General features: G+C 50.7%; 5 protein-coding genes across 5 annotated transcripts in view; all 5 read left to right on the top strand.

The window, feature by feature from the left end:
- LOC128847766 (zinc finger protein RFP-like) overlaps nucleotides 1–5931 on the top strand; it is a 20892-nt gene extending 14961 nt beyond the window's left edge. The window contains 3 exon segments of the mRNA XM_054047458.1: nucleotides 604–719; nucleotides 1844–1876; nucleotides 5256–5931. Of these exon segments, the coding sequence (XP_053903433.1) occupies nucleotides 604–719; nucleotides 1844–1876; nucleotides 5256–5764 (658 nt within the window). The 3' untranslated portion in view covers nucleotides 5765–5931.
- Nucleotides 5932–15595: 9664 nt separating this feature from the next.
- On the top strand, nucleotides 15596–32559 carry LOC128847772 (zinc finger protein RFP-like). The gene is made up of 7 exons (XM_054047464.1): nucleotides 15596–16037; nucleotides 26015–26110; nucleotides 28564–28794; nucleotides 29118–29140; nucleotides 29802–29917; nucleotides 30528–30572; nucleotides 31516–32559. Exons 1-7 carry the CDS (start codon nucleotides 15633–15635, stop codon nucleotides 32019–32021), a joined length of 1422 nt encoding a protein of 473 aa, XP_053903439.1. The 5' UTR covers nucleotides 15596–15632; the 3' UTR covers nucleotides 32022–32559.
- A 3995-nt stretch (nucleotides 32560–36554) lies between these two features.
- Nucleotides 36555–49225, top strand: LOC128847768 (zinc finger protein RFP-like). Its single transcript, XM_054047460.1, has 8 exons — nucleotides 36555–36971; nucleotides 37931–38026; nucleotides 39809–40039; nucleotides 41216–41238; nucleotides 45704–45819; nucleotides 46430–46459; nucleotides 46762–46779; nucleotides 47420–49225. Exons 1-8 carry the CDS (start codon nucleotides 36555–36557, stop codon nucleotides 47932–47934), a joined length of 1446 nt encoding a protein of 481 aa, XP_053903435.1. The 3' UTR covers nucleotides 47935–49225.
- A 3261-nt stretch (nucleotides 49226–52486) lies between these two features.
- On the top strand, nucleotides 52487–62745 carry LOC128847357 (zinc finger protein RFP-like). Its single transcript, XM_054046747.1, is given in 9 exon segments — nucleotides 52487–52864; nucleotides 52982–53020; nucleotides 53975–54070; nucleotides 59322–59384; nucleotides 59386–59553; nucleotides 59879–59901; nucleotides 60567–60680; nucleotides 61285–61331; nucleotides 62228–62745. Coding segments are annotated over 9 exon segments (1446 nt in total).
- A 4579-nt stretch (nucleotides 62746–67324) lies between these two features.
- LOC128847763 (E3 ubiquitin-protein ligase TRIM7-like) overlaps nucleotides 67325–69532 on the top strand; it is an 11444-nt gene continuing 9236 nt past the window's right edge. Inside the window, exons 1-2 of the mRNA XM_054047452.1 lie at nucleotides 67325–67759; nucleotides 68921–69016. Of these exons, the coding sequence (XP_053903427.1) occupies nucleotides 67352–67759; nucleotides 68921–69016 (504 nt within the window). The 5' untranslated portion in view covers nucleotides 67325–67351. The remainder of the gene's footprint in view (nucleotides 67760–68920; nucleotides 69017–69532) is intronic.

Here is a 69532-nt window from a genome sequence, read left to right as displayed (position 1 = left end):
TGAGGGGGGATTTGATAGCAGCCTTCAACTACCTGAAGGGGGGTTCCAAAGAGGATGGAGCTCGGCTGTTCTCAGTGGTGGCAGATGACAGAACAAGGAGCAATGGTCTCAAGTTGCAGTGGGGGAGGTCCAGGTTGGATATCAGGAAAAACTATTTCACTAGGAGGGTGGTGAAACACTGGAATGCGTTACCTAGGGAGGTGGTGGAGTCTCCTTCCTTGGAGGTTTTTAAGGCCCGGCTTGACAAAGCCCTGGCTGGGATGATTTAGCTGGGAATTGGTCCTGCTTTGAGCAGGGGGTTGGACTAGATGACCTCTTGAGGTCCCTTCCAACTCTGATATTCTATGATTCTATGATTCCATTGGCTCTTCTCGTCTTGCTCATTGACATCCATGGTATAGAGACCAAAGAGTGAACAGGGCATGGAAGCAGAAGTCCCATCTTATCCACAGAGATGCCTTTCCTTTCCCAGTTCAAAGGAGCCATTCATTCTCCTGGGCGCGTACTCTGACATCTTTCGCAAGAATGAAATTCACATAAAAGTGGATGACAATACAAACCATTAGCAATACATTAAAATAACTATAATTTTCTTCTTTCTAGGTGGGAGAAGTGGAAGTCCCAGCAGCCAGTGGTGATTTCTTCTGGGCTGGAAGAGGGAATCCATATTTTCATGAAGAAATATACCGTTCTAAAGAAGACTCTCCAGAAATTCAAAGGTACTAAGGAGGGATCTGGGAGGTCAAACTGAGAAAGGGGTCTGTGATCCAGATCCACAAGGGTACTTAGGTTCCTAAACCCCCAACAAGATGGGGGGAAACAGGAAAGTCCCTTTGTGCATCTGGGCATCTGTTTCTGTAGGAGACGGGATCTGGCAAAATAGCTATGAATGCAAGCCCCAATTAACTGGCAATACAGCATTCTGTTACCGTTTCTAAACCAAGGGAAGGTGCCGGGGAATTCCACAACACAAACAAAATTGACGAGGAAGCTATTTTTTTTTAATTAACCTGTTTGTCCAAAATAATAAGAAATGCAAGATCCGGGTCAAAGGAGCAGTTCACGTCCTCCTGTCTGACAGCCCCAAACTGGGTGTGGTCCTGCATATGGGTAAATAGACAAGAGCGTAATCAACTATTAAATACGAGAGAGAAACTAAACAAATCCAGCAGATGGCGCCCAGGGCTGGGAGTCAGGATATCTGGGTCCAATTCCAGCCACTGATTGCTTATGTGACCTCAGAGAGGTCACAAAATATCTCTCTACTCTAGTTTTCCCTCCTTTAAAGTGGGGGTGATAATAATGATTAGACTCCCTAGGGTGTCTCAGGCATAATCTAATGATGTGTTCTGAACTCCTTGGTGGAAAGTAGGACTGGAGTCCAGAACGGTGTTTATATATAATTTATATAGTTGATTTCTTTTCAATTTAATCTGGTTTACTTGAAATTTTTGGTCTCCTTCATTGGTCTCTCCCTGTCTCAGGGCTTGTCTGTGCTTGAAACGCTTCAGCGGGGCAGCTGTGGACACTACCTATGCTGACGTGAGGGCTTCTCCCTTCGACGTCGGTAATCTATCTCCCCGAAAGGTGGTAGCTAGGTTGACGGAAGAATTTTTCCTTCAACCTAGTGTTGTCCACACTGGGAGTTAGGTTGCCTTAACTATGTCTGTCACGGGTGTGGATCTTTCACACCCCTGAGCGACGTAGCTGGATCGACCTACGTTTTTTAGAATAGACCGAGCCCGTGTATGCCTGTTGATTTCCCTCTGACTTTCGTCAGAACGTTAAAGCATTGTTAAGCTTATGAACAGCAGAAATCTCACTTCTGTTCTCCTCTCTGTAGACACTCTGTCATCTGAACTGGAAAGAGAATGGGGTAAGTCTCTGGGTAAAGATAGCTGGAAATTGTAGCAGAGAGGTAGCTTTGCTCTGCTCTAGTTAATTAAGGTTGATACAAGTTTAACAGCCTTTCTCTAAGTGCTCTAGAATTCCTGTGATGACTCACTGTAACGAGGGGTTCTGCAGATACAGACTTCCTCAAATATCACGTCACATCATTATAGTTTTTATAACCTTAGTTTGCACACCTGGAGCTAAACTAAAACAAACAAATAAAAGGAAGTATTTCTTCACACAATGAACTGTCAACCTGTGGAACTTCTTGCCAGAGGATGTTGTGAAGACCAAGACTATAACAGGGTTCAAAAAAGAACTAGATAAGTTCATGAAGGACAGGTCCATCAATGGCTATTAGCCAGGATGGGCAGGGATGGTGTCTCTAGCCTCTGTTTGCCAGAAGCTGGGAATGGGCAACAGGGGATGGATCACTTGATGATTACCTATTCTGTTCATTCTCTCTGAAGCACCTGGCATTGGCCACTGTCGGAAGAAAGGATACTGGGCTAGATGGACCATTGGTCTGATCCAGTATGGCTGTTCTTGTGTTCTTATGTTCTTAGTTATGGCTCTGATGCGGCCCAAATTAATAATGCTCACTGCAGATTTATCTCTGGTAGCACATGGCAGTACTAATTTGAACAGCATCAAAATCCTTGTTGCAGTTCCTTGCTAGAACAACCCCAAATTTAGGCCACTAACCTAACCCCAGACCTCAACTCAGCAATTTTCAAGACAATATGAGACCGCATATGAACTTCAGAGCACTTAGAAAAATTCGCCCAAATCTGGGGTAATTTGGTCAAGGGGTTTGAGAGATATAGTTACAAAGGTATAACAAGGTCCAATGATTGGAAATTGAAGCTAGACAAATTCAGACTGGAGATAAGGTGTACATATCTAACAGTGAGTCTAATTAACCATTGGCAGTGGCGGATTAGCCACTGGGCCAACAGGGCCCGTGCCCAAGGGTCCTGGCCAATTGAGGGAGAGGGGCAGGGGGGGGACTGCAGACGGAAGGGGTGGGGAGGGGCCCCACTTGCTCTGGCCCAGGGCCCCACGAAATCATAATCTGCCTCTGACCATTGAAACAATTTACCCAGGGTTGTGGTGGATTCTCCATCCCTAGCAATTTTGAACTCAAGATTGGATGTTTTTTTAAAAAGATCTGCTCTACTTCAAACAGGAATTCTTTTGTTTAAGTTCTAGGTTATGCAGGAGGTCAGACTAGGTGATCACTATGGTCCCTCCCAGGGGTGAAAGTAACGTACAGGACTTACTGGTACTGCCGGAGTCCTGAGGGGTGTGTGGCCTCATCCGGAAAAGGCGTGGCCTCAACCAGAAGAGGCGGGGCCTCTCAAGATTTAAAGGCCCTGGAGCATCGGCTGTGGATGGGAGCCCCAGGGCCTTTAAATCAACCCGGGGCTCCCAGCTGCAGAGGTGGCTGGGAGCCCCTGGGGCTCACGGGCAAATTAAAGGGCCCGGGGCTCCGGCCGCTGCGGAGCTCTGGGCCCTTTAAATCCCCACCGCACTCCAGCTGGGATTTAAAGGGCTCGGGCCGGGATTTAAAGGGCCCGGAGCTCCCGTGGCTGCGGGGAGCCCCGAGCCCTTTAAATCCCAGCTCCATCCCGGCTGCCCCCGCTGCGGGAAGCCCAGAGCCCTTTTAATCCCGGCCGCGGAAGCCAGCGCGATCCAACACGGCATACTGGCTCTTGCTGGTACGCCGTATTGGACCGTACCAGCTTACTTTCACCTCTGGTCCCTCCTGGCCTTATGATATATGGAGCTATCAGCTGCTAATAACTTTCAAAGAGAACTAAAATCCATGTGCGTAAGGAAATTGTTTTAATGATCGCTGCAAAAGAATCTGCACTAGGGTGACCAGACATCCCGATTTTTAGGCGTTTGTCCCGATATTTCGCACTCCTGGTTTTGTTTTGTTTTGTTCCACTGGCGGGACTCTGCCTTTTTTTTTTTTCCCTCCTCCGGCAGGACCCCCTTCCCCCACCCCCCATGTGTTCCGATATTTTCTTCATCCCATCTGGTCACCCTAATCTACGCTAAGGTTGAGAAGCAAATTGGAGTCATTTGTTCAATGTTTCCTCAAGACGTAGCCGTACTAAAAAATGAGTTCCTTTTATTGTTGTCAGATTTTTATAACTTTTTTTGGTGCAGAGGTAGGGAAAAAACCTAAGTGTCTGAGCCCAGGTCTACATTACACAATTACTTCGGTATAACTACGGCACTCAGGGGTGTGAATAATCCACACCCCGAACAACATATTTATACCGACCTAAGCGACAGCGCTATGTCGGCTGGAGAGCTCCTGTCAACAGAGCCACTGACCTCTCCCTTAAGTCAGCTACTCAGTGATACCAAGGACCAGTTTAAAAATCTTTCAGAAGATCTCGCATTACAAAAGCATTAGGACTTCTGCATCACTCAAAAAGGCAGAGTTCAATTTATGTTGTAGGAGCAGTGTACACTTGTACGCATGAGCCCACCTGTGGCCACCCACGCGCCAGTAATCCCCCACAGAAACGGGTGAAAAGACTTCAATGATGCTCGCAGTCTTCCTAGTGCTGCAGCAACCTGTGAGGGCTAGCGCCCTGTGTAACCCCCATATTAACTGACTGAGAGTCAGTGCTCCGACCACTTTGCAATCTCCGGGGGTAGAACTTCTGCTAGGTTCTCCATGCCATGGCCCTATTTTCTCTCCAGCCCTCTCCCCGGGGGGGGGGGCGGAACGGGGGGGACCAGCGAGCTGTGGCCCCATCACTTTTAACTGGGCGTAAGGGCGAGCGATGGTGGGGGCGTAGAGGAGTGAGCATGGGGCATCTACTCAGGGGAAGAGGCGGTGCGATGGTGGGGGCTTGGGGAGAAGGGGTGGGTGGGGGTGGGGCCTCGGAGAAAGAGATGGTGCAAGGGTGGGGCCTCAGGGGAAGTGGCGGTGCGGGAGCAGGGCCTCGGGGAGAAGGGGCGGTGCAAAGGCGGGGGCTTGGGGAGAAGGGGTGGGTGGGGCCTGGGGAAGGAGCGGGGCATTAGGGAAAGGGGGTGGGGGCCATGATTCAGGTACCAGTGGCCCCCCCACACACACTTTTAGGGAGCTTCTGGTGCTCCTGTCTCTTCTTACAACAGCACCCCCTAGTGCCTGGAAGAGGCCGCTGCAGTGAAATCCTGGCTCAGCCCTAGGAGAGAGAGAGAGTTCTCTGGGACCCAGGATAAAGAGGCAGGAAATCTGGGAGGGTCCCCACCAGGCCGGGGCTGCTGGGGGTGTGTGAGAAATGAGCCCAGCCACCCCCAGGGCCAAGCTCTGCCTCTGACACTGCTGTTTTCTCTCTCTCTCTCTCCCCTCCCAGCAAATGTGACTCTGGATCCAGACACGGCTCATGAGCTGCTCACCCTTTCTGAGGATGGGAAAACCGTGAGCTGGGGTGGCTGGCACGTTCTGCCCCACAATCCCAAGCGATTTAATTTGGCTCCCTGTGTGCTGGGCTGTGAAGGATTCATCTCGGGGAAACATTACTGGGAGGTGGAGGTGGGGGATGGGGGCGACTGGTGGGCTGTGGGGGTGGCCAGAGAGTCTGTGAGAAGAGAAGAATGGATCAGATGTGACCCTGAGGAGGGGATCTGGGCTCTGTCCCTTCACACGAATCAGGACTTCGCTTTCACCTGCCCTCTGACCCTGAGCTGGAGTCCCAAGAGGATCCGGGTTTCTCTGGATTATGAAGGGGGCCAGGTGGCATTTTTTGATGCCAATAGCTGGGTCTCAATCTTCACTTTCCCGCTGGCCTCTTTTGCTGGGGAGAGAATCTTCCCATTCTTCTGGGTCCATGGCGACGATTCCCAGCTCAGACTGTACCCATGAGATACGGGGCAGCTCATGGAGTAGGGCTCTGCCTTGCCAATATGAAGCTGGCAGAGTTACCGAGTTGGATTTTCTTTTTCTCTCTCTTCTTTTTGCGTCTCTAACTTTTCAAAACTTCCTTAGTTTCAGAGAAGTTAGAGTGAAAGATGGAAAGTGAGAGAGAAAAAAATCAGCCCCCAGATATCATTCAGTCTATTGTATTCAAGGGGAAGGGGGGCCAGGAAAGGGAGGGGGGGAAATCCAAAACTTCAAAATTTCAGCATAAACTAATGAGATTTTTTTTTTTTTGGACCAGCTCTAGGCAGAACCATAGAGAGCACGAAAATTGGAGGCTAAAGAAACCCAGTTATTTTTTCTTGTTGCAAATATCCAACTTGATTGTTTCTATCTACTATGACAATGGTCCCCGAACTTTTTACCCCTGTCTGCACCCCCCCCCCTCCGCTGGGGCTGGGAGAAGGGCTGCAGCTCTTGCTGGGGGGAGGACAGGGTAAAGGGGACGAGGCTGGGGCCACAGCTGGGACCAGGAGCGGAGTTGGGTGGTGCTCCCTCCCCATCCCCTGTGGCAGCTGGCCCGGGCCCAAGCTCTGCTCTTGCAAACATTCCTCCATGTGCCCCTAGGGGGGTGCACCCCACTGTTTGGGGACCTCTGTCCTATAATAGTGGAGGGGTAGAGAGTCGGATCATCAGCAGGGGCTGACTGGGAGCTTGGCCCTGTCAGGACCTTGGAGAACAGGAAGAAATCAGGCTAGGCAAACACAACTGCCTGTGGAAACAGGGGAAGGCGGGATCTGGGAAGGGGAGCCCCCAGGAGGGAGTTGAGAAGAAACCTTCCAGATGCAATTGGAATCTAGGTCACTCTGTGTTTCTGGGACAATGGGGTGGAATGTTCCCGGAGACCGGTAGAGCTCTAGACTTAGTGTGTCCCATATGCAGGCCATACAGCCACTCTGGTCTCTGAGCCTCTGGTCTGTGGTTTAGGGGACCACCAATCTCACTGCAAAGAGACAGAGACGGGGAAATGCACAGGCCAGAGCCGCCAAGTCCACTGCCCCAGCTTGTGCCCATGATGCCTGTCTGTATTTCACCCCCATGTGAGGAACTGGTGTCCAGGCCAGTGAACCTGACCTTTGCATGCCCTCCCCTCTTGAGTTGGGGATGATGCAGGGGTGCCAATTAGGGGAAGCAAGAGGGGTCGTGACACCGTCCCCCCTCGAGTTTCATACAGGAGGTGTGCGAGCTCCCAGGTGGAGATCTTAACTACAGCGCAGCATTAGTGTGAAATGTAAGTTCCGCATCTGTGTGCGGAAGTATGGAGTTGTGGTTACCTGACTACAATATGACCATATAGAGCATTGCTGCAACCACCGTTATATATTTGCAGCACATCTTGTACAAAGGTTGTCAAATGAGGTGTCTATGAAAAGGTTATGATTTGCTGGTTATGCTTATGCTATCTGTATGCATGTTTCATTTTTGTATGTGAAGCGATAAGTATTGGCTCTATACTTGGATTGCAAATGTTTGCTCCTGGGGTAACACCCACAAGGTAACGCCCAGCACATCTTGGAGGGACTGTTCAAATTAAGTGGTTCATCAAGAAACACTTGGTTGACAATGGACCATAGGAGATGCCCATCTACACTGAGGGGACTATCATGTAAACATGCTGTCTGGAATGTAGGTAATGGCTTCCTGCAATGACAGAGGGAAATTGGGCATGAACATGTGACTTGCCCATATGACTCCAAACTCCATCTTGTTGCTGTAATTTTCCACAGTAAGAACAATGGGATGCCCTTCACATGGCAAAAGCTATAAAAGGTCCTGGAAACACCTCCACTTTGTCTTCAATCCTGCTTCTTACCTCCAGAGGAACTTTGCTACAAACTGAAGCTCTGAACAATGGACTGAATGACTCATCCAAACTGTTGATGTACTCCTGAGACTTGACTTAAGCCAGCAGTTTATTCCATCACTGCTACAAGCCTGAACCAAGAACTTTGCCATTACTGTATGTAATTGATTCCTTTAACCAATTTTAATTCTCACCTTTCTTTCTTTCTTTTTATAAATAAACCTTTAGATTTTAGATACTAAAGGATTGGCATCAGTGTGATTTTTGGGTAAGATCTAAGTTATATATTGACCTGGGTGTGTGGCTGGTCCTTTGGGATCAGAAGAACCTTTCATTTGATGAGACTGGTTGTAAAGAACCACTCATCTCTGAATCCAGTGTTTTTGGTGGTGATATAAGAACTGGAATGCCTGAGGAAACTGCCTTTATGTTTTGTTGTTAGCCGGTGTGGTGAGACAGGAGTTTACTTTGGCTTGGTATATTTTATAAAACAATAACCACCAGTTTTGAGGTGTGTTTGCCCTATTGCTCAGCAGTTTGTCCTGAATTTGGCATCCTCAGTTGTGACCCACTAAGGCATGGTTACAGAAGTGTATAGTTATTAAGCAAATGTTAATATCCGTGAGTGGAGGCACTGATGACAATAGAAGTTTTACTGGATTAAGAACTAGAAGATTTGACTCTCCAACTTTCTTTCTAGAGGAATTGCTGCCCAGAGCGCCTGTGCCTGTTTATTTTACTTTCCTGCCTGCAGTGGCTCCAATACACCTTGGAAGTCTCCGTTTTTTTTTTCTTGTCTTTATTTTAAAGTTTTTTCTTGGTGTTTGGTTTTAAATGTTCTCCTGTGAGAACTGCAACTCAGTCACTGGAGTGTTGTGTTTAAGAGCCTTCTGGAAAGTAACTTGCCTTTAAACAGAAGTAAAAGCAGTGTTGCCAATTCTCATGATTTTGTCATGAGTCTTGGGATAATTGTTTTCCTTAAAGCTCCAGCTCCTGGAGTCATGTGGATAGCTGATGATTTCAGCCTTCCTTCTTAAAGAAAAATGAAGTTTCTAGCCCTCGTGGCTGTGGAGAAAGCTTCAAAATGTGACCCCAGTTCACCCTAAAGGCTCAAAAAGCAAAAGGCAAATAAAAACACCAAATCTATTATTTTTACATGATCTCAAGAATTTAAAGCCAATCTCATGATTTTTGGTGAGCCTGATTCATGACTTTTGAACATATGGGATTGGCAATACTGTGAAAGTGACTTGAAAGTGTCAGTTTCACTCCTGTTTAAGGTTAGTTTCTAGTCTATTATTTGTAGTGAGGTAACACCTCTAGAGCCTCAGGCAGGTGCAGTATAAACTCCTGGGGCCTTGCCCTAGTAGGATGTTTCCAAAGTTAAAGGATCTATTCCAAGCTTAATGAACTGCAAAAAAGGGATAGAAAGTCATCTAGATTTTTCTACAATTGTTTCAATTGTTGTATTCCAGAGTTAGTTACAAAGAATATGCATTAAAATTTTAAACCTAATCAGTGTCCCTTAAGTGACTTGACACAAGATATCAGAGTGGTAGCCATTTTAGTCTGTATCCACTCCCTTTTAAAACCACATCTCCCCAGGGCACAAAGGCAAAGCATGTGGGGCAGGCTCATATTTTTGATACCAATCTCCCTCTGTTGAACTTCGCCACTGAATAGTGGGAAAAAATATTTAAATAACTTCCATTCCTGGGGGATTGCCTGCCCCAGGGTTCTGGAGCTAGGATATGGGCCCAGCACTTCCAGGTTAGTGGCTACAATGCTGCTCAAACCAGTAGTGTTGGTAAAGCTTTACCACCTGCTTAACCAATACAGACCAATGCAGGATGGTCAGGGATGCAACCCCATGCTCTGTGTGTCCTAGCCTCTGTTCGCCAGAAGCTGGGAGTGGATGACGGCGGATGGATCACTCAACAATTGCCTGTTCTAGTCATTCCTGCTGAAGCATCTGCTATCAGCCACTGTCAGAAGACAGGATACTGGGCTAGATGGACCATTGGTCTGACCCAGTCTGGCCATTCTTATGTTTAGTTACACAGATAGAAAGGTGTCTTATACTGGCATAGCTTATTTCCTTTTCATGGAATTACTCACGTCCAGGCTATGTCTAAATCTTGCCTACTCTTTCTGCATAACATCTCTAAGACAGGCCTTTCCTGTCCATCCACACAGCTAAAACTCTCCTCATCTTACGCATCAATTACCACAACAGCCTTCCTTTGGCCTTGACAAGCTTGCCTTGCTCATATCCCTTCAGCCAATTACTGCAAAGATCACTTTCCTAGCCCATCACTTTGACAATGTCACCCTTCTCTCATGGAGTACCAGCACCGTCTCCCCCTTCTCTATTGTAGCAAAGGTAAGCTGCTTATCTTCCCCGTCAAGGTCCTTCACAGCCTGTCCTCTCCCTGCCTATCATCTCAGGCCTTGGCTACACTTGCAAGTTACAGTGCTGTAAAGCCTCCCCCAGCGCTGTAACTCACTCCCCGTCCACACTGGCAGGGCACTTACAGCGCTGTATCTCCCTGGGTACACCACTGCAGGTACTCAACATCTCCGAGAGGAATAACAGCTGCAGCAGAGTGGCTACGACTCACAGGTCTGAGTGTAAACGCTTGCAGCGCTGTACTAATCACCTTGTCAAGTGCCAATCCTCTCCATTGTTGTGACCGGCTGCAGGAGTGCGGAAGTGCCGGTTTCAAAGCTCGTACCACAGAGAAAAGCAAACAGTTTGCAGCTTGCTTTGAGTGAGTGAATGAATGAGCAGGGGGCTGGGAGTTCGGAACTTGCAAAATAGAGAGCTGACATGCTCCAAAAAGCACTCCCTCTCCCCCCACACTCTCTGTCACAATCCACCCCACCCCCCCGTTTTGAAAAGCACGTTGCAGCCACATGAATGCTGGGATAGCTGCCCATAATGCACCTCTCCTAACACAGCTGCAAATGTTGCAAGTGTGGCCACACCACTGCGCTGTCAGCTGTCAGTGTGGACAGACTGCAGCGCTTTTCCCTACTCAGCTGTACGAAGACAGGTTTACCTCACAGCGCTGTACAGCTGCAAGTGTAGCCAAGGCCCTAGGCTATTGACTGTTATGGGTAGCGCTCTCGCAACCGCTCCTGTTGAAGCTGTTCCACTTGTGTAAATAATTAACTAGTCCTTGGCCAGAAAGAGACTGATTATATAGCCCAGTGGTGTGAGTTTGAGGCCAATAATACAAGACTCTCCTACTCCTTCCGGAGCCCACACTGTACTAACAGGAATTAGGGCTAATGAGTGAGTTCTAGGGATATCTTCTCTCTGCCATTCGTAGGGAAAGTATCCCAAGAAATGTCCTGTCATCATTTTCTGGGCTGCAATGAAATTCATCCTCCTGTGCAAAGGGTTCAAGGAAACGCCCTGTAATTCTCATCATGTCTCTGACTTGCCCTTTCCCTCAGTGCTGGCTGAGTCTGCCTGTTCAGGCCCAATGCTGCACGGCATTAGGGCTCAGCCCCTACAGCTCTGCCCCCCAGCCAGTGCCCTGGAGAAGACCAAAGGTCTGGTTAGTCCAGGGGTCTCAAACACATGGCCCACGGAGTTATTTGCTGCGGCCTGCCAAGCTCCCTGTGCCCGGCCGCCCCCCCGAGTTATTTCCTGCAGCCGCCAAGCTCCCCTCCCCCACCGCCCCCCAGCTTGCTGTGTCCCCGCTCCTCTGCCTACCTCCAGGCGCTTCCCACTGTCAAACAGCTGTTTGGCGGCACTTAGCACTTTCCAGGAGGGAGGGGGGCAGGAGCGGGAAGCCGCGTGCTAAGGGGAGGAGGCAGAGAAGAGGCGGGGCAGGGGCAGGGATTTAAGGAAGGGGTTGGAATAGAGGCAGGGAGGGGGCGGAGTTGGGCTGGGGACTTTGGGGAAGAGGTTGGAATGGGGGCGGGGAAGAGCTGGGAAGAGGCGGGGCAGGACTTAATGGAAGAGGTGGAGTGGGGGCAGGGGTGGGGACAGCAGGGGGTGGAATGTCAGTGATGTGGCCCTCGGGCCAATGTACTAGTCCTCATGTGGCCCTTGTGGTGATTTGAGTTTGAGATCCCTGGGTTAGTCCCTAAATATTTCACTTCAAGGGCCAGAGAGGTTAACAGAATGAATGCACCTGCTGGACCAAGAAGCTTAATACTGCTGCCAAACTAGTGACGATACTTTTGTGTCTGCAGTCATCAGGAAGTGCCAACACCAGGCAGCTGCTGCACAAATAACACTGGCAGGTGGCTGTGCTGAATGGGGAGTTATGTGATTTATTTCCTGATTTGAAAGTGCCGTTTACACACACCTAAGAGCTACGTCTATACTACAGTCCACTGCAGCGTGTAGCTACACGTCGGTAAAAGGCTCTGGCAGTGGGAAAAGGCTTCAGTAGAAAGGCTCCTGCGGCAAGGAAAGGCCCTGAGACCGTCACCACTGCTGAAGTATCTCCCTGCAGCAGGGAAAAGGCTCCAGCATCGGGGAGGCAGAGGAACACTACACGGCTAAAAAGAGCAGTGTACACAGGGAGGCACACAGCTTGAGTGAGTAGAGAGTCAGGGAGGGTATGTATTCAGGTGCACCCTTCAGGCGTCTTTCCTCTGTTCACCTAAGCAGTGTGTCTCCATCTACACTGCTATTTATAACCATGCCAGGGAGGCTGCCCATGTATGTACACGACACCCTACCGAAAGCACGCCGGGGAGATGCACCCTAGCTTGTTGCGCTGTGGAAAATAGAATATGCCACATAATCCCAAGTCAAAATTGATGGTCAAAACCATCGGCTCTTTTCATCTTCACGCGGTAATGAATTTGCAAAGCCATCAGCCACGGTGGGCAGCCTCTGAATGGAGGCAAAGGGGGAGGAAGCCCCCAGTGTGTGGCATGTGGGATTGAGTGCCCCTTTTCTTTCTCTCTCCCCTCTAGGGCATCAGACGTCCCTGGCGCAGGTCTGTGCCTCTTTCTTGTTCCTCGTTATGCTTCAATAATCACATGCAAAAAAACCCCACCAACTTAACATGGTGCAAAGGCTGCCGACCCGCAGCCCTATTCTGCTTCCCTGGTGCTTTTCCTGAGTGGGAGCATTTAATTTCCCAAATCCAAACTTGGGCAACCCAGGCAAGGCCGAGATACGGTGTCATTTTCCACACAACAGCCACACAACCTTTGCTCTGGCCCCTTTGATCCCAACTCTGAGTCTCTCAGAGAGGCAATAGCATCGTACCCCTCCCTCCACCTATGCCAACCTCAGAAAGTACTTGCCGGAGTCCCAGAGAGCCAGCAAAACTCCTTATCAGCTGTCAGGAAGCAGGGTCTGCAGCAGAGCCACTCTCCGGGCGACCTAATCAGCACAGCTGGCCTGCAGTAGGCTGCCTGATTGGCTACGCCGCTGGACTGGTTGGAAGAGTCAGCAGACCAGCTCTCAAACCCAGCATGCTACAGCAGTGCAGTTAGTGGCTGCAGTGCTCAGAGCATTTGTCCATGGCTGTGATAGGCCCTGGTCCAGTCCTGCTCCAGCCTTAGGTGGTGATAATGGGCGATCACTTGTTACCGAGTAGGATCATCTTCCATGGGAGTTATGGGTCCTCAGGTGGCTAATAAGGCCAATCCTTGAACCACAAGTTCTAGTGCAATGAGGGCAGATGTTTTCAGACTCAGCAGGAGACTGCTGACCATGACTGGAAGTCAGTCTCTTCTTCCTTCTGCACCTCTTGTCCTCTTCAGCTTGTCGGCGAGCAAGTTCAAAATGCAGGGGACCATCACGTAGGACTTCACTCCATTTTAAGCGATCCTGGGCAAGTGTCTCCCAAGTGTCAATGTCAATATTACACTTTTTTAGGTTGTCCTTCAGTACGTCCTTATAACGCTTCTGTTGTCCACCCACGTTACAGTATCTTCCTTTCAGCTGAGAGAACAGGACCTGTTTTGGGAGGCGATGGTCTGGCATCCGGACAACGTGACCAGTCCAGCGGAGTTGCTGACGGATGGTCTTTGCCTCTTCCAGAACACTAATATTGGTGCGCCTGTCTGAACCAAATCTGTGTGAGGGGAGATGTGACCTGGCTCAGGGGATTGCAGGGCCACTCACTCAGGTTTGGGTCCCGGCCCACGGGTTGAGTTGAGAAACCCTGGAGTAGATGTCTTCAGCCTGTGTTGGGGTGGGAGGAAGGAGCAGTGCAAGCCCTGCTACAGAATCCCCACAGACATAAAGGTGTCTATTCTCACATTTCAAAGGCCAGCCAGATGTTGGGGTAGGGCAGAGAAGAGCAGCAATGCCAGGCAAAAGGGAAGAAACTCCAGGAGTCGTACCGCCAGGCAAAGGAGGCCAATGGCCTTGCAGGGGCTGACTCCTGGCCCATCATGCTTGGCATAGACACTACCACCACCCTGTGGACACCTCCTGGGACCTGGAGGAGGGAAATCCAGCAGCGCCCAGTGGTGTTGAGCTCACTGAGGTTGCCTGCAAACAACCTGGAATTCTTCCAGTTCCAGACAAGCCCGGACACAGAACCCACTGGGAATGGGGAAGGGAGCTCAGGTGGGTACATTAATACACACTTCTTTTTTCTGTTTACATGCTTCATGGGCTTCCAAACCTCCCCTTCCCTAGGGTTACCATTCGTCCGGATTTACCCGGACATGTCCTCCTTTTGTGTGCTAAAAATAGCGTCGGGGGGAATTTGTAAAGCACTCACAATGTCCGGGATTAGCAGAGCGAGCGGCTGGGAGGGCTGCAGGGAAGTCCCGGGCTGGACTCGGGAGCAGCTGTAGAGGAGCCGGATCCGCCCTGCATTCTGAGCCGGCAGCTCCCTTGCAGCCCAGTCCAGCAGCACTGTGCAGGGCCAGACCGGGTTTTGTTGTGCAGGGCCAGGGACTGGGTTTTGTTGTGCTGGGGAGCTCAGCCACGTGTCCAGCTCCGCTGCACAGAGCCCAACACCCTGTTCTGAGCAGCAGGGTAAGGGGGACCGGGGGCAGGAAGGTTCTGGAGGTGGCAGTCAAGAAACGGGGGGGGCTTTTTGGGGGGAGTGGAGAAAGTTTTGGGCAGTCAGGGTACAGGTAGGGGGTAGGGTCCTGGGGGGCAGTTGGGGGGGGTCTTAGGAGGGGGCAGTTAGGGGACAAGGAACAGGGAGTCTTAGGTAGGGGGTGGGGTTCTGGAGGGCAGTTAGGAGCAGGGGTCCCAGGAGGGGGCAGTCAGGGGACAAGGAGCAGGGGGTAGGGGGCTGGGAGTTCTGGGGGGGGCTGTCAGGTGGCAGGGGTGGGGAGATGGATCGGAGCAGTCAGGGGACAGGGAGCAGAGGGGTTTAGATGGGATGGGAGTTCTGGGGGGGGCTGGCAGGGGGTGGGGAGTGGTTGGATGGGGCGTGGGAGTCCCAGGGGTCTGTCTGGGGGTGGGGGTGTGGATAAGGGTTGGGGCAGTCAGGGGACAAGAGGCAGGGAGGCTTAGATAGGGAGTGGAGTCCTGGGGGGCAGTTAGGGGCAGGCGTCCCAGGAGGGGGCAGTCAGGGGACAAGGAACGGGGGGAGGGTTGGGGGTTCTGGGGGGGCGGGAAGTGGGAGGGGCAGGGGCGGGGCTAGGGCGGGGCTCCTCCCGTCCTCTTTTTTTCTTGCTGAAATATGGTAACCCTACCCCTCCCTTTCCATCCTCTTCCTTTGCCCCCTTTTGTATGGTGGCTGCATGCACACAGGCAGAGAGGGAATGAATTGCCGTTTGAAGTAGACTCACTATATTAAAAACCTGCCCTGGTAATAAAAATAAGGGATATGGTGAGCAACTTTTTAACTCAGCTTTCATTTATTTATTTTTGAGATGAGCAGTCTTTCCAGCAGAGGGGGGTCACGTTTCTCATCAGAGCCCCAGGGGCTGGGAGAACTTACAGACACAGCTGATTCTAGCTCAGCCAATGAGACAGACCCAGGAAGGGAAACACCCAATTCCTGTCCCAGATGGCTGGAAATTGAAAGTAACTTTTTGTTACCCTTCCCGCCAGAAGCAATGGCTGCAGAAAGTCTCCGGGATGAACTTTCTTGTCCCATCTGCCTGGAGTATTTCACAGACCCGGTGACTATTGAGTGTGGGCACAACTTCTGCCAGGTCTGCATCAGCCAGTGCTGGGGGGAGACGGAGCCAAACTTCTCCTGCCCCCAGTGCAGAGAAACCGCCCAGCAGAGAAACCTGCGGCCCAACAGGCAGCTGGGGAACGTGGTGGAGTTAGTGAAAGGACTGAGGTTCCAGGTGGTGACAGAGCCCAAGTGGGAGAGAATGTGTGAGAGGCACCAGGAGGCTCTGAAACTGTTCTGTGAGGAGGATCAAACCCCCATCTGCGTGGTGTGTGATAAATCTAAGGCTCACAGATCTCACAAGGTGGTTCCCATAGAGGAGGCTGCCCAGGAGTACAAGGTAGGAAATCTCCGCCCAGCATCAGTGTTTGCATCTATGGGGTTTTTCAGATCTATTTCCAGGCCCAGAGTACAGCTGCTCATGCAGACATCATGTAGCCTGCGGCCATAACTGTAGGTTCCCAGACTTCCAATGTTTGGGTTTCCTTCTAGTCTCACCGGAACTCCTCATGTCCTGCTGTCATAAAGGATGGTTTTTTTTTTTTTGTTAACTACAGTGTTGTGATAAAGATTTTTTAACCTTCCACATGGATCTCTGCTCTGACTTGAGGACCAATTTCCAGTAGTGGGTGGGGAAAAATATTCATTCTCTTGTGGTGCCCTTTTCCTCAGCTAGTATTTCTATTCCAACACATGTTCCTGCTGAGAGGGACACACCGGAACCAGCACTGCCAGCCCCCACCCTTCTAAAATCCTGAGATCTTTGAAAAGATTCAGTCAGACTCTGGGAATTGATCCTCCCACGCTCTGCTTCATTCATTTCAAACCAACAGAGCAATGATTTGATTCTCAGCAAAAGATGCTGGTGGATGCGAGGTTGAGGCAGTGGTGTTGTCAGAACTCCTGACTGGTGGACAGATGATGAAACCCAGTTTGCGCTCCTAGTCCCCAGGTGTCAGAATGAACTAGTTTAGGGTGACCAGATCGCAAGAGTGAAATATCAGGACACATTGGGTGAGTGGAGCGGGGGGAGGGGAGAGGACGACAATGACAGACACAGGTGCACAGAGCCATGAGAGGGGGCCCGAGGAAGCTGCGAGAGGGGTTGTATGGCCCCTGCTGCAGCCCGCACCACAAGCCACAGGGCAAGGACACCTATTGAATTCAATGAGAATTTTGCATGTGAATTTGTACCTAGTTCTGAGATTATAAAGCCAGAAGGGATCCGGTGATCACCTGGTCTCACTGCCTGTATAGCACAGACAGAGAACTTTCCCAAAATAATTCCTAGAGGATAGCTTTTAGAAAAAGCTTTTAGAAAAACACCATGACCCTTAGTATATTGTTAATTGTTAATTACTCTCATGATTGAAAAGGTATGCCTTATATCCAGTCTGAATTTGTCTAGCTGCAACTTCCAACCTTTGGCTCATGCTCTACCTTTCTCTGCTAGACTGAAGTGCCCATTATTAACTATTTGTTCCCCATGTAGATACTTACAGTCTATAACCAAGTCACTTCTTAACCTTCTTCTTGTTAAGCTAAATAGATTGAGGTCCTTGAGTCGATCACTATAAGATATGTTTTATAATCCTTTAATCAGTCTTGTGACTCTTCTCTGAACACTCTCCAATTTATCAATATCCTTCTTAAATTGTGCACACCAGAACTGGACACAGTATTCCAGCAGTGGTTGCACCAGTGCCAAATACAGAGATAAAATAACCTCTCTACTTCTGCTTGAGATTGCCCTATTTAGGCATCTGGTCACCCTATTTCTGTAGGCATTTCCCCAGGTTTTTTTGTAAAAATCAAAACTGAACTGCCCCATAAATTCTGGCATGTGGAATCATCGTGAAAGTCGCATGGCTCCAACCCTGCCGATGAACCTTTAGATCCACTGCACAGACTTCTGCCACTTGAGCTAATGGAGTAGATGATGGCAGAGGCAGTAGGTTGTCATCCTCTATGTGATAGATCAGCTCTATAGGGGGATGAGACACTTTTTTTGCACTGGGTTTCACAGCTATCTGCTGACAGAAGAGGAACTGTGAAACTCAGGAATCCTGGGTCTATTCCAGGCTCCTGAATGGAGTGGTCTCTAGTAGTCAAAGACCTTTCTTCCCTGTCCCCTCCAGTCTATGTCTATCCTATTGCTGTCTAACCCGCCCCAGCTCCTCATCTTATTTCAACAGCCCCCCACTACCGCTCTGGATTCCTTGTCCCAGTTTCCTGGTCCTGTCTCACTCTCCTCTCTCCCCGCCCCCATCCCTCAGATGGGATGTTCGTTCCAGACTGGCAAAATTATAAGGCTTCCCAACATTTCAACACTTCCCATTCTAAATTTTTGGTTGCTTAACTATAGGCTAGCTCTGCCTACAACAAAGCATATTCAGAACCTCTGATTAAAGGGATTATAAGTGTAGCAACCTCCATCATAGCTAGTCACCAAAGATTGAACCCGAGCCATCCAGACTTAAAAGCATGAGCTTCTACTACTTGAGTTCAAGATATAACTCCCTTAGCTGGTAGCTATACAGTTATCCTCTAAAAATCCACCAGAGGAGAGCACAAAACACATGTTGGACAGTGAATTACAAAAGTGCCAAATATTATTATTACACTTGCAATACTCTTCACAATGAACATCAGCGGGGGATAAACTGGAAGTTTAAGAATATTTGGAAAACAATTTTAGAATAACATTCAGTGCTGTGGTTTAAAAGAAAAAAAAACCTGTTAAAACTCATAACTTAGCAGTATTCAGTGTTTGAAAAAAAACAACTTTTAGGAGCTATGGGATACAAGTTAAGAATGTTGAAACAGGAAGATGCTATGCTTAGTTACCACTTGGGCAAGGCGGCGTGCTATGTAATACTTGCAATATTTCACTGTAATGTTTTACAATATATAGCAGCGCAATGCTGATTCCATTGATATTGTTGAGCAATTCATGCTGATTTTATTTCAGCCCACATCTTCATAGTTTTGAATACTATAGATCACAATTTTCAGCTCAGTTGGTCTGAACATGCAGAGCTTTAAAACTGCTATGCTCTAAACTGTATATTAACTACAATTTTATAAACCTGCATGTCAGAGAACTGTGTGCCACTACTACTAGACGGTGGCACAAGGCAATTCAGTGTGAATCACAGAAATGTAGGACTGGAAGGGACATCAACAGGTCATCTAGTCAAACCCCTGCACTGAGGCAGGACTGAGTAATAACAACACTAGACCATCCTTGACAGGTGTTTGTCTAACCTCTTAAAAAACTCCAATGACTGCTATTCCATAACCTCTTTAGGTAATTTGTCCAGTGCTTAACTACCTTTACAGTTAGGAAGTTTTTCCTAATGTCTAACCTAAATCTCCCTTGCTACAATTTAAGCCCATTGCTTCTTTTTCCTGCATGTCCTGAGTGGGACTGGAGTGGGTCCAGGCAGTGGGATTGGGGGAGGGAGGTCGAGGGAGTCGGTGGGTGTGTGGGGATGGACCAGGGGAATCAGGGTGGAGGAACTGAGGGGGACAGAACTGGGACTGGGGGAATCGGTGGGGGGGGGCTGAGGGGGATGGGACAGGACTGGGATGGGGGGAGTAGGGTGGGGCTGAGGGGAGCCTGAATGGGACAGGGTAGAGAGCTGTGTAGAGTGGGGCGGGGTGGGGGAGACAATGGGGCTGGGCTGGGGAGGGTTGGGGGTTTGGGGAGAGGGACAGGGTCTGGAGGGGATGAGACAGAGGGGAGCAGGACTGGAATGAGGGGAAGTTGAGGGGGGGGACAGCAGGGGGAGCGATGGGGGTGGGATGACAGGAGAGGCTGAAGAAGAGATTTGTGATAGGGCAGGGACTGAGGGCAGTGGGTTCGGGGTGGGAGGTAGAGGGGGGACTGCGGGGGAGGCTGAGGGAACAGGGTCAGGGTGGGGTCTGAGGGCAGTGGGTTGGGTCTACACTGGCACCTCTCAGCATTGCTGTGCCAGGCGGCAGACCTGCGCCAGCGCTACCCTGGCGATGGAAGAGTCCTCAGTGGAAATGCAGACTTCATGACACAGACCCTCCTCGTCACTTCAAACCTGATGCTGCTCTGGTCAGTCGCTAGGCTCTTGTCACTTTCAAACGCATGCAGGGTATCTGGCTCTTTTTCAGTTCTCAGGTTAAGAAAAGCCTCTGCATTTTGTGAGGGCTTCAGCATTCACATTCCTACTTGACAAACTGTCTGCCTGACACATTGCTCCCAGGGCATTCATCTTTATTCATTATCGGCAGGTCCATCAGATTAACGAGCAACACAGGGGGAAGCAACACAATGGTGTCAAGGATTTTTAATTTTTCAAACCACTTTGGCCTCAACAGGGATAACAGCAAATCTGGACAGAGCAGATGGGTGTCAGGATGGGTTTGGGTATTTATTTATTTATTTATTTTAAGTGAAAATGTTTGGGTCTGAGCAAAGGCTGCAAACTTCCCTTTGGAAACCTCTGCTGATCTTTTGCCCCAGGGGCTAACGACAGCCTGGAATCCGGGACAGATTTCCACATCCATGCAGGGTGAGATGATCGAGGGGAAGGGAAGGGAGGGACTGTGGGGGAGGCTGTTGGAACAGGGGCAGGGACTGAGGGCAGTGGGTCGGGTGAGATGATCGGGGGGAGGGGAGGGACTGTGCGGGAGGCAGAGGGAACAGGGTCATAGAATCATAGAATCATAGAATATCAGAGTTGGAAGGGACCTCAAGAGGTCATCTAGTCCAACCCCCTGCTCAAAGCAGGACCAATTCCCAGCTAAATCATCCCAGCCAGGGCTTTGTCAAGCCGGGCCTTAAAAACCTCCAAGGAAGGAGACTCCACCACCTCCCTAGGTAACGCATTCCAGTGTTTCACCACCCTCCTAGTGAAATAGTTTTTCCTGATATCCAACCTGGACCTCCCCCACTGCAGCTTGAGACCATTGCTCCTTGTTCTGTCATCTGCCACCACTGAGAACAGCCGAGCTCCATCCTCTTTGGAACCCCCCTTCAGGTAGTTGAAGGCTGCTATCAAATCCCCCCTCATTCTTCTCTTCTGGAGACTAAACAATCCCAGTTCTCTCAGCCTCTCCTCATAAGTCATGTGCTCCAGACCCCTAATCATTTTTGTTGCCCTCCGCTGGACTCTTTCCAATTTTTCCACATCCTTCTTGTAGTGTGGGGACCAAAACTGGACACAGTATTCCAGATGAGGCCTCACCAATGTCGAATAAAGGGGAACGATCACGTTCCTCGATCTGATGGCAATGCCCCTACTTATACAGCCCAAAATGCCGTTAGCCTTCTTGGTAACAAGAGCACACTGTTGACTCATATCCAGCTTCTCGTCCACTGTGACCCCTAGGTCCTTTTCAGCAGAACTGCTACCTAGCCATTCGGTCCCTAGTCTGTAGCAGTGCATGGGATTCTTCCGTCCTAAGTGCAGGACTCTGCACTTGTCCTTGTTGAACCTCATCAGGTTTTTTTCTGCCCAATCCTCTAATTTGTCTAGGTCCCTCTGTATCCGATCCCTACCCTCTAGTGTATCTACCACGCCTCCTAGTTTAGTGTCATCTGCAAACTTGCTGAGAGTGCAGTCCACACCATCCTCCAGATCATTAATAAAGATATTAAACAAAACCGGCCCCAGGACCGACCCTTGGGGCACTCCACTTGAAACCGGCTGCCAACTAGACATGGAGCCATTGATCACTACCCGTTGAGCCCGACGATCTAGCCAGCTTTCTATCCACCTTACAGTCCATTCATCCAGCCCATACTTCTTTAACTTGGTGGCAAGAATACTGTGGGAGACAGTATCAAAAGCTTTGCTAAAGTCAAGAAATAACACATCCACTGCTTTCCCCTCATCCACAGAGCCAGTTATCTCATCATAGAAGGCAATTAGGTTAGTCAGGCACGACTTCCCCTTCGTGAATCCATGCTGACTGTTCCTGATCACTTTCCTCTCCTCTAAATGTTTCATAATTGATTCCTTGAGGACCTGCTCCATGATTTTTCCAGGGACTGAGGTGAGGCTGACTGGCCTGTAGTTCCCCGGATCCTCCTTCTTCCCTTTTTTAAAGATGGGCACTACATTAGCCTTTTTCCAGTCATCTGGGACCTCCCCCGATCGCCATGAGTTTTCAAAAATAATGGCTAATGGCTCTGCAATCTCACCCGCCAACTCCTTTAGCACCCTCGGATGCAGCGCATCCGGCCCCATGGACTTGTGCACGTCCAGTTTTTCTAAATAGTCCCGAACCACTTCTTTCTCCACAGAGGGTTGGCCACCTTCTCCCCATGCTGTACTGCCCAGTGCAGCAATCTGGGAGCTGACCTTGTGCGTGAAGACAGAGGCAAAAAAATCATTGAGTACATTAGCTTTTTCCACATCCTCGGTCACTAGGTTGCCTCCCTCATTCAGTAAGGGGCCCACACTTTCCTTGATTTTCTTCTTGTTGCTAACATACCTGAAGAAACCCTTCTTGTTACTCTTAACATCTCTTGCTAACTGCAACTCCAAGAGTGATTTGGCCTTCCTGATTTCACTCCTGCACGCCTGAGCAATATTTTTATACTCCTCCCTGGTCATTTGTCCAATCTTCCACTCCTTATAAGCCTCTTTTTTGCGTTTAAGATCAGCAAGGATTACACTGTTTAGCCAAGCTGGTCGCCTGCCATATTTACTATTCTTTCTACACATTGGGATGGTTTGTTCCTGCAACCTCAATAAGGATTCTTTAAAATACAGCCAGCTCTCCTGGACCCCTTTGCCCTTCATGTTATTCTCCCAGGGGATCCTGCCCATCTGTTCCCTGAGGGAGTCAAAGTCTGCTTTTCTGAAGTCCAGGGTCCGTATTCTGCTGCTCTCCTTTCTTCCTTGTGTCAGGATCCTGAACTCGACCATCTCATGGTCACTGCCTCCCAGGTTCCCATCCACTTTTGCTTCCCCTACTAGTTCTTCCCTGTTTGTGAGCAGCAGGTCAAGAAAAGCTTTGCCCCTAGTTGGTTCCTCCAGCACTTGCACCAGGAAATTGTCCCCTACACTTTCCAAAAATTTCCTGGATTGCCTGTGCACCGCTGTATTGCTCTCCCAGCAGATATCAGGGTGATTAAAGTCTCCCATGAGAACCAGGGCCTGTGATCTAGCAACTTCTGCTAGTTGCCAGAAGAAAGCCTCGTCCACCTCGTCCCCCTGGTCTGGTGGTCTATAGCAGACTCCAACCACGACATCACCCTTGTTGCTCACACTTCTCAACTTTATCCAGAGACTCTCAGGTTTTTCTGCAGTATCATACCGGAGCTCTGAGCAGTCATACTCCTCTCTTACATACAACGCAACTCCCCCACCTTTTCTGCCCTGCCTGTCCTTCCTGAACAGTTTATATCCATCCATGACAGTACTCCAGTCATGTGAGTTATCCCACCAAGTCTCTGTTATTCCAATCACATCATAGTTCCCTGACTGTGCCAGGACTTCCAGTTCTCCCTGCTTGTTTCCCAGGCTTCTTGCATTTGTGTATAGGCACTTAAGATAACTCAACGATCGTCCCTCTTTCTCAGCATGAGACAGGAGTCCTCCCCTGTTGCGCTCTCCTGCTTGTGCTTCCTCCCAGGATCCCATTTCCCCACTTACCTCAGGGCTTTGGTCTCCTTCCCCCGGTGAACCTAGTTTAAAGCCCTCCTCACTAGGTTAGCCAGCCTGCTGGCGAAGATGCTCTTCCCTCTCTTCGTTAGGTGGAGCCCGTCTCTGCCTAGCACTCCTTCTTCTTGGAAGACCATCCCATGGTCGAAGAATCCAAAGCCTTCTCTCCGACACCACCTGCGTAGCCATTCGTTGACTTCCACGATTCGACGGTCTCTACCCCGGCCTTTTCCCTGCACAGGGAGGATGGACGAGAACACCACTTGCGCCTCAAACTCCTTTATCCTTCTTCCCAGAGCCACGTAGTCTGCAGTGATCCGCTCAAGGTCATTCTTGGCAGTATCATTGGTGCCCACGTGGAGAAGCAGGAAGGGGTAGCGATCCGAGGGCTTGATGAGTCTCGGCAGTCTCTCCGTCACATCGTGTATCCTAGCTCCTGGCAAGCAGCAGACCTCTCGGTTTTCCCGGTCAGGGCGGCAGATAGATGACTCAGTCCCCCTGAGGAGGGAGTCCCCGACCACCACCACCCTCCTCCTCCTCTTGGGAGTGGTGGTCGTGGAACCCCCATCCCTAGGACAGTGCATCTTTTGCCTTCCAATCGGTGGAGTCTCCTTCTGCTCCCTTCCCTCAGATGGGCCATCTAGTCCACTCTCCGCATTAGCACCTGTAGAGAGAACATGGAAACGATTCCTCACCTGTATCTCCATTGCTGGTGCATGGACGCTCCTCTTTCTTCTTCTGGAGGTCACATGCTGCCAAACCTCCTCACTATCCTTCTGTCCCTGCTGCGCCTGCTCTGAATCTTCAGAACATTGTGGCCGTAGAAGCATCTCCTGACGTCTGTCCAGGAAATCTTCATTTTCCCTTATGCAACGCAGAGTTGATACTTGTTTCTCCAGCCCTCGAACCTTCTCCTCCAATATGGAGACCAGCTTGCATTTTGTGCAGACAAAGTCGCTTCTGTCCTGCGGAAGAAAGACAAACATGGCACAACCTGTGCAGGTTACAACAGCTGATCGCTCACCTTCCATATCACCGTCCTCTTAGGAGCTTCCTCAACTGTTGCAGGAACTACTCGGAGAAACCTGCAGATGAAAGCCTCAGTGCGCTCTCCCCAAGCGAACTCCCGCTGTTAGCCTCTGCTGTTCGCCGCTCAGCTGGTTCGCTGCTGACTGCCCTTATATACCAGTCAGGCCCACTCAAGGCCCAGCTGGAACAAAGCACTCCCAATTCACACTTTTCAAACAAACAAGCAAGCAATCAAGCACACGGTCAAACTGACCAACTGTCCCAGCAGCAGACACTCAGATACTCACCAACACAGCCCCCCTAATGCAGCACTTAGCGTACCTCCTCTCGGACAGCTCCCAGGCAAACTCCCACTGTTAGCCTCTGCTGTTCGCCGCTCAGCTGGTTCGCTGCTGACTGCCCTTATATACCAGTCAGGCCCACTCAAGGCCCAGCTGGAACAAAGCACTCCCAATTCACACTTTTCAAACAAACAAGCAAGCAATCAAGCACACGGTCAAACTGACCAACTGTCCCAGCAGCAGACACTCAGATACTCACCAACACAGCCCCCCTAATGCAGCACTTAGCGTACCTCCTCTCGGACAGCTCCCAGGCAAACTCCCGCTGTTAGCCTCTGCTGTTCGCCGCTCAGCTGGGTCAGGGGAGCTGAGGGCAGTGGATTGAGGGTGGGGGCACAGGGAGGACTGCGGGGGAGGCTGAAGGAACAGGGTCAGAGTGGGGGCTGAGGGAAGTGGGTTGGGTGAGATGATCGGGGGAAGGGGAGGGACTGTGGGGGAGGCAGAGGGAACAGGGTTGGGGGCTGAGGGCAGTGGATAGAGGGTGGGGGGTACAAGGGGACACTGCGGGGGAGGCTGAGGGAACAGGGTCAGGGTGGGGGCTGAGGGTAGTGGGTCTGAGGGGAGTCCCCCCAGAGGGACCTGCCAGGGGGCCAGGTGAGCCCAGCAGTGCTTACCTGGAGCGGCTCCCAGGAAGCATCCAGCAGGCAGGTCTCTCCCAGTCCCTCTGGCCCCTTCCTAGGGTCGGGTCGAGGGGAGGGGGGCAGGAGGGGTCTCTGCCCCGCAACCACTGCCTGCTGCCAGAGTCTATAAGCCCCACCCCGCTGCAGCACGCAGGGGAGCGAGACCTCCTCGCTGCCTCTCTGTGTGCCGGGGCAGGGGCAGGGCTGCACTTTGCAGGCTCCTGCCGGCCGGGCGGTGGGCCCAGTGGGCTGGCGCCGCCATGCCGGGAGCTCAGCTGCGCGCTGCCCCAGGGCCCAGGGAGGAAAGGTGAGTGGAGCCGGTGGCGCTGGCTTGCTGCGGTCCCCCTCAGATAGGGTGACCAGACGTCCTGACCAATGTAAGTTCGGGACGCGGGACAAGTCCCCTAAAATCGGGACTGTCCCGATAATATTGGAACGTCTGGTCACCCAAAACTAGTTCTCCTTTGCTACCTGCTGCTTTCCACCAGTTCCTGCATTGTCCATGGCCTGGCCTGTGAGTTGCCATGTGGGTGCTCTCCTGGCCTGCTGCTGTAACAGGCTGGAAACGTAAATCCGTGCAGCAGCGTTATTGCATGGGGAGGGAGGGAATCATTGCTCCTCAAGCTCCAAAAGAAAAAAAATTAACACCCCCCACTCCCCCCATTTGTCTTTGCCCAGGAACAATTGCAGACCCGACTGCAGGCTCTGAAAAAAGAGAGAGAAAAGCTCCTGGGATGGAAACTGACAGGAGAGAAGAGAAGCTCACAGTACCTGGTAGGTACCCAGTGGTGTTACCCAGCAGGGTCGTGGGGATGAATGTGTGGGAGGTTTGTGCGTCTCCGGCACCGTGTGCTTCTGGTTTGGGATCGTGTGTGTCTCTCCCTGTTCCCCTCCGTGGGCTGGAGTGAGACTGGGACTCCTTGCCTGGCTCTGGGGCTGGAGCAGATTCCCCAGGAGCTCTGGGCAGCCTTGGGACAGGGCAGATGCTGATCGAATCCAGCAGCAGGTGCAGCCTGTGCTCCCCTCTGCTCAGAATGGACGGGATGTGGGGTCATGGCCCTGCCTCCTCCCTTCAGCTCTGGCAGTGCCAAGGCTGCGTTAATGCTCCATCCCCAGCTATCAGAGAGGCCTGCTCGGCTCGGCTTCAGGCTTGATCTTTGCCTGTGTCTGCACACGCTGTCTGTTTCGCTCTATGCCAGGGGTGGGCAAATCGGCCCTCGGGCTGGATCCGGCCCATCAGGGCTTTGGATCTGACCCGCAGGACTGCCGGCGCCACATCCCTGCGGCCTCTGTAGCGGGGGCTAGAGGGCTCCGCGCGCTACCCTCGCCTGCAGACACTGCCCCCCGCAGCTCCCATTGACCGGGAACAGAGAACTGCGGCCAATAGGAGCTTCGGGGGAGGTACCTGCAGGCGAGGGCAGCATGCGGAACCCTCTGCCCCACCCTCCTCCAAGGTCCGCAGGGATCTGGTGCCAGCCGCTTCCTGCCCTGGCTCTGGTGCGCGCCGCTGCCACCCCGGAGCCGCTCTAAGTAAGTGGCATCGGGCCGGAGCCCGAACCCCAAACCCACCCTGCACCCCAACCCTCTGCCCCGAGCCCCCTCCCACACTCCTCCTGCACCTCATCCCCCTGCTGCACCCCTCTTGCACCCCAACCCCCTGCCCTGAGCCCTCTCCTACACCCTGCACACCTGCTGAGCCCCAACCCCTTGCTCTGAGCCCCTTCCTGCACACTGCACCCCCTCCCACACCCTGCACTCCCTCCCACACCCCAACCCCCTGCCCCAGCCCTACATTCATGGCCCTGCATGCAATTTCCCCACCCAGATGTGGCCCTCGGGCCAAAAAGTTTGCCCACCCCTGTGCTATAAGGTGCAGTTGAAGCTGTGTCAGTCCCAGGATATTGGAGAGACAAGGGGGAGAGGTGAGATCTTTGATTGCACCAATTTCTGTTGGTGAGAGAGACAAGCTTACACACTACCCAGAGCTCTTCTTCAAGTCTGGGCTGGAGAGCTCTGGGTGGCTCGAAAGCTTCTCTCTCTCCGACGGAAGTCGCTCCAATCAAAGAGATCACCTCAGCCCCTTGTCTCTCTCTATTATAGATGAGCACTAGAGTGTCAATAGCTAAATGACAGCTAAGCTCTCATGCTAAGTGCTGATGGTTTCACAGGACTCTTAAACTCACCTGCATCCTGACGTTGTCTTGGAAAATCACTGTGCCCCATCCAGGCATGAGACAGGGTAATTGGACCGAATCAGAGTCATGTGGCCAACGGGCTGCAGAGGTAAAGGGCTCAGACGAAAAGAACCTGACATTCAATTTGTCTCCCATTCTCATAACTTTTCTGGGCCCACCTATGGCTCAGATCATTGCACCGATCAACCCCAACTGAGCTGAGTCTGACTGGATTTCACCTTGGCTAGTGTCTGGCACCCAGGGCCACACCAGGGAAGCAGCATCTTAGAAGTTATTAGAGGCTCTGTGAATATGCATAGATCTTGGATACGCACATGGGAAAGTGATATGAGCATGCTCCAGGAGACAAGTGCACCTCAAGCCAGAGTGCGGAGTGGTAGCAGGCAGCTGTGGAAAGAGGGCAGAGTTAAGGTTGGGTGGCAGTGTGTGTGGGAGGCACGACCTTAACTCTGCATTCCCTTGTTTTCAGAGCTGTGTTTGTCTTCACTTCATTCTTGATTTCATGGTACAAGTTTATGGCCTGGGGCTGCACTAGAGATCCTGATCTCTGCACTAACACAGTTAGCTTTTAGGGACTGAATTCTCATGTCTCTCCAGAGGTGTGGCTAGGCGTCCTTCTGGGGCATGTGAATATCAGGAACTTCCTCAGTGAAACTTGGGAGTTTTGGTTTGTTTTCTTATTTTAATTTGGGTTTTCTTTACCCCTTTCGGTCTCTCTCAGGAAGTCTCTGCTCGTGTACCTTGGAGTCCTGTCCTTTCTGCTACTGGAAGGACTGAGATTGTCAGAGGTCATCGATCACAACAGAATTAAACCATGTCAGATGGGAAGGGAATTTAGGGCAAGTTGGGACTTCCTAGGAAAACCTTTTCTCTGGTCAAATGGGGAAAGTTTCTGTCTGTTTTTGAGGTGCTGAATACTTAGAGGTTGCAATGAAATTCCCCCTCCTGCTGACACAGGGCTGTGTGAAATCTCCCCTGCCTGTTGGTGTGTCCTTGACGTGCCCTTTCCCTGTTTGTGCCTCATCTTTACAGGGAAAGACAGAAGCTGAGAGAGAGGAAATTGTGTCTCAATTTAAGCAGCTGCACCAGTTTCTGGAGAAAGAAGAGCGACTCCTGCTGGCCCGACTGGGAGATCTGGAGAAGGAGATTGTGAAGCTGCAGGATGAAAATATCACCAAACTCTCCGCTGAGATTTCCCGTCTCAGCGAGCTGATCAGCGAGATGGAGGGGAAGTGCCAGCAGCCAGCGAGTGAATTCCTGCAGGTGAGCCCTCAGAGCCTTGGAGATATTTGGGAAATGGATGAATGGGGAGACCCATGTGGCTTGGAGTGCAGGATCCTAACACTACAGTGGAACTCACTGTTTCTAGTTTTTACATAGGAATCCTCTCTCTCGCTCTCTCTTTAATGGTACCTCATTTTATTGTTATGAACTACTGTTAAAATGTGAATTCTCTGGTTTATGATCACTTCCACTTGCTTCTGTTTTATTATTCTCTTTTGTATTATTAATAATTTGATTGGGGTTTGAACAGCTTCCATATCACTTGTAACGGAGCTCTTTTTTCTCTGTCTCCTCCTCTCTAGGACGTCAGAAGCACGTTGAGCAGGTACATGGCTTCGTCTCACTCTCAGGGACAAGTTACTGTGCGGGGGAGGGTCTTGAGCCCCATGCGAGGCCCACATCTCCTCAGGGCACCATGGCCAACTCTGCGGGGCAGGGTCACCCCTCAGATCCAAATCCCCCCTCTGCTGACTTTACTCCTGGGATTGATGCTCTTCGAGACGCTGAGATGATGAAGCATGGGGGCAGGTTAATAGACCAGAATAGATCTATTAAATCTCTTGTGTCCTGTGGAACGGCAATACGGACCCTTCCAGAGCAGCAGTAGTCAAATATGTCCAGCTTGTGTCTGTTTGGCACCCTGTGTGAGGTGATTTGGGGTTAGTGGTCTCCATCCATTTCTGACTGGGCAGGTGTGCACGCTAAAAAGCTTAGCGGAGTCAATGCAGCTTGTAGGCCCATCTGCCTGCTCCACTTCCCCTCGATGTCGTCTCTCACCAGGTCATGCTGGAAACAAACTGGGCTGCTGTGGGTGAAGCTTGTGCTGCCATTGCCTGAGCGGTACCTGCTCTGAGGCCAGGATACATAGAACAATCCAGCCTCCAGGCCCCGCAGTCCAGCAGCTTTCACTGGCATGAAATTCATCTGAAATGAGGATAAAATCGTGATTTACAATCAATTAATTAGAGAATTCTGTTTCTCTCCAGGTGCGAGAAGGGGAAGTTCCAGAAGCCAGTGGCGATTTCTCCAGATCTGGCAAAGAGACTTGGTGATTTTACCCAGAAAAACATTGTACTAAAGGAGACTCTGAAGAAATGCCAAGGTATTGAGCAGGGATTGAAAAAGGAAAATGGAGTCTGATCTCTGTGAATGTTGGAGGAAACGGCCCTCCAATTAGCTGCGAATGTAAAACCCAATTTAAGAACATGGAAGAAATATAGACAAAGTTTTGAATTAGCTAAGCAAATTTTTCCACTACACAAGAGATTTATGGAAAAACAAGCACAGTCCGAATGTGATTCATTGTCACCTTGTTTGCCCTAATTCTTGAGGACTGCAAAGAACTTGGCTGAGATAAATTCTGTGCTAACGCAAAGGGCTCCATCTTCTTGTCCTGAGTCTGTTTCATTCCAGTCTGATCTGTCTAAGAATTTTTTCTTGTAGAAAGGAGAGAAACACTAAATGCCACTTAAGCCATGTTTATAACCATGTTATTAGTGCAGAAAGGGGTCCATAAGCCTGATACTGGCCCATCTCCATAGGCAAATTTTACACTACATTTTTACACTTTGTTTCTTTCTCTGGGTCTCCCTGCCTTTCCCCCCCCTGTTCATGGCCCAGAACTAAAGCACAGTTATTCTGATTATTTGTAGAAATCCTGCATGAAACATAATTTTGTACATGAAATCTCTTTCTCTCCCTCTCCTCCCTAGAAACTCTGATGTTTGAACTGCAGACAGCAAGTAAGTGGATCTCTGGCAAAAGGGGGTAGGGGAATGGGTGGGGTTTACATGGATTGAGAGAAAAGGACAATTTGTGTTTGTGGCACTGGATTCACTTGAGGAAGAATCTTCTGAGATTGAACAAAACAGAGGCCCCCATCCATAGAGAGTGAGCATTGCAGGGGAGGGGGCTGGGCACTCCAATATATTATCAACCTCTTAATTATTGTGCAATGTACTGACTGAGTGAGGGCTCTGACTCCTCTGTTATGCTGAGGGGGTGGGTGCCTGGTCTGACCCTCCCTCAGTGTGTCCATAGGACATCGCCCATTCTCTGTCTCTCCCTGTGGGTCCCACCTCTTCCTTCCCCCTGGGCTCTTGGGTTGCCAACTAGGCCCCTCCATCCTCTCTGTCTTTGGGAGGTCTTCTGTGGACACTGCCTCCTCCTCTCCCATTCGCCATGGGCTGGGGGCCCTGCCCTGGTGTACCCACCAACTCCCTCCCACCCCCTTCCACCCAGGGCTACTGCCTCCTCCCCTTGTCCCAGGTGCACTGGGGTTTGTGCTCCCCTCTCTGCTGCCTCCTTGATTCCCTCTGACTGGGGGTGTCTCCCCAAGAGGCGGCTGAGGCTGATGCCCCTTCGGTCCCACCCCAGACTCTGCTGCCTGCCCCGCCCCGCCCTGTCCCTGCTGCTGGGAGTGGGGAGCCGCAGCACGGGGAGCAGGAAGATGCAGCAGGGGAGGAGATGGAGATGCAGAATCTGCAGCTATAACAGCACCTCTAGGCCCTGGGAGGTGGGAGCCCCAGTGAAATCCCTGCTCAGCCCCAGCACAGAGGCAGCTCCCTGAGACCCAGGACAGAGAGGCAGGAAATCGGGGAGGGTCCCAGCCAGGACAGGGCTGCTGGGGAGTGTGAGAAATGGTCCCAGCCTCCCCCGGCACTGAGCTCTGCCCCTAACGCTCTGATTCTCTCTCTCCAGTGAATGTGACTCTGGATCCAGACACGGCTCATCCCCAACACGTCCTGTCTGAAGACTGGAAATGTGTGAGATGGGGAGACACACCACAGCGACTGCCCAACAAGCCTGAGAGATTTGTGCTGGCCTGTGAGGGATTCACCTCAGGGAGACATTGCTGGGAGGTGGAGATGGGGTGTGGGCGATGCTGGGCTGTAGGAGTGGCCAGAGAGTCTGTGAGGAGGAAGCGGGGGTTGAGTTTTAACCCTGAGGAGGGGATCTGGGCTGTGCAGTGGCTGCATGGGGATCAATATCAGGCTCGCACCGCCCCTGAGTCCACAGTGTTACTGGGCTGGATCCCCGGCAGGATCCGGGTTTGTCTGGACTGTGACGAGGGGCAGGTGGCATTTTTCAGTGTTGAAAACAAGGCCCTGATCTTCACTTTCCCACCAGCGTCTTTCAAGGGGGAGAGAATCCGCCCTTGGTTCTGTTTCTGGGACAGTGAAACCCAGCTGAGACTCTGTTCCTGATGCACAAGGTTATCTATCCCCCTGCAGTCCATGAAATGGGCTTCTCAAGCCTCTGGCACCCTCATTTCTTTGACCCTGGAATCTAAAGTGGGCTGGTGACCTGTTCTCCCCCCTACAAACAAACAGACAAACCCACCCAACCCTCAGGGACATTGACCAGCCTGTTTGTCACTGTTCTCTATGATCCCGGAGGACTCTAGCATTCTGCCTGGTCAGAGAGCAAGAGGAGGAGTCCTTGGTGAGGGAGGACAGTACAGGTGGCAAATATTTGGGGCACGGGAGGGGCAGGAGAAAATGGCTAATCTTCACTTTTGATGAGTGTTTTCTAGAATTTAACGAAGGTATTTTTATATCAAGCCCGCGGAGGTTGTGTTTTATGGTTCCCACGCTCAGTGGCTGCTGCAGGCGTTTTTGTTTTTTCACCAAGTGGATTCTGTATCTTCACAGCTGTAAAAATGCTGAAATGTTTGTGTCTCACAATGATTTCTCCTGTCTACTGCTGGGTAAAATATAGCACTAAACCCAGAAGCCATCAGAACTACTTGCTTCACCAGTGTGGGGTTTGTTTGCTTTTACTGACATGCTCGGTGGGGTCGAGGTGGGTTACAGGTCATTAGAATTGCAACAAAAGCAACCCCTCTGGAATTGCAACAACAGTAACGATCATTTTTCAGAGTAGAAGCCGTGTTAGTCTGTATCCGCAAAAAGAACAGGAGTACTAGTGGCACCTTAGTACTCCTGTTCTTTTTAGTAATGATCATGTCTCTGCTAGGCCACATTCAGGTGCTTTCACCCAGTGTCTGTTGGATCCGAATTTCCCAGCCTGGGCGCATCAAGCATTCAGACAGTACAGTGACATGTAGCTAGTTACTGGTCCAAACTTCTCATAGAGGAGGGTCACATGCGTAGTTGTGCGGAACCTCTACTGGCCACGTTCAGAAACAAAAGGGCATCATCATCTGTTTGACGAGACTTTGGACATACAGTGTGTGCAAGGTTATGCTGTGCAGAAGATGCCATTTTACTCTACAAAAGGGCAATGATCCAAATTCATCCCTGCCTCTAAGTGGGTGCCCACCTCATTCAATGAGGTGCCAGATCCCTCTCTGCTGCACATTGGTGTTTTTCCATTGAAGTGAATGGGCAAGAGCTCCAGGGGGAGTAAATAAGTGTAGCTTCATTGACTTAAATGGACCTCTATCAGCTTACAGCAGTGGTCACGAGTTAATCTTTCTTTCTTTCTCTTTGTTTCTAGTGTAGCTGCTCTTAAATTAAAATTAAAAGAAGAGAAAAGAAAGGCAATGGCTCTCCCACCAGGAGCGCTTGTATCGATTGGATTGTCAGTTTGGGGCATTGTGGGAGGGCTCCTGGTGGCCAGTAACAGTTGACATAAGCAATGCAGTGTCTACACTGACACTGTGTTGACCTAACTACATTGAACGTGACCCGATACCGCTCGAGGAGGTGGAGTTCTTACATCGGCGTAGAGAGCCACTCACGTCGGTGGAAGCCAGATTTAAGTGACGACACTTCCACAGCCAGGTTGACAGAAGGCACTTTTGTTGACTTAATGGTTTAGTGTAGACCAGGCCCTGGTGTGGTAACACTCAACTCCTGTTATCATGGGACAGGCAAAGCATGGGAGTGAGGAGCGGGTTACTGTGGCATAGAGAGGCTAATGAAAACTAGTTACGGTGCTCCTCTACCCACAAAGCAGGCCTACAGCCTTAACATAGGACTACTCGCAAAAGCTTTACTAGTAACATTTGCCTTATTTTGGCACATCCTTGTCCGCCTCCATGCTCAATTTTGAGTCCTGTCACTAACCCTGATGAAGTAAAACCACCACAAATGACAAAAGCCCTCTACTGGCCCTGTTCGTCCAGTATGATGCCTGTGTGGGGGCTGCATGATGGGTACCAGCAAAAATAACCCTCCAGCAATGTCCCTGTCACTGCTCGGGTGACTGCTCCGATCACAATTTGGAACTCTCCCGCCAAGGGGTCACAATTTGGAACTCTCCCGCCAAGTGGCTGGAATCTCCCATTCCTCCACCTTTAGCCCATGTGTTTTGGAAATTCCTCTGTCCCTGCAGCCCACCTTGGTGAGCTCAGGTGTGGCTCTACCTGCTGCTCCAGCTAAAGGTCCTGTTGCCGTCTGGTCCAGGAAAGGAGTCCTACATCAGTGGTTCTCAACCTTTTGGGGCTCAGGAGCCATTTGTCAATATTTATGGCCTGTTGTGACCCAGTAAATAGCCTGGGGGTGGAGGGCCTGGGGTGGTTTCGGTTGGATCCTGCCCTCTGGAGGGGTTGGGTGACCAGCCAGGCACTCACCGCACAGTGGTGGCTCCTGTAGCTCCTGTGTTGTGGGGCTGGCTGGGCTTGGCTCTCCGTTCTGGGCGTTGCAACCTCCAGGGTTGCAGTGCTGTTCGGGTTCCTCCCCATCCCCCCCTGACTGGACCAAATCTGTGTGAGTGGAGCTGTGCCCTGGCTCATGGGGTTGCAGGGCCACTCACTCAGGTTTGGCCTACCCAGACTCCCATCACCATGATGGCTGGGCCAAACTGAGTGGTGCTGGGACCCCAGAGGTTGCGGTGCCTGGAGTAGGGTGGTGAGCCCAGGCAGCCCCATGGGACAGGAGCTGCCATGTGACCCTTTGAAACATTCTGGTGATCCAATTTTTGGTCCCAGCCCACGGGTTGAGTCGAGAAACCCTGGAGTAGATGTCTTCAGCCTGTGTTGGGGCAGGGAGCAGTGCAAGCTCTGCTACAGAATCCCCGCAGACATAAAGGTGTCTATTCCCACATTTCAAAGGTGAGACAGATGTTGGTGTAGGACAGAGAAGAGCAGGAATGCCAGGCAAAGGGGAAGAAACTCCAGCAGTTGTACCGCGAGGCAAAGGAGGCCAACAGCCTTGCAGGGGCTGACTCCTGGGCCCATCGTCCTTGGCACAGACCCCACCACCACCCTGTGGACGTCTCCTGGGTCCTGGAGGAAGGAAATCTGGCAGCACACAGTGATGTTGAGCTCCCTGAGGTTGCCTACAAACAAGCTGGAGTTCTTCCAGTTCCAGACAAGCCTGGACAGAGAACCCCCTGGGGATGGGGAAGGGAGCTCAGGTGCATGTCAAGGTTCCTTCCCCACTCTGAACTTTAGGGTACAGATGTGGGGGACCTGCATGAGAAGCTCTAAGCTCAATTAACAGCTTAGATCTGGTCTGGCTGACACCACTCCCAAGCACTAATCCCTTCCCTGGGTAGCCTTGGGAGACTCTTCACCAATTCCCTGATGAACACTGATCCAAAACCCCTTGGATCTTAAAACAAGGAGAAATTAACCATTCCTGCTCCTTTCTCCCACCCAGGGCCGGCTCCAGGCACCAGCCCTCCAAGCATGTGCTTGAGGTGGCACCTGGAGGGGGGGGGGGGCGGCACTCACCCGGGGAGAGCGGGGCCGCGGCCGGGCTCGCCGCCCTCCCCCCAGCGCTCCGGCCAGCCGGGGAGAGCGGGGCCGCGGCCGGGCTCGCCGCCCTCCCCCCCACCTACGTTCCCCGCTGGGGCGGGGGGCGGCAAAAAAGCCAGAGCCAGCCCTGCTCCCACCGACTCCTGGTGGATCCAGATCCAACCCCCTTGGATCAAAAAAAACAAGGAAAAATCAATCAGGTCTTAAGAAAAAGGCTTTTAATTAAAGAAAAGAAAAAGAAAACCCTCTGGGAGAGATTAGCATACCAGCTACTCTCACAGACAACAGATTCCAAACACAGAGGATGTTCCCCTGGGCAAACCCTTAGTTACACAAAAAAAATACCCAAATACCCAATTTGACTATTCCTCTAATTGCACAAGACAGATTACAAAGAAATAAACATAAACCTATTTATTTCCTTCACTAATACTCACTACTTAATAAGGGGCTGAATTCTGGAGCTTTCCACTCCGGTCAAAAGTGAAACTCTACAGACAAAGGGAACTTTCCTCCTTCCCTTTGAACCATCTTGTCCTCCCATTGGTTCCTCTGGTCAGGTGTCAGCTAAGCTAGGTGAACTTCTTAACGCTTTACAGGTAAAAGAGGCATTAAACCTTAACTATCTGTTTATGACAGGTGGGTACATTAATACACACTTCTTTTTTCTGTTTACATGCTTTATGGGTTTTCAATCCTCCCCCTCTCTCTCCATCCCCTTCCTTTGCCCCCTTTTATATGGTGGCTGCGTGCACAGACGCAGAGAGGGAATGAATTGCCGTTTGAAGTAGACTCCCTATTTTAAAAACGTGCTGTGGTAATAAAAATAAGGGGTATGATAAGCAACTTTTTAACTCAGCTGTTATTTATTTATTTATTTTTGAGATGAGCAGTCTTCCCAGTAGAGAGAGGGTCACCTTTCTCATCAGAGCCCACAGGGGCTGGGAGAACTCACAGACACAGCTGATTCTATCACAGCCAATGAGACAGACCCAGGAAGGGAGACACCAATTCCTGTCCCAGATGGTTGGAAATTGAAACTAACTTTTGGTTACCCTTCCCACGAGGAGCCATGGCTGCAGAGAGCCCTGCAGAAAGTCTCCAGGATGAACTTTCTTGTCCCATCTGCCTGGAGTATTTCAAAGATCCAGTGATTATTGAGTGTGGGCACAACTTCTGCCGGGCCTGCATCAGACAGTGCTGGGGGGAGACAGAGCCAAACTTCTCCTGCCCCCAGTGCAGAGAAACCGCCCAGCAGAGAAACCTGCGGCCCAACCGGCAGCTGGGGAAGGTGGTGGAGTTAGTGAAAGGACTGAGGCTCCAGGCGGTGACAGAGTGCGATGGACAAAGAGTGTGTGAGAGGCACCAGGAGGCTCTGAAACTCTTCTGTGAGGAGGATCATACCCCCATCTGCGTGGTGTGTGATAAATCTAAGGCTCACAGATCTCACAAAGTGGTTCCCATAGAGGAGGCTGCCCAGGAGTACAAGGTAGGAAATCTCCTCCCAGCATCAGTGTTTGTACCTACCGGGTTTTTCAGATCTATTTCCAGGCCCAGAGTACAGCTGCTCATGCAGACATCATGAAGCCTGCGGCCATAATTGTGGGTTCCCAGGCTTTCCAATGTTTGGGTTTCCTTCTAGTGTCACCGGAACTCCTCATGTCCTGCTGTCATAAAGGATGTTTTTTGGTTTTTTTTTTTGCTAACTACAGTGTTGTGATAAAGATTTTTAACCTTACACATGGATCTCTGCTCTGACTTGAGGACTAATTTCCAGGGGTGGGTGGGGAAAAATATTCATTCTCTTGTGATGCCCTTTTCCTCAGCTAATATTTCTGTTCCAACACACGTTCCTGCTGAGCGGGACACACCGGAACCAGCACTGCCAGCCCCCACCCTTCTAAAATCCTGAGATCTTTGAAAAGATTCAGTCAGACTCTGGGAATTGATCCTCCCACGCTCTGCTTCATTCATTTCAAACCAACAGAGAAATAACTTGATTCTTGGTCCCCAAAAGATGCTGGTGGATGCGAGGTGAGGCAGGGGTGTAGTCAGAGCTCCTGACTGGTGGACAGATGATGAACAATTTTTGGAGCAAACGTGACACCATCTGTTTTACTAGGATCAGCAATGTGAGAGCAGAGTTGTAGGAAAGAGATCGTTACTGAGCACACTGAGAGGCACTAGGGTTTGTATATTGGCAGCCAAGGCCCAGTTTGTGCTCCTAGCCCCCAGGTGTCAGAATGAACTTGCTCTCCTCTGTTACTTGCTGCTTTCCCCCAGTTCCTGCAGTGTCCGTGGCCTGGCCTGTGAGTTGCCATGTGGGTGCTCTCCCGGCCTGCTGCTGGGTTAAACAAGCTGGAAAACTAAATCTGTGTAGCAACATTAGGGGGGGGGGGAATAATTGCTCCTCAAGCTCCAAAAGAAAAAATATTTGTCTTTGCCCAGGAACAATTCCAGACCCGACTGCAGGCTTTGAAGGAAGAGAGAGAAAAGCTCCTGGGATGGAAACTGTCAGGAGAGAAGAGAAGCCCAGAGTACCTGGTAGGTTCCCAGTGTTGTTACCCAGCAGGGCCATGGGGATGTATGTCAGTGAGGGAGGTTTGTGCGTCTCTCTGGGGCCGTGTGCTGCGGGTTTGGGTTCGTGCGTGTCTGTCTCTGTTCCCCTCTGTGGGCTGGAGTGGGACTGCGACTCCTTGCCTGGCTCTGGGGCTGGGGCAGATTCCCCAGGAGCTTTGGGCAGCCTTGGGACAGGGCAGATGCTGATCGAATCCAGCAGCAGGTGCAGCCTGTGCTCCCCTCTGCTCAGAATGGACGGGATGTGGGGTCATGGCCCTGCCTCCTCCCTTCAGCTCTGGCAGTGCCAAGGCTGCGTTAATGGTCCATCCCCAGCTATCAGAGAGGCCTGCTCGGCTCAGCTTCAGGCTTCATCTTTGTCTGTCTCTGCCCACGCTGTCTCTTTCACTCTATGCAGTGCCCTTGTAGCCCTGTTGCTCCCGGGATATTGGAGAGACAAGGGGGTGAGGTGAGATCTTTGATTACAACAATTTCTGTTGGTGAGAGAGACAAGCTTGCACACTACCCAGAGCTCTTCTTCAAATCTGGGCTGGAGAGCTCTGGGTGGCTTGAAAGCATCTTTGGAACGACTTCTGTCGGAAAGAGAATCAAAGATATCACCTCATCCCTTGTGTCTCTCTCTATTATTGATGAGCACTAGAGAGTCAATAGCTGAGTGACAGCCAAGCTCTCATGCTAAGCGCTGATGGTTTCACAGTGCTCTAAAACTCACCTGCTTCCTGACGTTGTCTTTGAAAATCACTGTGCCCCATCCAGGCCTGAGACAGGATTATTGGACTGAATCAGGAGTTATGTGGCCAAGGGGCTGCACAGGTGAAGGGCTCAGACGAAAAGAACCTGACATTCAATTTGTCTCCCATTCTTATAACTTTTCTGGGCCCGCCTATGGCTCAGATCATAGCACCGATCCCCAACTGATCTGGGTCTGATTGAATTTCACCTTGGCTAGTGTCTGGCACCCAGGGCCACACCAGGGAAGCAGCACCCTAGAAGTTATAAGTCTTTCAGTCTCTGTAAATATGCATACATCATGGATACGCACACAGGAAAGTGATATGAGCATGCTCCAGGAGACAGGTGCACCTCAAGCCAGTGTGCGGAGCTGTAGCAGGCAGCTGTGGAAAGGGGGCAGAATTAAGGTTGGGTGGCAGGCGCGACCTTTACTCTGCAGTCCCTTGTTTTCAGAGCTGTGTTTGTCTTCGCTTCATTCTTGATTTCATGGTACAAGTTTATAGCCTGGGGCTGCACTAGAGATCCTGATCTCTGCAGTAGAGATCCTGATCTATGCACTAACACAGTTAGCTTTTAGGCACTGAATTCTCATGTCTCTCCAGAGGTGTGGCTGGGCGTCCCTCCGGGGCATGTGAATATCAGGAGTTTCCTCAGTGAAACTTGGGAGTTTTGGTTTGTTTTCTTCTTGTGTGTTTTCTTTACCCCCTTCAGTCTCTCTCAGGAAGTCTCTGCTCATGTACCTCTGAATCCTGCCCTTTCTACTGCTGGAAGGATTGAGATTGTCACAGTTCACTGATCACAAACAGAAACAAACCATGTCAGATGGGAAGGAAATTTAGGATAAGGTGGGACTTTCTAGGAAAATCTCTCTGGTCAAATGAGGAAAGTTTCCGTCTGCTTTTGAGGTGTTGAATATTTAGAAATTCCCCCTCCTGCTCAGAGGGCTGTGTGAAATCTCCTCTGCCTGTCAGTGTGTCCTTGATGTGCCCTTTCCCTCTTTGTGCCTCATCTTTACAGGGAAAGACAGAAGCTGAGAGAGAGAAAATTGTGGCTCAATTTAAGAAGCTGCACCAGTTTCTGGAGGAGGAAGAGCAACTCCTGCTGGCCCGACTGGGAGAGCTGGAGAAGGAGATTGTGAAGCTGCAGGATGAAAATATCACCAAACTCTCCGCTGAGATTTCTCGTCTCAGCGAGCTGATCAGCGAGATGGAGGGGAAGTGCCAGCAGCCAGCGAGTGAATTCCTGCAGGTGAGCCCTCAGAGCCTTGGAGATATTTGGGAAATGGATGACCGGGGAGACCCATGTGGCTTGGAGTGCAGGATCCTAACACTACAGTAGAACTCCCTGTTTCTAGTTTTTACATAGGAATCCTCTCTCTCGCTCTCTCTTTAATGGTACCTCATTTTATTGTTATGAACGACTGTTAAAATGTGAATTCTCTGGTTTATGATCACTTCCACTTGCTTCTGTTTTATTATTCTCTTTTGTTTTATTAGTAATTTGATTAGGGGTATGGAACAGCTTCCATCTGAGCAGAGATTAAAAAGACTGGGGAGTGTTGAGCTTAGAAAAGAGGTGACTAAGAGGGGATATGATGGAGGTCTATAAAATCATGACTGGTGCAGAGAAAGTGAACAGGGAAGTGTTTTTTACCCCTTCACATTACACAAGAACCGGGGGTCACCCAATGAAATTAAAAGGCAGCAGGTTCAAAACAAACATAAAGATGTGCTTCTTCATAGACCTCACAGTCAACCTGTGGAACTCATCGTCATGGGATGGTGTGTACGCCAAAAGTATAACTGGATTAAAAAAAGAATTAGAGAAGTTCATGGAGGATAGGTCCATAAATGGCTGTTAGCCAAGATGGTCAGGGACACAACCCCATGCTCTGGGTGGCCCTAAAGCTCTAACTCCCAGAAGCTGGGACTGGGGATGGATCACTTGACATTACTCTGTTCTGTTCATTCCCTCTGAAGCATCTGTCAGAAAACAGGAACTGGGCTCGATGGGCTGTCAGTCTGACCCAGTATGGCCGTTCTTGTGTTAGGAGTGAAGGAATCTGGGAGAGGGACCCCTTTGTAGGGTTTAGATTTTAATTGTCTTTTTTATAGTGTTCTGGGTCCATTTCTGGCCCACATCCCTGCGGGAGCAGAGCCCGTTAATAACACACATGAATTCATCCATCTCTCCTGAGGCAGGGAAATATTTAAATAATGTGATCCTCATTTCACGGAGAGAAAGGGGGACTCTGTTTTGGAAATCATCCCAGGCCAGCTGCCATTCTCCCTATGACACCACCAACACCCCTGAACCAGGATCATAGTGTGGCCCACCCCAGCCTCTTCTCCACCAGCCGACTTCCTTCTCCTGGTTATCACTCGTAACTGAACTCTTTGTTCTCTGTCCCCTCCCCCTCTCTAGGACGTCAGAAGCACCTTGAGCAGGTATGTGGCTCCGTCTCACTCTCAGGGACATGTCGCTGTGTGGGGGAGGGGCTTGAGCCCCATGCGAGGCCCCCATCACCTCAGGGCATCACGGCCAACTGTGAGGGGCAGTGTCACCCCTCAGATCCAAATCTCCCCTCTTCAGATGTTACTCCTGGGATTGATACTCTTTATTCGAGACGGTGAGATGACGCATGAGGGCTGGTTAATAGACCAGAATAGATCCATTAAATCTCTTGTGTCCCAGGGAACGGGAATACGAATGCTTCCAGATCAGCAGTGTTCAAATATGTCCAGCTTGTGTCCATTTGGCGCCCTGCGGGAGGTGATTTGGGGTTAGTGCAGTGGTTCTCAAAATCTTGTACTGGTGACCCTTTTCACATAACAAGCCTCTGGGTGCGACCCCCCTTATAAATTAAAAACACTTTTAAATATATTTAGCACCATTATAAATGCTGGATGCAAAGCGGGGTTTGAAGTGGAGGCTGAGGGGTCTTTGCCTCTAGTTTGAGAACCCCTGGGTTAGGGTCTCCATCCATTTCTTACTGGGCAGGAGTCCACACCACAAAGCTTAGCGGAGTCAATGCAGCTTGCTGGCCCATCTGCCTGCTCCACTTCCCCTCGATGTCGTCTCTCCCCAGGTCATGCTGGAAACAAACTGGGCCGCAGCGGGTGAAGCTTGTGCTGCCCTTGCCTGAGCGGTACCTGCTCTGAGGCCAGGATACATAGAACAATCCAGCCTCCAGGCCCCGCAGTCAGTACTGGGTTTACCATAGCACCATGGGGCTGGGCCCAGGCTCCAAAGGGGCCCCGGCCTGCTCTTCTCCGCCCCCCACTCTCTCCTGCAGATACCATCAGCGTTAGTGTGCAGCTGATTTCACAACCCGTGGACTCCCAGAAATCCCTTTTCGGTATCCCCCTGCACCACTGTGATCACCCCTTCGCTATAGATGTGAAACTTGATTGGCATATATGGTCATTCTGATCAACAGCTGTATGTGGAGACGCTGGGTTCCCCCGGGTCCCCCCCACACCTCTTCCCTTAGTGTTGAAAGGGGACCTGTAGCTCAGCGCATCTTGGATTCCACAGCTGCCTGGGAAGCCAAAGCTGCAATGTGAATCCACGTGATCGCTTTTAGTTCACAGCCCCAGCTCTGCCTGCACGCTGGGCATCAGTGTAATTCTTGCTTTCCCCCAAGGAGATCAGACCCACTCCATATGTCTGACACCCCAGGAAATGGAGAAATCAATAATGCATAGATTCCAAGGCAACAAGGGATCATCGAGATATAATCTCGTCTGCCCTCTTCTAGACAAGCCTAGAGACTTACCTCGGAGCTTTTAGAAAAACATCCCGTCTTGATTTAACAATGGGCAGTGAGGGAGAATCCACCAGAACCCTGGGTACATATTTCCAGTGGCTAATTACTTTAAAATATAAAGGCACTTGGGTTTGTTTTCTTTATAATAATATTTCTGCCACTGTATCCAGGCAGGCAACTAGTTGAGTGAGACTGAAAGACAGAGGAAGAGGTATATGCGCCCAAGCAGCCAATGGCCTATACGAGCATTAATGTCAAGTTTTGGGTTGCGCTAGTTGCTGGGCAGCGGCTGTTTAACCAGCATTTCAGCTGGGAGCATTTCTAGTTTGTGCATTTCAAAGTCTGCCTTTGCTGCAGAAGAAAATCCAGCCAGTGATCAATCTCTGGTCATTATTTTAAACACAGCTTTGGGATTCAGAGGGGAGAGCCAGAAGGAGATTTTGTCTTTCAAGGAGGCTCTGCTGCTATTTTAGGGTGAAAGGGTGTAGCAATAATTAGTGACAGCACAAGCTAATCAACCCTCTGCAATCACATCCGCCAATTCCTTTAGCACCCTTGGATGCAGCGCATCCGGCCCCATGGACTTGTGCTCGTCCAGCTTTTCTAAATAGTCCTGAACCACTTCTTTCTCCACAGAGGGCTGGTCACCTTCTCCTCATACTGTGCTGCCCAGTGCAACAGTCTGGGAGCTGACCTTGTGCGTGAAGACAGAGGCAAAAAAGCATTGAGTACATTAGCTTTTTCCACATCCTCTGTCACTAGGTTGCCTCCCTCATTCAGTAAGGGGCCCACACTTTCCTTGACCTTCTTCTTGTTGCTAACAACCCTTGCTGTTACTCTTAACATCCCTTGCTAGCTGCAACTCCAAGTGTGATTTGACCTTCCTGATTTCACTCCTGCACGCCTGAGCAATATTTTTATACTTCTCCTTGGTCATTTGTCCAAGCTTCCACTTCTTGTATGCTTCTTTTTTGTGTTTAAGATCAGCAAGGATTTCACTGTTTAGCCAAACTGGTCACCTGGCATATTTACTATTTGTTGTCAGACGGTACCGGTGTGGTGCTCTGCTCTGTTCAATGTTGATATCAGTCGGCTGCGTGCGTGTGTTCCCTCTGTGTGCTGCCCCGGCTTTGCGCAGATAGCTGACCCAGCAGACCCCGAGAGAACCCCCAATGAGCACAGACTCTCCAGCTCCTCAGATTAGATATCCAAGGTGCTGCTAAGGTGCTGCTAGCTAGTACATAGGTGCTCCCTGGCAATGGACTGGGTCAGTCAGTGGCAGGACTTTCCACTGCCCCCTAGGCCAGACAAAGACGTCCATTCAGGGGTGCATTCTTATACACAGATACAAACAAGTTACACATCACTCCCGACGTATTGAGGTGCAACCCCCCTACGTAGTATGGTGCCGCCTCTCACCTTGTACATGTTGGTTTGAACAAACCAACTCTATCCATCATATTATCCTTTTGTCCCTGTCCTTGTTATCTGTGTGGAATGTGCAAGTAGTGGAGTGTTCTGGTATCTCTAGTGTCCAGTACCTTTTAGATATGTGTATTTTTGCAACATCAGCCCTTTCGTTGCCAGCTTCTGTGAGCAGGGCCTGCCTCTGGCTCCCAGCTTAATTTTGCTTTATGTTAGCAACGTCTTGACCATTACGTTAGTTCAGGCCTTAGGCCTCATACCAGGCCTCTGATAAGGGTTTATGTTTCAGGGCCTCATCTTACGACACTATTCTTTCTACACATCGGGATGGTTTGTTCCTGCAACCTCAATAAGGAAGGAAGGGGGGGAGGGGAGATGAAGCAGTGGGGAAGGGGCATGGGATGGGGAAGAGAAGGGGATGGGGGAAGCGGGGGTAAGGGGGGGGGAGCTGGAACCCAGCATGCGGCATCCCCTTGGCAGAAGCTGGGGCTCCCCTATTAAGCAGGCCCATCGAACCCTCATCCTGACAAGCCCCACCTCCCCTGCATCTGTACCACCGCGAAGAGCCCCAACCACTTGCACTCGGACCCCCACCGAAAGGAACCCCACCTCCCCTGCATGTAGACACCCCTCTCCCCCCCGCTGAGCCCCAAACACCTTCACCTGGATCCCCTGCAAAATCCCATTGCCCCTGCACCTGGAACCTCCCAATGAGCTTCTGTGCATCCAGATCTCCCACTGAGCCGCCCACACCCAGATTGCCCCACAGAGAACTCTCTTACCCCCACCTGGATCCCCCCACACTAAGTCCTTCTGCACTTGGATCCTGCTGCCGGGCTGAGCCTGCTCACCCACACCTGGTGCACCTGGCACAGGGAGACAGGGCCCCAGGGTGTTTCTGGGGCAGGCCTGGCCCTTGCATTGTGTCAGGGTCGGGTGCAGCCTCACTGCCGAATCCCTGTCCTGGGGTGGGGTGGGGTGGGGTGGGGGAAGGCTGCAGGGTAATCTCCCACTTCCATGCAACCCATGGTCTGTGCTCCCCACTGCCATGTTGGAGCCTCCACATTTATTTATTGACAAATAAAATTTGCAGAATTTTAAAATATTGTGCACAGAATTTTTAATTTTTTGGTGCAGAATGCCCTCAGGAATATGGGGTGCTGTGCAGCTGTGATGGTGGAACTGTGAGGAAGGTGGTGGGCAGTGGGGAGGTCTACGGGCAGGGGGCGCTGGGCGAGTGGAGTGCAGGGTGCTGTGCAGTTGTGGGAGGCCAGTGGGGGAGGTCTCTGGGAGGGGAAGGGGGCTTGGCATACAGATCTGTGGTGGAGATCTTTGGGAGAGCGGGCACTGGGCATAAGGGTAGGGCACTGGGCAGGGGGGCGGTGTGGTGCAGGCCTGCCCTCAAGGGGAAGGGGCATGCTGGCAGCACAGGGCTGGGCAGGCCAGTGTGCATCTGGCATCTGCAGGATTGTAAACAGTGCCCGCCTGCTGGGCCGCACCTGCCATGCTGTGCCTCATTGCCCCCAACCCGCCCTTCACTCTGGAGACTGACCATTCCGCCCCCCCTGCACCTTGCCCCATGCAGGCCCACAAATATCTTTGGCGCCGGGCCCACAAAAAGTTCATCTGGCCCTGCCCGCAGTCCAGCAGCTTTCCCTGAAATACAGAAAAAATCGTGATTTAAAATCAATTAAATAGAGAATTCTGTTTCTCTCCAGGTGCCAGCAGGGGAAGTTCCAGCAGCTGGTAGAGATTTCTCCTGATCTGGCAAAGAGACTTGGTGATTTTACCCAGAAAAACATTGTACTAAAGGAGACTCTGAGGAAATTCCAAGGTACTGAGCAGGGATTGAAAAAGGAAAATGGAGTCTGATCTCTGTGAATGTTGGAGGAAACGGGCTGTGTCCAATTAGCTGCGAATGTAAAACCCAATTTAAGAACATGGAAGAAATATAGACAAAGTTTTGAATTAGCTAAGAAATTTCCCACCAAGATATAAGATATTTATGGAGGAACAACAATAGTCCAAATGTGATTGTCGCCTTCCTTGCCCTTATTCTTGAGGACTGCTAAGTACTTGGTTGAGTGAAACCCTGTGCTAATGCAAAGGGCTCCGTCTTCTCTTCCTGAGTCTGTTTCATTCCAGTCTGACCTGTCTAGGAATTTTCTCTTGTAAAAAGGCGAGAAACACTAAATGCCACATAAGCCGTGTTTATAACTATGTTGTTAGTGCTGAAAGGGGTCCATAAGCCTGATACTGGCCCTCCTCCATATGGGCGAGTTTTACACAGTCTCTCTCTGTATTTCTCTCTCTGGGTCTCCCTGCCTTGTCCCCTCTGTTTATGGCCCAGAACTAAAGCACAGTTATTCTGATTAATTGTAGAAATCCTGCATGAAACATAATTTTGATACCATGAAATCTTTTTCTCTCCCTCTCCTCCCTAGATGCTCTGATGTTTGAACTGCAGACAGCGAGTAAGTGGATCTCTGGCAAAAGGGGGTAGTGGAATGGGTGGGGTTTTAGATGGATTGAGTGAAAAGGACAATTTGTGTTTGTGGCACTGGATTCACATGAGGAAGAAGCTTCTTAGATCAAACAAAACAGAGGCCCCCATCCATAGAGTGAGCACTGCAAGGTAGGGGGCTGGCCTTAAGCACTCTAATATATATTAAACCTTTAATTGGTGTACAATGTTTTGATTGAATGAGGGCTTTGACTCCTCCATTATGCTGAGGGGGTGGGTGCCTGGTCTGACCCTTCCTCGGTGTGTCCATAGGCCATCGCCCCCTTTTGTGTCTCTCCCTGTGGGTCCCACCTCTCCCTTCCCCCATGGCTCTTGGGTTGCCAGCTAGGCCCCTCCATCCTCTCTGTCTTTGGGAGGTCTTCCGTGGACACTGCCTCCTCCTCTCCCATTCTCCATGGGCTGGGGGCCCTGCCCTGGTGTACCCACCAACTCCCCCCCACCCCCTTCCACCCAGGGCTACTACCTCCTCCCCTTGTCCCAGGTGCACTGGGGTTCGTGCTCCCCTCTCTGCTGCCTCCTTGATTCCCTCTGACTGGAGGTGTCTCCCCAAGAGGCGGCTGAGGCTGATGGCCCTTCGGTCCCACCCCAGGCTCTGCTGCCTGCCCCGCCCCGCCCTGTCCCTGCTGCTGGGAGTGGGGAGCCGCAGCACGGGGAGCAGGAAGATGCAGCGGGGAGGAGATGGAGATGCAGAATCTGCAGCTATAACTGTACCTCTAGGCCCTGGGAGGTGGGAGCCGCGGTGAAATCCCTGCTCAGCCCCAGCACCGAGGCAGCTCCCTGAGACCCAGGACAGAGAGGCAGGAAATCGGGGAGGATCCCAGCCAGGACAGGGCTGCTGGGGAATGTGAGAAATGGTCCCAACCTCCCCAATGGCCAAGCTCTGCCTAACGCTCCGATTCTCTGTCCCCAGTGACTCTGGATCCAGACATGGCTCATCCCGAACTCGTCCTGTCTGCGGATCGGAAAAGCGTGAGACTGGGAGACACACAGCAGCGAGTGCCCAACAACCCTGAGAGATTTGACTGTAATCGCTGGGTGCTGGCCTGTGAGGGATTCACCTCGGGGAGACATTGCTGGGAGGTTGAGATGGGGGATGGGCAATGCTGGGCTGTGGGGGTGGCCAGAGAGTCTGTGAGGAGGAAGCGGGGGTTGAGTTTTAACCCTGAGGAGGGGATCTGGGCTGTGCAGTGGCTGCATGGGGATCAATATCAGGCTCGCACCTCCCCTGAGACCACAGTGTCACTGGGCCGGGTCCCCAGCAGGATCCGGGTTTGTCTGGACTGTGACGAGGGGCAGGTGGCATTTTTCGGGGCTGACAACAAGGCCCCAATCTTCACTTTCCCACCAGCGTCTTTCAATGGGGAGAGAATCCGCCCTTGGTTCTGTTTCTGGGACAGTGAAACCCAGCTGAGACTCTGTTCCTGATGCACAAGGTTATCTATCCCCCTGCAGGCCATGAAATGGGCTTCTCTAGCTTCTGGCACCCTCATTTCTACAACCCGGGAATCTAAAGTGGGCTGGTGACCTGTTCTCCCACCTCCAAAAAACCAACCAACCAAAACTACCCAACCCTCAGGGACATTGACCAGCCTGTTTGTCACTGTTCTCTATGATCCCGGAGGACTCTAGCATTCTGCCTGGTCAGAGAGCAAGAGGAGGAGTCCTGGGTGAGGGAGGACAGTACAGATGGCAAATCTTTGGGGCACGGGAGGGGCAGGAGAAAATGGCTAATCTTCACTTTTGATGAGTGTTTTCTAGAATTTAACGAAGGTATTTTTATATCAAGCCCGCGGAGGTTGTGTTTTCTGGTTCCCACGCTCATTGGCTGCTGCTGGCGTTTTTGTTTTTTCACCAAGTGGATTCCATATCTTCACAGCTGTAAAGATGCTGAAATGTTTGTGTCTCACAATGATTTCTCCTGTCTCCTGCTGGATAAAATATAGCACTAAACCCAGAAGCCATCAGAACTACTTGCTTCACCAGTGTGGGGTTTGTTTGCTTTTTACTGACATGCTCGGTGGGGTCGAGGTTGGTTACAGGCCATTAGCATTGCAAGAAAAGCAACCCCTCTGGAATTGCAACAATACTAATAATCATGTCTCTGCTAGGCCACGTTCAGGTGTTTTCACCCAGTGTCTGTTGGATCCGAATTTCCCAGCCTGGGCGCATCAAGCATTCAGACAGTACAGTGACATGGAGCTAGTTACTGGTCCAAACTTTTCATAGAGGAGGGTCACATGCGTAGTTGTGCGGCACCTCTACTGGCCGTGTTCAGAAATAAAAGGGCATCATCGTCTGTTCGAGACCTTGCACGTATGGTATGTGCTATACAAAATGGCGTCCTGACCCCGCACGTACAGTATGTGTGAGGTCATGACTCATATGGTGTATGAGAGGTCATGCCATGCTGAGGACACCATTTTGTAGAGCTGGTCTCCTGCAGGGACAGATGTCTTCGGGGACCAGACAGAAATGGTCCTGTGGTTGGATCTTGCCCACGGGCCGCCAGTCGAACTAGCCTTATAGGTAGGGTGACCACCCATCCCTGATAGCAAAGGCCTGTCTCTTATTTCATTGATTTGTCCCTTAGGGTGGCCACCCATCCCTTATTTAAAGGGATGTCCCTTGACCACTGTCAGCATTAAATTGATGATGATTGCATTGTATATTTGAGGGCAGTAGGAATTAACACTTGAGAGAAAAGTACATGATGTGCTACGGGAAATGGTGTTTGCCTAAAACATCCTTGAAAATAAAGAATTGCCCCTTATTTTTCATGTGGTCTTCCCTTGTTTCCATCCAGCAAAAGTGATCACTCGGCTTGTTGGTCAGAAGAAGCTAGGCAGATAGGGGGTTTAAAGTTCCTGTCTGTGTAACTGTAACAGAGCATGGCTGTGGACACACACGTCACAGTCACCGGTGGGGATCTGAAGTGGGAATTTCAGCCCTGTAATCACAAGCTCCTACCCCTTGCCTTAAAGCACTGCTTTGAGCTGCGAGCCATGAGCTAGTTGTTCGTGACTGGGCCTGGCCACTAGGGGGACATGATCGCATAGACTTATAGACTTTAAGGTCAGAAGGGACCATTATCATCATCTGACCTCCTGCACAACGCGCCAAGCAAATGTATGAAATAACCACATAAAGCCAACCAGAGGGGGCGTGTCCTAGCACTGCCCTTGTCTCCTCCAGCTCTGCTTTTCCGTGGTGGTGCCCTGAGGTTTCTCCTCTGCAATTCTTTCGATAGGATGCGCAGAGAGCCAAGTGGCTGCAAGTTTGTGAGCTAGTGGCCATGAGGCAAGCCCCTAGGATGAGCAGGCAGGAGATGGGGAAGCTGAGGCTGGAGGAGAGAGAAGTCCCATCAGACTCCAGTCTCCTGTTCAGATCAATCAGCAAATGACTGAAAGCCTGTGGGATTTGGGCAAAGACAGCTGGTGGAATTAAAAAACAACAAAACACAAACTAGGGACAAGGGATCATGTCTCAGACATTCTAAATGAGGCCAAGACACATGGGCCAACCTCTCCATGGGTAGCTAAACCGAAATGGCTACAAGGGCAATGGACCAAATTCATCCCTGCCGTTAAGTGAGTGCCCATCGCATTCAATGAAGGACCAGATCCCCCTCTGGTGCACGTTGGTGTTGCTCTATGGGAAAGAGCTCCAGGGGGAGTAAATCAGTGTAGCTTCATCCTTTCTTTCTCTTTCTTGTGTAGCTGCTCTTAAATTAAAAGAGGAGAAAAGAAAGGCAATGGCTCTCCCACCAGGAGCGCTTGTATCAATTGGATGGGCAGTGTGGGATGGCTCCTGGAGGCCAGTAACAGTCGACGTACGCAATGCAGTGTCTACAGTGACACTGTGTCGACCTAACTACATCGCCTGTGACACGACACCACTTGAGAAGGAGGTGTTCTTATGTCAGCGTAGAGAGGCACTTATGTCGGCCGGAGCCGAATTTAAGTGAAGACACTTCCACACCCAGGTTGACGCAAGGCTGCTTATGTCGACCCAACTGCATAGTGTAGACCAGCCCCTAGTGTGGTAACACTCAACTCCTGTTATCATGGGACAGACTAAGCATGTGAGTGAGGAAGTGGCTGCTGTGGCGTGTAGAGACGAATGAAAACTACAGTTACAGTGCTGGTCCACACACCAAGCAGGCGCACAGCCTTAACATAGGCCTACTCGCCAAAGCTTTACCGGTAACACTTGCCTTATTTTGGCACATCCTTGCCCACCTCCATGCTCAATTTTGAGTCCTGTCACTAAAACCCTGATGAAGTAAAACCACCTCCGTAAATGACATAAGCCCTCTACTGGCCCTGTTCGTCCAGTATGATGCCTGTGTGGGGGCTGCATTATGGGTACCAGCCAAAACAGCCCTCCAGCAATGTCCCTGTCGCTGCTTGGGTGACTGCTCCGATCACAATTTGGAACTCTCCTGCCAAGGGGTCACAGTGGCTGGAACCTCCCATTCCTCCACCTTTAGCCCGTGTGTTTTGGAAATTCCTCTGTCCCTGCAGCCCACCTTGGTGAGCTCAGATGTGGCTCTACCTGCTGCTCCAGCTAAAGGTCCTGTTGCCGTCTGGTCCAGGAAAGGAGTCCTACATCAGTGGTTCTCAACCTTTTGGGGCTCAGGAGCCATTTGTCAATGTTTATGGCCTGTTGTGACCCAGTAAATAGTCTGGGAGTGGTGGCCCTGGGGTGGTTTAAGTCAGATCCTGCCTCCGGGGGGGTTTGGGTGACCAGCCAGGAACTCACCGCACAGTGGTGACTCCTGCAGCTCCCGTGCTGTGGGTCTGGCTGGCCTTGGCTCTCCATTCTGGGCATTGCAACCTCCGGGGTTACAGCACTGCTCGGGTTCCTCCCCATCCCCCCATGACTGGACCAAATCTGTGTGAGTGGAGTTGTGCCCTGGCTCATGGGGTTGCAGGTCCACTCACCCAGGTTTGGCCTACCCGGACTCCCGTCACCATGACAGCTGGGCCAAACTGAGTGGCGCTGGGACCCCAGAGGTTGTGGTACCTGGAGCAGGGAGGGGGAACAGCCAGCCTCATGGGACAGGAGCTGCCACATGACCTTTTGAAACGTTCTGGTGACCCAATTTTGGGTCCCGGCCTACAGGTTAAGTCGAGAAGCCCTGGAGTAGATGTCTTCAGCCTGTTTTGGGCGGGGGCGGGGGAAGGGAGGCAGTGCAAGCCCTACTACAGAATCCCCGCAGACATAAAGGTGTCTATTCACACATTTCAAAGGTGAGCCAGACAATGGGGTAGGACAGAGAAGAGCAGCAATGCCAGGAAGGGGAAGAAACTCCGGGAGTTGTACCGCCAGGCAAAGGAGGCCAATGGCCTAGCAGGGGCTGACTCCCGGGCCCATCGTGCTTGGCACAGACCCCACCACTACCCTGTGGACATCTCCTGGGACCTGGAGGAAGGAAATCTGGCAGCGCCCAGTGATGTTCAGCTCACTGAGGTTACCTGTAAACAACCCGGAGTTCTTCCAGTTCCGGACAAGCCCAGACACAGAACCCACTGGGGATGGGGACAGGGAAGGGAGCTCAGGTGGGTACATTAATACACACTTCTTTTTTCTGTTTACATGCTTCATGGGCTTCCAAACCTCCCCCTCTCTCTCGCTCCCCTTCCTTTGCCCCCTTTTATATAATGGCTGCGTGCACACAGTCAGAGAGGGAATGAATTGCCGTTTGAAGTAGAGTCCCTATTTTAAAAATGTGCCATGGTAATAAAAATAAAGGACATGGTAAGCAACTTTTTAACTCAGCTTATTTTTGAGATGAGCAGTCTTCCCAGCAGAGAGGGTCACGTTTCTCATCAGAGCGCCCAGGGGCTGGGAGAACTCACAGACACAGCTGATTCTATCTCAGCCAATGAGACAGAGTCAGGAAGGGAAACACCCAATTCCTGTCCCAGACGGCTGGAAATTCAAACTAACTTGGTTACCCTTCCCTCCAGGAGCTATGGCTACAGAGAGCCCTGCAAAAAGTCTCCAGGATGAACTTTCTTGTCCTATCTGCCTGGAGTATTTCACAGACCCAGTGTCTATTGAGTGTGGACACAACTTCTGCCGGGCCTGCATCAGCCAGTGCTGGGGGGAGACAGATACAAACTTCTCATGCCCCCAGTGCAGAGAAACCGCCCTGCAGAGAAACCTGCGGCCCAACAGGCAGCTGGGGAATGTGGTGGAGTTAGTGAAAGGACTGAGGCTTCAGGCGCTGACAGAACCCAAGGAGCAAAGAGTGTGTGAGAGGCACCAGGAGGCTCTGAAACTGTTCTGTGAGGAGGATCAAACCCCCATCTGCCTGGTGTGTGATAAATCCAAAGCTCACAGATCTCACATGGTGTCAAGTATCAGAGGGGTAGCCGTGTTAGTCTGAATCTGTAAAAAGCAACAGAGGGTTGCTGTTAGTTTTAAAGGTGCCACAGGACCCTCTGTTGCTTTTTACAGATCTCACATGGTGGTTCCCATAGAGGAGGCTGCCCAGGAGTACAAGGTAGGAAATCTCCGCCCAGCATCAGTGTTTGTACCTACTCGGTTTTTCAGATCTATTTCCAGGCCCAGAGTACAGCTGCTCATGCAGACATCATGTAGCCTGCGGCCATAATTGTGGGTTCCCAGACTTCCAATGTTTGGGTGTCACCGGAACTCCTCATGTCCTGCTGTCATAAAGGATGGGTTTTTTTGCTAACTACAGTGTTGTGATAAAGATTTAGAACCTTACACATGGATCTCTGCTCTGACTTGAGGACTAATTTCCAGGGGTGGTTGGGGAAAAATATTCATTCTCTTGTGATGCCCTTTTCCTCAGCTAATATTTCTGTTCCAACACATGTTCCTGCTGAGCGGGACACACCGGAACCAGCACTGCCAGCCCCCACCCTTCTAAAATCCTGAGATCTTTGAAAAGATTCAATCAGACTCTGGGAATTGATCCTCCCACGCTCTGCTTCATTCATTTCAAACCAACAGAGAAATAACTTGATTCTTGGTCCCCAAAAGATGCTGGTGGATGCAAGGTGAGGCAGGGGTGTAGTCAGAGCTCTTGACTGGTGGACAGATGATGAAGAATTTTTGGAGCAAAGCTGACACCATCTGTTTTACTAGGATCAGCAATGTGAGAGCAGAGTTGTAGGAAAGAGATCTTTACTGAACATGCTGGGAGGCACTAGGGTTTGTACATTGGCAGCCAGGGCCCAGTTTGTGCTCCTAGCCCCCAAGTGTCAGAATGAATTAGTTCTCCTCTGTTACCTGTTGCTTTCCCCCAGTTCCTGCAGTGTCCGTGGCCTGGCCCGTGAGTTGCCATGTGGGTGCTCTCACGGCCTGCTGCTGGGTTAAACAAGCTGGAAAACTAAATCTGTGCAGTTATGGGAGAGGGGGGGAAATAATTGCTCCTCAAGCTCCAAAAGAAAAAATATTAACCCCCCCACCCCCATTTGTCTTTGCCCAGGAACAATTCCAGACCCGACTGCAGGCTTTGAAGGAAGAGAGAGAAAAGCTCCTAGGATGGAAACTGACAGGAGAGAAGAGAAGCCCAGAGTACCTAGTAGGTGCCCAGTGTTGTTAACCAGGAGGGCCGTGGGGATGAATGTCAGTGTGGGAGGTTTGTGCGTCTCTCTGGGCCGTGTGCTGCTGGTTTGGGATTGTGCGTGTCTGTTTCTGTTCCCCTTTGTGGGCTGGAGTGGGACTGAGGGTATGTCCACACTACAAAATTAGGTCGATTTAATATAAGTCGATTTTTAAAAAATCAGTTTGATACAGTCAATTGTGTGTGTCCCCACTTAAGACCATTAAGTGGGCGGAGTGCGTCCACAGTACCGAGACTAGCGTCGACTTTCAGAGCTGTGTATCCCACAGTTCCTGCAGTCTCCGCTGCCCACTGGAATTCTGGGTTGAGCTCACAATGCCTTATGGGGCAAAAACTTTGTCGCGGGTGGTTCTGGGTACATGTCGTCAGGCGCCCCCTACTCCCCCGGTGAAAGCAACAGCAAAAAATCGTTCCTTGCATTTTTTCCTGTGTTACCCGTGTAGACAACATACCACGGCAAGCATGGAGCCCACTAAGCTCACTGTCACCATACGTCTCCTGGGTGCTGCTGACAGACGCGGTACTGCAGTGCTACACAGCAGCAGCTCCTTGCCTTTGCAAGTTGGCAAAGACAGTTGTACGGTCTGCTGCTGTCTCCTGATTGCTCCTGGCCAGCCTCGGTGAGGTCGGTCGGGGGCGCCTGGGCAGACATGGGTGCTCCTGGCCGGCCTCGGTGAGGTCGGTCGGGGGCGCCTGGGCAAAAATGGGAATGACTCCCCAGGTCATTCTCTTCTTTAAGTTTTGTCTAATGGAGATTCAGTCCTGCCTGGAATATCAGGCAAGTCTACTAAAGAACCAGAGAGGCAAACGGCTGCTCCGGGTCAGAGCCCCAGACATCCCGCAGAAATGATGAGCTGCATGCCATTCTAGGGGGTGCCCCTACAACTATCCCACCCGGTGCTTCCCTCCTCCCCCATCCCTCCCGGGCTACCTTGGCAGTTATCCCCCCATTTGTGTGACAAATTAATAAAGAACGCATGAATTTGAAACAACGCTGACTTTATTGCCTCTGGAAGCAGAGATCAAAGTGGGGAGGGGAGGGCGGTTGGCTTACAGGGAAGTCGAGTGAACCACCATTCTGCACTTGCTCAGCCTATAGCTGCCGACTGGGAGAGAAGCCTGAGGCAGAAGCCTCCAGCTGGCATGATATTCCAGGCAGGACTGAATCTCCATTATACAAAACTTAAAGAGAGAATGACCTGAAGTCATTCCCATTTTTGTCCATGCGCCCCCGACCGACCTCACCGAGGCCGGCCAGGAGCACCCATGTCTGCCCAGGCGCCCCCGACCGACCTCACCGAGGCCAGCCAGGAGCACCCACGGGACGACGATGACGGCTACCAGTCATACTACACCATTTGCCACCCGCAAGGCAAGGGGATGCTGCTGTGTAGCACTGCAGTACCGCGTCTGCCAGCAGCACCCAAGAGACATACGGTGACAGTGAAAAAAGGCGAGAAACAATTTTTTGCCGTTGCTTTCACTGAGGGGTGGGTGGGCTCTGACAACATGTACCAAGAACCACCCGCGACAATGTTTTTGACCCATCAGGCATTGGGAGCTCAACCCAGAATTCAAATGGTTGGCGGAGACTGCGGGAACTGTGGGATAGCTACAGTCGTCAGTCGCCCCTCCCTCCCTGAAAGCAACGGCTGAGAATGGTTTCGCGCCTTTTTTCCGTGCAGATGCCATAGCACGGCAAGCATGGAGCCCACTCAGATCGCCACGGCAGTTATGAGCACTGTAAACACCACGCGCATTATCCTGCTGTGTATGCAGCACCAGGATCTGCAAAGGCAGGCGAGGAGGCGACGGCAACAACGGCAGGGTGGTCACGAGAGTGATGAGGACAGGGACACAGACTTCTCTAAAAGCACGGGCCATAGCAATTTGTCCATCCTGGTGACAATGGGGCAGGCTCATGCCATGGAACGCCGATTCTGGGCCCGGGAAACAAGCACAGACTGGTGGGACCGCATAGTGTTGCAGGTCTGGGGTGATTCCCAGTGGCTGTGAAACTTTCGCATGCGTAAGGGCACTTTCGTGGAACTTTGTGACTTGCTTTCCCCTGCCCTGAAGCGCAAGAATACCAAGATGAGAGCAGCCCTCACAGTTGAGAAGCGAGTGGCGATAGCCCTCTGGAAGCTTGCAACGCCAGACAGCTACCGGTCAGTCGGGAATCAATTTGGAGTGGGCAAATCTACTGTGGGGGCTGCTGTGATCCAAATAACCAAAGCAATCTTTGACCTGCTGCTATCAAGGGTAGTGATTCTGGGAAATGTGCAGGCCATAGTCGATGGCTTTGCTGCAATGGGATTCCCTAACTGTGGTGGGGCAGTAGATGGAACGCATATCCCTACCTTGGGACCGGAGCATCAAGGCAGCGAGTACATAAACCGAAAGGGGTACTTTTCAATGGTGTTGCAAGCACTAGTGGATCACAAGGGACGTTTCACCAACATCAACGTGGGATGGCCAGGAAAAGTACATGATGCTCGCATCTTTAGGAACTCTGGTCTGTGTCAATGGCTGGAGTAAGGGACTTACTTTCCAGACCAGAAAATAACTGTTGGGGATGCTAAAATGCCTCCAGTTATCCTTGGGGACCCAGCCTACCCCTTAATGCTATGGCTCATGAAGCCATACACAGGCAGCCTGGACAGTAGTCAGGAGCTGTTCAACTATAGGCTGAGCAAGTGCAGAATGGTGGTAGAATGTGCCTTTGGACGTTTAAAAGCGCGCTGGCACAGTTTACTGACTCGGTTAGACCTCAGTGAAACCAATATTCCCATCGTTATTAGTGTTTGCTGTGTGCTCCACAATATCTGTGAGAGTAAGGGGGAGACGTTTATGGCAGGGTGGGAGGTTGAGGCTGATTACGCGCAGCCAGACACCAGGGCGATTAGAAGAGCACAGCAGGACGCGCTGCGCATCAGAGAAGCTTTGAAAACCAGTTTCATAACTGGCCAGGGGGCTACGGTGTGAAAATTCTGTTTTTCTCCTTGATGAAAACCCGCCCCCTTGGTTCACTCTACTTCCCTGTAAGCCAACCGCCCTCCCCTCTTTGATCACCGCTTGCAGAGGCAATAAAGTCATTGTTGTTCAAAATTCATGCATTCTTTATTACTTTGTCACACAAATGGGGGGATAACTGCCAAGATAGCTCGGGAGGGTTGGGGGAGGAGGGAAGCAATGGGTGGGGTGAGGGAGGAGTGAAGGACAAAGCCACACTGCACTTCAAAACTTATTGAATGCCAGCTTTCTGTTGCTTGGGCAGTTCTCTGGGGTGGAGTGGTTGGGGGGCCAGAGGCCCCCCCACCGCGTTCTTGGGCATCTGGTGAGGAGGCTATGGAACTTGGGGAGGAGGGCGGTTGGTTACACAGGGGCAGCAGTGGCGGTCTGTGCCCCTGCTGCCTTTCCTGCACCTCAACAATACACCGGAGAATATGAGTTTGATCCTCAAGTAGCCTGAGTATTGCTTCATGCCTCCTTTCATCACGCTGACGCCACATCTCCTCTCGCTCGTCCTTCCTGTCCTCACATTCATTTTCTGTCTTCCTGCACTCTGACATTGTCTGCCTCCACACATTCTGTTGGGCTCTTTCAGTGTGGGAGGACTGCATGAGCTCAGAGAACATGTCATCACGAGTGCGGTTGTTCACCTTCTAATCTTCGCTAGTCTCTGGGATGGAGACGATACAGCTAGCGTTGAAACATTTGCTGCTGCGGGAGGAAAAAAAAAGGGAGAGTAGGATTTAAAAAGACACATTTTAGAGAACAATATGTAGGCTCTTCCACGGTGAACCAAGCTGTTAACATTACATAGCACGTGAGCTTTCTTTACAAGGTTGCACTTTGACTCTTATATTGAGGGCTGCCGGTTTGGTGTGAGAGATCACACACGCAGGGCCGGTGGGCAACAGAATTCGGCTTGCAGGCAGCCATGGTAAGCCACAGTCTTTTGGCTTCTTTAACCTTCATAACATGTGGGAATGGTTTTAAACAGCAGCGCCCTCATGTCCCATACCAAGCACCCGTTGGGTTGGCCATTTAAAAGGAGGGGCCGTGGTTTTCGGTTTAACGTGCAGCACAAACCCAACTAAACCCTTCCACCCCACCCTATTCTCTGGGATGATCGCTTCACCCCTCCCCTCTAAAACTCACCTGCATCCTGATGTTGTCTTTGAAAATCACTGTGCCCCATCCAGGCCTGAGACAGGGTTATTGGACCGAATCAGGAGTCATGTGGCCGAGGGGCTACAGAGGTGAAGGGGTCAGACGAAAAGAATGTGACATTCAATTTGTCTCCCATTCTTATAACTTTTCTGGGCCCGCCTATGGCTCAGATCATAGAACCGATCAGCCCCAACTGAGCTGGGTCTAACTGGATTTCACCTTGGCTAGTGTCCGGCACCCAATGCCACACCAGGGAATCAGCATCTTAGAAGTTATTAGAGGGTCTTTCAGGCTCTGTAAATACGCACACACCTTGGATACACACATGGGAAAGTGATATGAGCATGCTCCAGGAGACTGGTGCACCTCAAGACAGAGTACGGAGCAGTAGCAGGCAGCTGTGGAAAGAGGGCAGAGTTAAGGTTGGGTGGCAGTGTGTGTGGAAGGCGCGACCTTAGCTCTGCATTCCCTTGTTTTCAGAGCTGTGTTTGTCTTCGCTTCATTCTTGATTTCATGGTATAAGTTTATGGCCTGGGGCTGCACTAGAGATCCCGATCTCTGCACTAACACAGTTAGCTTTTAGAGACTGAATTCTCATGTCTCTCCAGAGGTGTGGCTGGGCGTCCCTCCGGGGCATGTGAATATCAGGAGCTTCCTCAGTAAAACTTGAGAGTTTTGGTTTGTTTTCTTATTTTTATTTGTGTTTTCTTTACTCCCTTCAGTCTCTCTCAGGAAGTCTCTGCGAACGTACCTCTGAGTCTTACCCTTTCTGCTACTGGAAGGACTGAGATTGTCACAGGTCACTGATCACAACAGAAACAAACCATGTCAGAGGGGAAGGAAATTTAGGGAGAGGTGGGACTTTCTAGGAAAATCTTCTCTCTGGTCAAATGGGGGAAAGATTCTGTCTGCTTTTGAGGTGCCGAATATATAGAAATTCCCCCTCCTGCTCACACAGGGCTCTGTGAAATCTACCCTGCCTGTCGGTGTGTCCTTGACGTGCCCTTTCCCTCTTTGTGCCTCTTCTTTACAGGGAAAGACAGAAGCTGAGAGAGAGAAAATTGTGTCTCAATTTAAACAGCTGCACCAGTTTCTGGGAGGAAGAAGAGCGACTCCTTCTGGCCCGACTGGGAGAGCTGGAGAAGGAGATTGTGAAGCTGCAGGATGAAAATATCACCAAACTCTCCACGGAGATTTCCCATCTCAGCGAGCTGATCAGCGAGATGGAGGGGAAGTGCCAGCAGCCAGCGAGTGAATTCCTGCAGGTGAGCCCTCAGAGCCTTGGAGATATTTGGGAAATGGATGACCGGGGAGACCCATGTGGCTTGGAGTGCAGGATCCTAACACTACAGTGGAACTCACTGTTTCTAGTTTTTACATAGGAATCCTCTCTCTCGCTCTCTCTTTAATGGTACCTCATTTTATTGTTATGAACTACTGTTAAAATGTGAATTCTCTGGTTTATGATCACTTCCACTTGCATCTGTGTTATTATTCTCTTTTGTATTATTAATAATTTGATTAGGGGTATGGAACAGCTTCCATATCACTTGTAACGGAGCTCTTTTTTCTCTGTCTCCCCCTCTCTAGGACGTCAGAGGCACCTTGAGCAGGTACATGGCTTCGTCTCACTCTCGGGGACAAGTCACTGTGCGGGGGAGGGTCTTGAGCCCCATGCGAGGCCCACATCTCCTCAGGGCACCATGGCCAACTGTGCGGGACAGGGTCACCCCTCAGATCCAAATCCCCCCTCTGCTGACTTTACTCCTGGGATTGATGCTCTTTATTCGAGACGCTGAGATGATGAAGCATGGGGGCAGGTTAATAGACCAGAATAGATCTATTAAATCTCTTGTGTCCCGTGGAACGGCAATACGGACCCTTCCAGAGCAGCAGTAGTCAAATATGTCCAGCTTGTGTCTGTTTGGCACCCTGTGTGAGGTGATTTGGGGTTAGTGGTCTCCATCCATTTCTGACTGGGCAGGTGTGCACGCTAAAAAGCTTAGCGGAGTCAATGCAGCTTGTTGGCCCATTTGCCTGCTCCACTTCCCCTTGATGTCGTCTCTCACCAGGTCATGCTGGAAACAAACTGGGCCGCTGTGGGTGAAGCTTGTGCTGCCCTTGCCTGAGCGGTACCTGCTCTGAGGCCAGGATACATAGAACAATCCAGCCTCCAGGCCCCGCAGTCCAGCAGCTTTCACTGGCATGAAATTCATCTGAAATGAGGATAAAATCGTGATTTACAATCAATTAATTAGAGAATTCTGTTTCTCTCCAGGTGCGAGAAGGGGAAGTTCCAGCAGCCAGGGGCGATTTCTCCAGATCTGGCAAAGAGACTTGGTGATTTTACCCAGAAAAACATTGTACTAAAGGAGATTCTGAAGAAATTCCAAGGAACTGAGCAGGGATTGAAAAAGGAAAATGGAGTCTGATCTCTGTGAATGTTGGAGGAAACAGGCTGTGTCCAATTAGCTGCGAATGTAAAACCCAATTTAAGAACATGGAAAAAATATAGACAAAGTTTTGAATTAGCTCAGCAAATTTTTCCAAGACACAAGATATTTATGGGGAAACATCAATAGTCTGAATGTGATTCATTGTCACCTTGTTTGCCCTAATTCTTGAGGACTGCATAGACCTTGGTTGAGATAAATTCTGTGCTAATGCAAAGGGCTCCATCTTCTCTTCCTGATTCTGTTTCATTCCAGTCTGCCCTGTGTAGGAATTTTCTCTCGTAGAAAAGCTGGAAACCCTAAATTCCACTTAAGCTGTATTTATAGGCACATTACTAGGAGTGAAAATGGTCCGTAGGTCTCATACTGGCCCTTCTCCACATGGGTGATTTTTACACTGTGTCCCCCTCTTTGTTTCTCTCTCTCTCTGAGTCTCTCTGCCTTTTCCCCTCTCTTCTTCTCCCAGAACTAAAGCACAGTTATTCTGATTAATTGTTGAAATCCTGCATGGTACCATGAAATCTTTCTCTCCCTCTCCTCCCTAGACACTCTGATGTTTGAACTGCAGACAGCAAGTAAGTGGATCTCTGGCAAAAGGGGGTAGTGGAATGGGTGGGGTTCCACAGGGATATTTTCCTGGGATTGAGAGAAAAGGACAGTTTGTGTTTGTGGTGCTGAATTCACTTGCAGAAGAAGTGCCTGAGATGAAACAAAACGGATTCCCGCAACCATAGGGAGTGAGCATTGCAGGGGAGGGGGCTGGCATTAAGCACCCCAGTATATTAACCCCTTAATTGTTGTGCACCGTACTGACGGAGTGAGGGCTCTGACTCATCTGTTAATATCAGGGGGTGAGTTTCTGGTCTGACCCTCCCTCGGTGTCCCCGTAGGACATCACCCCGTTCTTTGTCTCTCCCCGTAGGTCCCACCTCTCTCTCCATCCTGTGCTCTAGGGTTCCCAGTCGGGCCCCTCCATCCTTTCTGTCTTTGTGAGGTCTCCCCTGGTGCTGTCTCCTCCTCTTCCATTCCCCGGGAGCTGGGGGCCGCCTCCTTCCATCCAGGGCTGCTACCTCCTCCTCCCACCCCAGCTGCACTGGGGTTTGTGCTCCCCTCTCTGCTGCCTCCTTGATTCCCTCTGACTGGAGGTGTCTCCCCAAGAGGCTGCTGAGGCTGATGCCCCTTCGGTCCCACCCCAGGCTCAACTGCCTGCCTCGCCCCGCCCCGCCCCTGCTGCTGGGAGTGGGGCAGCCCGAGCAGGGAGATGCAGCTGCGGGGGAGGCAGAATCTGCAGCCAAAACTGTAGCAATTATGGCACCTCTAGGGTCTGGGAGGAGGGAGCTGTAGTGAAATCCCATTTCTGCCCCAGAACAGAGGCAGCTTCTTGGGACCCAGCCAGAACAAAGCTGCTGGGGAGTGTGAGAAGTTGTAGCAGCCTCCCCAGGGCTGAGCTCTGCCCCTAATGCTCTGATTCTTTCTCTCTCCCCAGTGAATGTGACTCTGGATCCAGACATGGCTCATCCCCAACTTGTCCCGTCCGCGGATCGGAAAAGTGTGAGATGGAGAGAGACACGGCAGGATCTGCCCAACTACCCTGAGAGATTTGACCCTGAGCCCTGTGTGCTGGGCTGTGAGGGATTCACCTCAGGGAGACATTGCTGGGAGTTGGAGGTGGGGAGTGGGCGATACTGGGCTGTGGGGGTGGCCAGAGAGTCTGTGGGGAGGAAGGGAGAGATCAGCCTTAGTCCTGAGGGGGGGATCTGGACTGTGGAGCGACTGAATGTGGGTCTATATCATGCTCTCACTTTCCCTAAGACCACACTGTCACTGGGCCGGGTCCCCAGCAGGGTCTGGGTTTGTCTGGACTGTGACAAGGGGCAGGTGGCATTTTTCGATGCTGACAACAAGTCCCCGATCTTTACTTTCCCCCCAGACTCTTTCAATGGGGAGAGAATCCGCCCTTGGCTCAGTGTCTGGTACAGTGAAACCCAGCTGAAACTTAGTTAAGCTTGTGTATCAGGAACAATCTCCCTGCAGGCCATGAAATGGGCTTCTCTAGCCTCTGGTCGCCTCATTTCTATGACCCTGGAATCTAAAGTGGGCCTGTGACCAGTTCTTCCCCCTCCAAAAAACCAACCAACCAAAACCACCCAGCCCTCAGGGACACTGACCAGCCTGTTTGTCAGTGTTCTCTATGATCCCAGAGGACGCTAGCATTCTGCGTAGTCAGAGAGCAAGAGAAGGAGTCCTGGGTGAGGGAGGACAGTACAGGTGGCAAATCTTTGGGGCAGGGGAGGGACAGGAGAAAATGGTTAATCTTCACTTTTGATGAATGTTTTCTAGAATTTGACCATGGAGAATTTAACCGTGGAGGTTGTTGTGTTTTATGGTTTCATGGTTTCACAGCTGCAAAGATGCTGAATTTTTTGTGGCTCACGATGGATTCTCTTGTCTCTCCTGTTGGGTAAAATATAGCAATAAACCCAGGAGCCATCAGAACTACTTGATAAACTGGTGGGGGGTTTGTTTGCTTTTTCCTGACTTGCTCAGGGATCGAAGTGAGTTATATGTCATTGGAATTGCAAGAAAAGCAACCCCTCTGGAATTGCAACAACAGTAATGATCATGTCTCTGCTAGGCCATACTCAGGTGCTTTCACCCAATGTCTGTTGGATCCAAATTTCCCAGCCTGGGCACATCAAGCATTCAGACAAACAGTGACATGTAGCTAGTTCCTCGTCCAAACTTTTCAGTGACCAGGGTCACATGCGTAGTTGTGCGACACCTCTACTGGCCACGTTCAGAAACAAAAAGGCATCATCGTCTGTTCAACGTGGCCTTGCACGTACAGCATGTGCAAGGTTATTCTGTGCAGAGGATACCATTTTACTCTACAAAATGGCGTCCGGACCCTATTAGTACTGTGTTTTTGAGCTTGTGACCTTGCTTACATGGTGCATGAGTGCTCATGCCTTGCAGAGACACCATTTTTAAAGCTGGTCTGCTGCAGGGACAGATGCGTTCGGGGACCAGACAGAATGGTCCTGGGATGTATACGGCCTACGGGCCGCCAGTTGAACTAGTCTTATAGATAGGGTGACCACCCATCCCTAATTTCAACGTCCTGTCTCTTATTTCATTGATTGTCCCTTATGGTAGCCATCCATCCCTTATTTAAAGGGACATCCCTTGACCACTATCAGCATTAAGTTGATGATGATTGCATTGTATATTTGAGGGCAGTAGAAATGTACACTTGGAAGCAAAGTACATGATATGCTAGGGAAAATGGTGTTTGCCTAAAATGTCCTTTAAAATAAAGAATTACCCCTTATTTTTCATGTGGTCTTCCCTTGTTTCCATCCAGCAAAAGTTGTCACTACTTATACAGTAGAACCTCGGAGTTACTAGCACCTCGGGAATGGAGATTGTTAGTAACTCTGAAATGTTCGTAATTCTGAACAAAACGTTATGGTGGTTCTTTCAAAAGCTTACAACTGAACATTGACTTAGTACAGCTTTAAAACTTTACTATGCAGAAGAAAAATGCTGCTTTCCTTCTTTTTTTTTTTTAGTAGTTAACATTTAACACAGCACTGTTCTGTATTCACCTTTTTTTGGGGTCTCTACTGCTGCCTGATTGCGTACTTCCGGTTTCAAATGAGGCGTGTGGTTGACTGGTCAGTTGGTAACTCTGGTGTTCGTAACTCTCAGGTTCTACTGTAGGTCATAAGAACCTAGGCAGATGAGGTTCGAAAAAGTTCTTGTATGTGTAACTGATCCTGCACGTCCAGTGTGTGCGAGTTCATGACCTTGTTCGTATGGTGTATGAGAGGTCGCGCTGTGCAGAGGACACCATTTTGTAGAGCTGGTCTGCTGCGGGGACAGATATGTTCGGGGAGCAGACAGAATGGCCCATGGATCTGGCCCATGGTCCTGAGGGTGAATCTGGCAGACACACAGATGTCAAAGTTACGAGTGGGGATCTAAAGTGGGAAGTTCAGTCCTGAAATCACAAGCTCCTACCCCTTGCCTTAAAGCAGTGACTCCTTTGAGCTATCATCGGTGGGAGCCAAATTTAAGTAAAGACACTTCCACAGCTTGGACACTGAACCCTGTGCACTGGGCTGTGAGGGCTTCACCTCAGGGAGATGTTACTGGGAGGTGGAGGTGAGGGATGGGCAATATTGGGCTGGGGGCTGGCCAGAGAGTTTGTGAGGAGAAAGGGTTGGATCAGGTTTAACCCTGCAGAGGGGATCTGGGCTCTGCGGCAGTGCAAGGTTAAGTATTTTGCTCTCACCTCCCCTGAGACCTGCCTGCATCTGAGCAGGAACCCTGGTAACATCCCGTTTCTCTGAACTATGAGGGGGGGCAGGTGGCATTTTATGATTCTTCTAGTGAGGCTCCGATCCTCACTTTGTCCCTGGCCTCTTTCACTGGGGAGAGAATCCTCCCTTGGCTCTGGGTGGGGCCAGGATCCCAGCTCAGATTGTAGGTGTGTAGGCATTGCTAACTGCACTGGAGCAAGTGCGGCCTAGCACAAAAGGCTGTTGAGTTACAGCTGCATGCTCACTGCGGTCATGTTGACTGGAGTGAAGGTGGGGGCAGAGATGACCCGTGCCTGTCACTAGTGGGGGGACACAGTGAGGGCAGCCGGCTTCAGCAGCGTTACTGTGCGTGCTCACTCCGTGTGAGCATGTTCAGTACAAGCTGAACAGGAAATTGGGGAGGAGAGGGAGACATGACCCCACATGCTCCTCTCCACCCCCCACCACGTTGCCTCTGGGTGGGAGCATATCCCTTGGTTCTTAGCACTGCGCTATTCCAAGCCACTCCTTCCCAACCCTCGCAGTAGGGTTGCCAACTTTGTAATATATAAAAACCGGACACACTAGCAGGAGTATCGGAACCTTCCCTGCTTCGCCCCTTCCCCCAGGCCTCACCCCTGCCCTGCCTCTTCCCCCACAGCTTCGCCCCTGCCCCGCTCCTTCCTCCTGAGGCCACATCACCTGTTCACTCCTCTTTCCCCGTCCCCTCCTTGCTCACTGCTCTTCCCCTTTTCCCCCTCCCTGAGTGGGTCGGGAGGGATTCGCCTGCAGCTGCCTGATGCAGGTAGGAGGCAGCTTCCGCTGAGTAGGGGCTGGTGTGGGTGATGACTCAGCACCTCCCCTGCCTGCAGTAACTGGACTTGAGGTGTCCAGTCAGTAGATCTGACCGGACACAGTCAGGTCCACTTTTTGGCTGGACTTTCCGGTCGAAAACCAGACACCTGGCCACTCTACCTCGTAGTGCATTTTGGGAAAACATTTTGGTCCTTTACGGTTACGTGGCAGGAAGTGGGGTTGCACATGGAGAATTTTGCAGCAGGCCATTTCTGGCTGCACTCTGTTGGGGAGTCACGGATTCTCCCCCCGCCATCTCTCCCCCCTCCTCCCGCGTGAACGAAGAAGGTTGCAAAATCCTGACATTAATGCCGCTGTGATTTCAGCGGAGGGAGTCATGTCCCAGGGATGAAACATGCTAAAGAGCCTTTTGCTGGTGTCATTCCAACAGGAGAAGGCGGGGTAGACTCTCATGAGGAGATTGGGCAACGGGTGGAACGAAGATATAAAATGCAGAGGTTGATTCTTATGCCATTCCTCTCTGGTTGGGCTGTTTTTCTTTTTCTAGTGAGAGGCTGCCAGCAACCGAGCAGCTCCTAGCGGATGAGAGATCCATTCTTCAATTCCTTAGGTGTGACCACTTCCATGAGGAAGTCCCAGGAGCTGGAGGGAGGGGTGCAGAGGTCTGACGGGGGCAGAGAGAACTCTCCATTTCAGTGGAGTTTACATCGCAACCCTGTCTCCGGTTCAGCTTCAAATGTATTTCTCCCATTACAGTAAGATGCAGTGGCTGGAACGCTGTATCCCCTTCCAGGTCCTGTAGCTAGCATCTCCAGCCAGGACCTGCTTCCCCACGGCAACTGCATTTCCTCTTCCAGGTGCAGTTTCACCAACCCCCCTAGAGCAATGGCTCTCAACCTTTCCAGACTACTGTACCCTTTTCAAGAGTCTGGTTTGTCCTGCCTACCTCCAAGCGTACCACTTAAAAACATACAAAATCAGATGTAAAAACACAAAAGTGTCACAGCCACACTGTTACTGAAAAAGTGCTGACATTTTCTCCTTTTTACTATATAATTATAAACTAAATCAATGGGGATATAAAATATTGTACTTACATTGCCGTGTATAGTCTATAGAGCAGTATAAACATGTCACTATTTGAAATTTTAGTTTGCACTGACTTTGCTAGTGCTTTTAATGTAGCCTGTTGTAAAACTAGGCAAATATCTAGAGGAGTTGATGTACCCCCTGGTACACACCCCTGATTGAGAACCACTGGGCTAAAGTACCAGAGAGATGTATTCTCCTCTCTAGGACTGAACGGGGCTGTCCACCAGCACAGTCACACAGCTCCCAGCACAGCCAGGGTTACCAGAGCAGAGCCCTCAGGGGCTGGGATTCTCAGATAGCTCAGCCAATGAGACGGATCCAGGAAATGAAACCTGCAGCTGGGCTGTACCAGAGAAGTGAAACTAACCTGGTCCCACACATCTGCAGTGCAGGGAGCGATGGCCGCTGTGCAAAAACTCCAGGATGAAGCCACTTGTTCCATCTGTCTGGAGTATTTCAAAGCCCCGGTGTCTATCCACTGCGGGCACAACTTCTGCCGGGCCTGCATCAACCAGTGCTGGGGGCAGTCGGAGCCCAACTTCTCCTGCCCCCAGTGCAGAGCAACCGCCCAGCGGAGAAACTTCAGGCCCAACAGGGAGCTGGCGAACATGGTGGAGCTAGTGAAACAGTTGAAGTTACAAGCGGGGAAAGAGCCAGAGGGGGAGCGAGTGTGTGAGAGGCACCAGGAGCCTCTGAAACTGTTCTGTGAGGAGGATCAGAGCCCCATCTGCGTGGTGTGTGACCGATCCAAGGCTCACCGAGACCACCCTGTGATTCCCATCGAGGAGGCTGCCCAGGAGTACAAGGTAGGAAAACACCATCAACGATCCCAAACCCAGATGGCAGGAATTGGATAAAATCTGACCTGGGAATTACTAATCTGTGTTCTTTACTTTAAAGGATTTATTTTTGGTGTACGGGGTCTGTTAGGGTGACCAGATGGCAAGTGTGAAAAAGCAGGGTGGAGGGTAATAGAGTCCTATGTAAGACAAAGCCCCTACTATCAGGACAGTCCCTATAAAATAGGGACATCTGGTCACCCTAGGGTCTGTGAATTAGACCTAAGTTGTGCTGCCTTTTGCCTGTTTAACAGCTCTCTTTGTAACCAGGTTCTGTAGGAACAGGACGGATTTAAAAATGTATTAAAGCTGATGTTAAAAAATTACATAGTACACAGGTTAAGAAAAGCGTGTCTGTTCATCTGGGTATAGTGCTTAGATTATCCACAAATACAGAGTTTGTTTTAAAAGTCATAAGATACAGATAGCACATAATCAGCAATAACCCAAATGTTGGTGAATAAAATTAACAATACAGTTTAGATATTAGCATCCCAGTATTTGGATACATCACTCATGAAAAGATATACAGAGAGTGGGTTGTGGAAAGCAAATATATCAATGAGTGAAGCTGGTCCCTCAGTAATTGAGAATTTGGGGTAGGTTGTCCATTGGAAAATACAACCATCAGGGAAGTATTTCAATCAACCCAAGGAAATGAAGAATTAATCTCTCATCTGCTAGTAGCTGCTCACTGGAAAAAGAAAAACAGCCCAACCAGAGAGGAATTTATTCTGCCTCCGTCTGTGCCAGTCATTTCAGGCTCCAAAGAGTAATAACCCAGTTCTTCCTTCCAAAACATCCTGGCCAATCATAAACCAGCACAGCGGACTATTCAGAGCCTCTGGGTTACATGGATTATCCAGACCAGGGTTATAATATTGCTAACCAGTAAAACAATCCAGTAAATTGTGAAATGCAAATCCGGTTACGTTCAAAAGCTCTAGGAAGTGAGTTTTCCTCCAAACAGCACCAGCAACTCCTGTAAAGTTGAATACACTGTGTAAATTCTTTCTAAAGTCTGAATCGGATCCATAGGTTTTATTTATTTAAATTATTTTCTGTGAAGAAGACACCCAGGATACCCTTCCCAGCAGAACAGATCACAAACCATGTTTCTTTGCTCAGGAACAAATCTGGACACAACTGCAGACCCTGAAGGACGAGAGAGAAAAACTCCTCAAATACAGACAGGCCGAGGAGGGGAAAAGCCAGGAATACCTGGTAGGTGCCTGTTATGACTTTGTAGATAGGAGGTGGTGGTATGCTGTGTGGTGGGGAAGGGTGGAATAACACAACTACTGCATACTGACTAGGGGTGTCTCTGAAGCCCCCCCCTCCATTTTTCCCTCTCTTCAGGGTCCTTTAAGAACTCACAGAGGCTTTCTCTGGTAAATGGTACCCCTAGTTTCATACCAGAACCAGTTTACAACAAGCCAGAGTCCCAAACTAAAGTCCATTAGAACAACGGGGGGAGGGATAGCTCAGTGGTTTGAGCATTGGCCTGCTAAACCCAGGGTTGTGAGTTCAATCCTTGAGGGGGCCACTTAAGGATCTGGGGCAAAATCAGTACTTGGTCCTGCTAGTGAAGGCAGGGGGCTGGACTCAATGACCTTTCAAGGTCCCTTCCAGTTCTAGGAGATGGGATATCTCCATTAATTTATTTATTTAATTTATTTATAACACAAAGAAAAAGTCCATACTTAGCTCTAGAGAGAGAGAGAAAGTGGATGAGGTAAT

The sequence above is a fragment of the Malaclemys terrapin genome, chromosome 13, assembly GCF_027887155.1.
Source record: "Malaclemys terrapin pileata isolate rMalTer1 chromosome 13, rMalTer1.hap1, whole genome shotgun sequence".
In the NCBI taxonomy this organism is placed as follows: Eukaryota; Metazoa; Chordata; order Testudines; family Emydidae; genus Malaclemys; species Malaclemys terrapin.
The sequence above is the reverse complement of the archived record's forward strand: the minus strand, read 5'-3'. Positions and strand labels throughout refer to the sequence as shown.

Coding starts and splice junctions, on each gene's coding strand:
- LOC128847772 (XM_054047464.1), top strand. CDS start 15,633: ATGGCTGCAGAAAGTCTCCGGGATGAACTTTCTTGTCCCATCTGCCTG. Junction 26,111..28,563: donor AGAGAAGCTCACAGTACCTG/GTAGGTACCCAG, acceptor TCATCTTTACAG/GGAAAGACAGAAGCTGAGAG. Junction 28,795..29,117: donor CAGCGAGTGAATTCCTGCAG/GTGAGCCCTCAG, acceptor CCTCCTCTCTAG/GACGTCAGAAGCACGTTGAG.
- LOC128847768 (XM_054047460.1), top strand. CDS start 36,555: ATGGCTGCAGAGAGCCCTGCAGAAAGTCTCCAGGATGAACTTTCTTGT. Junction 38,027..39,808: donor AGAGAAGCCCAGAGTACCTG/GTAGGTTCCCAG, acceptor TCATCTTTACAG/GGAAAGACAGAAGCTGAGAG. Junction 45,820..46,429: donor GACTCTGAGGAAATTCCAAG/GTACTGAGCAGG, acceptor TCTCCTCCCTAG/ATGCTCTGATGTTTGAACTG.